This window comes from Microcaecilia unicolor, chromosome 3 (genome assembly GCF_901765095.1).
Source record: "Microcaecilia unicolor chromosome 3, aMicUni1.1, whole genome shotgun sequence".
Lineage (NCBI taxonomy): Eukaryota > Metazoa > Chordata > Amphibia > Gymnophiona > Siphonopidae > Microcaecilia > Microcaecilia unicolor.
Genome location: NC_044033.1, coordinates 220,060,874 through 220,122,697, shown reverse-complemented (window position 1 = coordinate 220,122,697; position 61,824 = coordinate 220,060,874). Strand labels below are relative to the sequence as shown.

Here is a 61,824-nt window from a genome sequence, read left to right as displayed (position 1 = left end):
AGCCACAGCAGGGAGCAGAAAGATAGTCCACAAACCCAGCAGAACCGGGACCAGGCAAACAAAGTCAAGGTCCAGCTCCAGGCACGGGTTCCAAGGCAGGCAGCAAACAAAGTCAAAGTCCAGGTCCAGGCAAAGGTTCAAAGGCAGGCGGCAAACAAAGTCAAAGTCCAGGTCCAGGCAAAGGTTCAAAGACAGTAACTGAAAGTAGCAGGGAAAACACAGCAACAAACAACCGCAGAAGACACACCTCTGAGGACCTCTGTTGCAAGGCAAACTAGAAACACTTCCAAGTGGTTAATAAAGACCAACAGCCAGGGAGTTCACCAGGTACGGAAACAGCTGAGTTCCAAAAAGTCTCGAGATCAACTGGCAGGCTAGAAAATCCGGACCGGACTAACATGACTTCTGGAACTGGGAAAACCACCAATACACAGTCCGTTGCGACCACCAGGTTTGACCACCAGGGGGTGAGATGAATGAGAGCATGATACCGGGGCAGAGTCATAACAGTAAGAGAAGCCGGCTGCATGAAATGTTTTGTATTTCAGTCCTTTGCAATTTGGGTAGTGTAGGTTTAGGTAGGATCTTGATGATCTGACTTTGTTTCTTATTGGTAAGTCTATGAGGTCTGTCATGTGTTCTGGGACTACGCCGTATATGATTTTGTGGCCTTAGGTGCAGATTTTTAAGATGATCCATTCTTTGATTAGAGCCAATGCAACTTTTCTCGGAGTGGTTTGGCACTTTCGAAGTGTGTTTTGCTGCATATCAGCCTGGCTGCTGTATTTTGGGCGGTCTGGAGTTTTTTTTATGAGTTATTCTTTGCAGTCCACGTAGATTCCGTTGCAATAATCTGCAAGGCTTAGCAGGGGTGTAGCCAGACAACCAATTTTGGGTGGGCCTGGGCCCAAGATGCGTGGGCAGAAGAACTCTGCCTTGTCCCAAAAGTGATTTGGTCTCTTACACTCTCACCTGCATGCTATATGATCTCTCAAACATCCACCCCCCCCCCCCCCCCGCAGACCTTTTAAATAAATTTTCACCAGCAGTGAGCAGTAACTAATACACCTGCTCATATTGGCCACAGCCTTCCCTCTGATGCAAATTCCTGTTTCCGCATAGGCGGGAATACATCAGAGGGAAGGCTGTGGGGCTGGTGCGAGCAGTATGCATCAGTCACTACTCACTGCAGGCAAAGATCTGCTATTTACAAGGTATGCAGGAGGGACAGTTGTTGGGAGTTTTCGGATGTTGGGGCTTGGGGATCCCTGCCAGCCACGTCATAGGTGTGCTGCTACTGGGTGTGCCTGAGCCCAAAGTGGATGGGCCTAGGCCCACCGGGGCCCACCCTTGGCTATGCCACTGTGGCTTAGGACCATTGATTGTATTAGGTATCAAAAAGTTGTTCTTGGGAAGAAAGGTTTTAATCGTTTGAGCTTCCACATTGAATAGAATATTTTCTTTGTTATAGAGTTTACTTGACTGTCGAGGGTAAGGTTGCGATCGAGTGTGACACCGAGTATTTTCAAACTGTCCGAGGTAGGGAGGGTATGTCCTGGAGTATTTATGGTTGTGGGTTTGTGTTTGTTATATGTAGAGGAGAGGATGAGGCAATGTGTTTTTTCGGTGTTCAGTTTCAGTTGGAATGAGTTTGCCCAGGAGTCCATGATGTTCAGACTATCGTTGATTTTGTTGGTTATTTCTGTCAGATCATGTCTGAAGGGGATGTATATTGTAACATCATCTGCGTAAATGAATGGGTTAAGGCCTCAGTTGGATAAGGACTGTGCCAGTGGAATCATCATCATGTTGAAGAGTATTGGTGATAATGGTGATCCTTGAGGTTTTCTGCAGACTGCTTTCCACGGTGGTGATATGTTTGACTTTGATTTTATTTGATAAGTTCTGGTAGTTAGAAAGCCTTTGATCCAGTTGAGTACATTTCCTTTAATCCTGAAGTGGCCTAGTATTCGTAGTAGTATGTTGTGGTTTACCATGTCGAATGCTTTTCGACATGTCAAACTGGAGGAGGAGTATGCTTTTGGCTGTGGCAATCTCCTGCATGAATTTGGCCAGGAGGGTGATTAGGACAGTTTCGGTGCTATGGTGGGATCGGAATCCTGATTGTGAATTATGTAGTATTGAGAACTTGTTCAGGTATTCCGTAAGCTGTTTAGTCACGAAGCTCTCTATCATTTTTACTACTAATGGGATAGACACAACTGGGCAGTAATTGGTGATATTGTTTGTGCTTCTCTTGGTGTCTTTTGGTATTGGGGTGAGTAGGATGTTGCCATGTTCCTCAGGGAAGAAACCTTGTTGTAACATGAAGTTTAGATGGGATGTAAGGTCTGCTATTAAGCGGTCTGGGGCAGACTTGAGTAGATGACTGGGCCATGTATCCAGTTTGCAGTGGGTCTTGGCGAACCTGTGAGTCGCTTATGTAATTGATTCGGTGCTGAGGAGATTAAATGTTGTCCAAATGCAGTCAGCTGGGTATCCTTCGGAGGATGGGTCCAGATCGTTGAAGAAAATTTCGATGTCGGTATTGTGATGAGGAAGTGTGCTGCGTAGTTTTATTATTTTTTTCGTTAAAGTAGTTAGCAAGTTTGTCTGCCGGTGGGATGTCTGTGTTGGTTGTGGTGATAGGGGTGGTGTCTAGTAACTTATTTACGAGTTGGTATAGTTTCTTCATATCTTTGTAGTCTGGTCCCAATTTGGTTTTGTTGTAGGACCTTTTGGTTTGTTTTATTGCGTATTTGTATTTTCTATGTATTTGTTTCCATGTGTTGAGTGTGTGTTCATCTTTTATCTTTCTCCATACTCGTTCAAGTTTTCTAGATTGTGTTTTGAGTTTTTTTAGTTCATCATTCAACCAAGGTATAGTGTTTTGTCTTTTTGATATTTTTGTTTTTAAGGGTGCTATTTTGTTTAGTACGCTGTTGCATCTGCCATCCCAGTAGTTGAGATAAAGTATGGAATCAGTGTGTGTTGTCCATTCGTTGTCGTATACTTGTTGCCAGAATATTTGTGGATCGATTTGCCCTCTTGTAGTGTAAGTAGTATGTTCTGGTGTACTGTTTGAGCCCTTCTTCTGCCAGTTTAGAGTTAGGTTCAGTTTGTAATGGTCAGTCCAAGGTATTGCTGTCCATTTGATGTCTGTTATTAATAGGTTATTGTCTGTCGTAGTTTATGTGATAGGAGGTCCAATGTATGTCCTTTGATATGGGTAGTTTGCATGTGGAGCCATTTAAAATCCCAGGACTGTAGGAAGTCTTTACATTCAAGTGCGTTTGTGGAGTTGGGGTCTTCTAGGTGAAAGTTAATGTTGCCTAGTAGCAGTATGTTGTTGTTGTTTACACAGTTGTTTGATATGAAGTCCATGAAGGTGGGCTGACTTTCCTTCCAGTTGCCGGGTGGTCTGTAGAATACACAATTCAGGTGATCAGTTAGGGAGTTGTTATGGATTTTAAATGAGGCAATTTCTAGTTGGGGTGTTATGGAGGCAGCTATGGTTTCGGTGGTGAATTTTTCTCGGTATATTAGTGCTATGCCTCCACCTCTCTTTTCCGATCTGGTTTGGTGGGTGATTTTGTAACCTGGCGGGCACAGTTCAAGGATTATGGGGTCGTTTTGGTTGTGAATCCATGTTTCATTGATAAAGATGAGATTGAGGTTTTCTGAGGTGATCCAATCTGATATTGTTGTTGTTTTGTTGATTACGGATCTAGCATTGATGTAGCCTACCTGGATGTTTTGGTATGGGGCATCTAGGTTTGGTGTTATGTGGATTTTTGTTAGTTGTCGTTCCTTGAGTGATGTGTGTTTGTTGTGGTCTATCCTCTCATTTTGTTGGTGATGTCCATGTTCAGATAGTTTTCCTTTAGTGTGATGAGAGTCAGTTTGGTGGAGTGTGGAATGTTTGATCAGTCTTTGGTGATTTTGTAGGGTGGGTATGAGGTAATGTTCTGTGAGTGGGATGGATAGTGCTAGGTGGATCAGTGAAAGGGAGTAGATTACCAGAAGTATTTTGATTGTGTTCATTTTGGTGTCAATTTAGGATATATAGAGGGGCATAATTGAACGAAAACGTCTATCTCCATGGGCGTTTATCTCCGAGAACGGGTCCGTGAAGGGGCGGACCGAACCGTATTTTGGAAAAAAATAAACGTCCATGTTTTATTCGACAATTTGTGAGCTGGGCGTTTTTGTTTTTCAGTGATAATGGAAAATGAAAGCGCCCAGCTCAAAAATGAATAAATCCAAGGCATTTGTTCGTGGGAGGGGCCAGGAGTCATAGTGCACTGGTCCCCCTCACATGCCAGGACACCAACCGGGCACCCTAGGGGGCACATTTACAAAACCAAAAAAAAAGGTAAAAGAGCTCCCAGGTGCATAGCACCCTTCCCTTGTGAGTTGAGCCCCCCAAACCCCCCCAAACCCCCTCAAAACCCACTGCCCACAAGTCTACACCATTACTATAGCCCTAAGGGGTGAAGGGGGGCACCTACATGTGGGTACAGTGGGTTTGGGGGGGTTGGACGACTAAGCATTAAGCAGCACAATTGTAACAGGTAGGGGGGGATGGGCCTGAGTCCACCTGCCTGAAGTCCACTGCACCCCCTAACAACTGCTCCAGGGACCTGCATACTGCTGCCAGGGAGGTGGGTATGACATTTGAGGGTGAAAATAAAAAGTTGTGAAACATCATTTTTTGTGGTGGGAGGGGGTTAGTGACCACTGGGGGAGTCAGGGGAGGTCATCCCCGATTCCCTCTGGTGGTAATCTGGTCATTTAGGGCACTTTTTGGGGGCCTTATTCGTGAAAAAACAGGGTCCAGGAAAAGTGCCCTAAATTCTAGCTACAAATGCATACTTTTTTTCCATTATCGGCGAAAGGCGCCCATTTCTCCTCGGCCGATAACCACGCCCCAGTTCCACCTTCACCACGCCTCCGACACGCCCCCGTCAACTTTGTACGCTTCCGCGATGGAGTGCAGTTGAAAACGTCCAAAATTGGCTTTCCATTATACCGATTTATTCGTTTTTGTGAGATAAATGTCTATCTCCTGATTTGGGTCGAAATCTAGGCGTTTTTCTCTTTCAATTATAAGGTGGATAGGTTACTCACAGTCAGATGCTCAGGAGTGAAGTCCTGGACACCTATAAGTCAGGCTTACAGTGAGAGTGGGAGCTCAGCAGTTCTGATGGGAATACAGGCTCACAGTGAGAGTGAGAGTTCAGCAGTTCTGATAGAAGTAGAGCCTCAGAAGCAAGCTGCCTATTGTGGGAGGTGCTTTCTGGTATCACCAACCGTCTGCCTGGTTTGAAATTATGTTGTAAAAGATGATGGCTGAGGAAAACCTTCTTTTCTGAACTGACATAAAATGTGTACTAAATTCTATAACTTGGGACTACAGTGAGGCACCTGGATTCTGCCTAGTGTATCTGGAGCTTAATTTCAGATCCTCAGAGGTAAGGAGATATTCAGCCCAAATGTTGACAATAGTATTTCATTTAATCTATATAATCAGAACTGCTATATGTAAAAGCTGAGGTCCTGAATATTTCAGATATTGTAGTCACCGTGACATAACTATACATTTAAACTAAAAGTATAATCTATTCAGATAGTGACTGAATATTGCCTCTATCGAGATAATTTCCCATCCTACCCTTGATCATCTCTCTTCAAGCTGATGAATGTTCAACTGGGTTTGAATACTGGACAAACAATGTACGAGTTGAAATGAAAGATTTTATTGTTATTTTAGCTTTCCTTTAATATTCAGAGAAATTTGACAATTTATTTTTTGTAATATACTTCCTGTTGTTCCTGTCAGGCCTCAACAGTATAATGTAGCACTTGGGGATAAAGATGCACCCCAGTATTCCAGCACTGGAGGCCAGGATAGCAAATATCTCCACTGCTACCATGTACTTGCCCCTAGTGCTCAGGTATGTTGGGATAAAAGACACCCAGACACTGCAGAACACCAGCATGCTGAAGGTGATGTACTTGGCCTCATTGAAACTGTCAGGTAGATTTCTTGCTAGGAAAGCTACAATGAAGCTGATACCAGCCAGAAATCCCAGGTAACCCAGAACACAGTAAAATGCAATTATTGATCCTTCATTACATTCAATTTGAATTGTTCCATCTTCAGTTTGCGTGTTATGATGTGGGAATGGCGGAGCAGTTCCCAACCAGACAAGGCAAAAGAGGACTTGAAGAAAGGAAAAGGAAAGCACTACAGAGTATGAGACCCTGGAACCCATCCATTTACGGAGCTTGCTTCCAGGCTTAGTGGTCTGAAAAGCCATGATCACAGTGATTGTTTTTGCCAAGACAGAGGAGAGAGAGATGGAGAACGTTATTCCAAAGGCAGTCTGTCGAAGAATGCAGGTCACTTTCTCAGGATGTCCTATGAATATCAATGAGCAGAGAAAACAGAGCATGAGGGAGACTAAGAGAATGTAGCTTAGGTTCCGGTTGTTGGATCTCACAATAGGAGTTTCTCTGTAATTAATGAAGATTCCCAAAATGACAGCAGTGATGAGAAAAAAGAAAATGCTGATAAGCATCAAAATGATTCCCAAAGATTCTTCATGGGAAAGAAAGATTATTATTTTTGGGATGCAGACATCTCTTTTTTCATTGGGCCACTGGTCCTCTGGGCATCTTATACAGTTCTCCATATCTGAGAAGATAGAATATTTTAACTTCTCAAATATAACATCAGATTACAAGAGAGGCTAAATATTGCTCTTAATTTGCAGGGGAGATGCATGCATGGGCCATAGATTGGGCTGACATTTACATTTACAAGTATCAGAATTTTCTATTCTATTCTGATTTTTCTATACTTCTAATTTCATTCACATTTCAAAATGTTTCTTGTATAGAAAAAGTTTTTAAAGACTTCCTAAACTGATAGTAATCTGAAATCCCCAGAGTTGACTAGGAATTGAGTTCCACAGTTTAACTGCGGAAGAGCTAAAGGAATTATCAAAAAACAGTTTATATTGAATTTTGTTCACTGAAGGAAGAGCTAGATTTAGAGTATAATGACTACAAATAGATTGATCCACAGAAGAATAGTATATCAGAGTAATGTGGTCAGATGGACTTGAACCATAGAAGATTGTATAAATTAAACAAACTGTCTTAAATTCGACCCTTGCAGAAACAATCAGCCCATGAAGATCTCTAAGCAAAGGTGTCATATGTTCGTATTTCTTGCAACTAAAGATCATCCTTGCAGAACAGTAGTGCTGTCCAATTCACAATTCAAATCAATTCACCAATTCGTTTTTGGCTAACTGATTTGAATCAATTTTTTAAAATAGGTTTTTTAGTAACTCACTATTACAAGGACAAGAGAGATATAGGGAGTAACACAGAGTAGCGGAAGGAGCACTTATGGTGTATTTTTGTTGCTGGAGGCATGTGTCTCATCAAGGTCTGAAGAAGGAAAGCCTGAGAGTAAGAACAAGGCATATAAGTACATACATATTGCCACATTGGCACAGACCAAAGGGCCATCAAGTCCAGTGTCCTGTTTCAAACAGTGGCCAATCACAAATACCTGGAAATATCCCAAAAACGTTTAATACATTTTATGCTGCTTATCCCAGAAATAAGCAGAGGATTTTCCCCAATAATAATGGTCAGTTATGCACGTAATGTAATTGGCTAATTTTCACCACATTGGCCCTTAATTGTATCAATAACTGTGTTTAACAAGCAATACATATTTAATAATCAGCAAGTATCAATAATTGGGGTTAACAAGTGCTATCAGGCAATAATTTGTAGTTATGTCGAAAAGTGCAGGGTACCTATGGTAAGTTCCCAACAAGGAATTTTCAAATACTGACTTAATTTTGATATCACTTCACCACATAAGTACATAAGTAATGCCACACTAGGAAAATACCAGGGGTCCATCGAGCCCAGCATCCTGTCCACGACAGCGGCCAATCCAGGATTACATATAGACAATTGATTTTATGTGCACAAATTCTATAAATGGGGCCTAAAGTTGGGCACAAAGTTGGGAAATTGATTATAGAATAGAGTCAGTTATGCACGTAACGTAATTGGCTAATTTTCACCACATTGGCCCTTAATTGTATCAATAACTGTGTTTAACAAGCAATAAATATTTAATAATCAGTAAGTATCAATAATTGGGGTTAACAAGTACTAACGGGCAATAATTTGTAGTTATGTGTAAAATTGACTTACATTCCTATTCTATAAACTGAGCTCCTAATTTCTATGGTGTGGATCTGGGAAGGGTACTGGTGGGTGAGGGACCTACAAAGCAATCAGATGCCATGCATAGAATGCTGTAATTTACATGCCTTACAGCCTGGCAGGGAGGGTGCTGCTTAGATTCTCATTTTACTACTTTAACCAATAGGATAATATCTGTAGTTCAACCTCAGAGGTAGGAAGGATAAGCTGGATCTGACCTTCTGGACATTCTGGCATCTTCCAGAAAGATGGAGAAGTGGGGAGTGACATAGTGGGAAGAACTGGTTGTAGAAGACAACTCCCCCTGACTATAAAACCTTGATTCACCCTGGAATAGTGTCATTGGCTTTCCTGAAATTTCCCTGGCCTTTGACCATAGTTGCAATGGGAGACCCTTCAAGCCTAAGCCTTGACTTTATAACCCAGAAAGTTTACTGGCTATACTCTACTGCTCATGCTAGTATACTGAAAGTCTAGGAGTGACTAATGACTATATAGGAGACAGTGGCCACTTAAGCAAATGCCCTGTTAGTTGTGTGAAGGAACGAAGAACTTTCTGCATCCCTCCTGAGGTTCAGAAGAGACGGGAAGAAATGGCCTATCCCCAAGATTTTATAAAGGCATAAGAAACTAAATTTTGTGATTTTGACTTCAGTTTATTTTTAATGCTGTTATTGTGATATTACGTGGAGGGGCATAATCGAACGGGGCGCCTAAGTTTTCCTGGGGCTGTCCTTGCAGGACGGCACCGTGAAGGGGCGGGGAAACCCGTATTATCGAAACAAGATGGGCGTCCATCTTTCCTTTCGAAAATACAGTCACGCCCAAATCAGCAAATTTAGGTCGACCTTAGAGGTGGTCGTACTTACAGATGGTTGGTGATAATGGAAACCGAGCACACCCATCTCAGAAACTACCAAATCCAAGCCATTTGGTCATGGGAGGAGCCAGCATTCGTAGAGCACTGGTCCCACTAACTGAACAGAAAAAGCCCTTCCCTTACCGATCCCTTGGCGATTCGGAAAGGAACGGGCATGCATGAAGGAAATCGCATGCAAATGAGCTGCTCACTGTTATGCGAGGCTGCTCTGTGCATGCCAAAGATGGCTTCATACATGCAGACAAGCTGTGTGTATAATAGCCATCTACAACCTTAGAAAATCAAAACTCCAGGTGGGAGGAGTGGCCTAGTGGTTAGGGTGGTGGACTTTGGTCCTGAGGAACTGAGTTTGATTCCCACTTCAGGAAGAGCCAGCTCCTTGTGACTCTGGGCAACTCCATTGCCCCATGTAAGCTGCATTGAGCCTGCCATGAGTGGGAAAGCATGGGGTACAAATGTAACAAAAAAAAAAAAACTATCCAAGTGCTTGTCAGGGATGTTTTCTTTTAAGAGTATGGGTGAAGGACTTCCTTTGCTATGCCTACGTCCCTGTGATGGCATTTGAGGATGTCCAAAATGTGATGTTTCTGTGAGAGGGACATCCATGCCATTGCTATGCCTCTGTAACCCCTTTTGTTTATTTGGATTTTGGATCACAAGTAGCAACAGTGGGATTTGAACTGGCCACATTTGGATTGCAAGACCAATGCTCTAACCACTAGGCCACTCCTCGACTCCCTTGAAATTTGGCTGTCCCTGGGGGGGGGGGGGGGGGCAGTATGCAGGTCCCTGGGGGGAGATGTGTGTGTTAGCGGAGGCATAACAAAGGCATGGACATCCTTCTTTCAAACATTTTGGATGTTCTCAACTGCCCCCCCCCCCCACACACACACAGGGATGTCCAAATTTCAAAGGATTCAAGGGAGAGGAGTGGCCTAGTGGTTAGAACACTGGTCTTGCAATACAAAGATGGCTGGTTCAAATCCCACTGCTGCTACTTGTGATCCAAAATACAAATAAACAAAGGGGATGTCAGAGGCACAGCAATGGCATGGATGTCCCTCTCACAGAAACATCACATTTTGGACATCCTCAAATGCCATCACAGGGACGTAGGCATAGCAAAGGAAGCCTTCTCATAGAAACATCCACACTTTGGAAGTCCTCAACTGCTGTCACAGGGACAGAGGCATAGCAAAGGACATCCTTTTTTCAGGGTGGGAGGTGGTCAGTGACTACTGGGGGAGTCAGGGGAGGTCATCCCTGATTTCCTCCGGTGGTCATCTGGTCATTTAGGGCACATTTTTGAGGCTTGGTCATAAAAAAAAGGACCAAGTAAAGTTGGCCAAGTGATCGTCAGGGGCGCCCATCATTTTTCCATTATCGCTCGAGGACGCCTATCTGTTAGGCACACCCCAGTCCCACCTTCGCTACGCCTCTGACACGCCCCTGGGAACTTTGGTCATCCCTGCAACAGAAAGCAGTTGGGGACGCTCCAAATCGGCTTTCGATTATGCCGATTTGGGCGACTCTGAGAGAAGGACACCCATCTCCCGATCTGTGTCGGAAGATGGGCGCCCTTATTACATATAGCTTTGGACCTCTTGGGTTTCTGCAATTTATGAATCCAAGATAACAGAATAGAATAAAATAATTTCCTTTAAGAAGCGGGGCTGAATAACATGCCACTATGAGCCTCTCATGTATTGTATATCACTCACCAGTTTGATTGGAGATATGTCCAGCTGGACAGGGAATACAGTCAAAGCAGCAGACAGGCTTTCCTTCTCTGGGTAATTTCCTGAAGCCAGGAGCACAATTCTGAGTGCATCTGGATTGTGGAGGAGTCTGAGGATTGAAAAAAATATATATCTACCTTCAAATGTCACTGGACTATAGTTTATAAAATGCAGATTTCTTTCCTGTCCACTTATGGACCAATTCAGACCTTTTCTTTGGGCATCGCATTTGAGGTTTGTTATTTTCCCCTAGAACAGCTAAATTATAGTCAGCTATTTTTCAGAGGAAGTAATATTAAACTACGTTAAAAGTACACATTTGTGTGGAGGTGTTTAGGATGAAGAGAAACATATGGCAGAGTTACTAATCTGGGCTACCATTAAGATGGTACACCCAAAACAGAGCAAAGAAACCTATCAGCTGCTGCATCCATGTTGTCGTTCATTATTGTTGGTAGCATTTTTATTTGATCTCACTTATGCCAGCTTGTGCAGCATAAAGTGCGAATAAATGCTGGACCTGTGAAAAAGATGTTGGAAATCTTAAACATATCTATTCTTGCCCATATATTCAAGAATATTGGAATTCTGTATGGGACACAATATCTTCCACTTTGAATATTCAAGATGTTTTATCATATAATATAGTTATATGTGGATCACTAACGTTACAATCATCAATAGACAAATTTCAAGCACAATTACTGGATTTAATGTTACATCAAGCCCTTAGAACACTTTTCTTTTGTTGGAAAGATCTTGACAAAGTAACTTATTTATCATGGTGGAATTCTGTGTGTATTTTAGCTAAATATGAATATGCTGCGGCTGAAAAACATAACTCACTTGTTAAGTACAACAAAATATGGTCTCCTTTACTAAACTCACTACGTAATAACCTTTGTCAGAATTGAAATTATGTATTACTCCTGTGACTTATGATTATGATCTGTTATCGAAATAATCCCGGGCTTGCCCTAACTTGAACATGTATGCTGATGCTTATTACTGTTAACTTGTTAAGCTGTCTAATTGCTTTATTTTAGCCATTTGTTATCATTTATAAAACACAATAAAAATATTGGAACTAAAAAAAAAAAAGAGTAGTAATTAGTTCCAAATTGTAATCAGTGTGTCATTTGAAGGGGGTGATTATAGGGACTAACACCCTAGCAGGCGTTGCAATCATTCAGAGAGGTTTTCACCTACTAAGGGCCACCAAAACAGACATCATGTTAGGAGAATCAAATGTACAACATTCAGAATTTTATTTTTTACATACAAAAATGAACTATGGGGAAAACGTGGGATATAAATGTAGAATAAATAAAATAAATAGGATGAAACATGGGAGCATTTAACATCTTTTTTTTTCCTGTGCATGCATCAAAAGAAAAATATGGTATGTGGGACCTTGCGCCTTTTGCTTTGTGGAATGCAGTATATATTATAAAAATGCACTTTTTTTTTATTACTACTATTTCAAAGAGAGGTATTGAATAATGAGGGAAAAGAATCTTTCATGCAGAAGTTTTGTCCAGAGTTAGTCTAAATGTGCCAAGAGTTTCCAGTTCTGTTGTATATATTTATTTCTTCTTCAAGTCTATTTGCATATAAAAGGCATGTTTTAAAAAAAAAGATCTTTTTGCCGGCTACGTGATTGTATATACTAGATTGTGATTTTATTATGCAGACAAACAATACACCACCAAAACACAAAATACAGTAGCAAGCACCACAATATTAGCTGTCAAGTTCATACAAAATTCACTATTTTCAATGGAAAATAAATCTGTTGGCTGCCTGCTATGTAAATATTCAATCACTGTTTCATTACTGTTACCAAGTAGTACATATTTTGGGCATTTGATTAAAGTTTTGACTGAATAGAACATACCAGTCTTTATCTGCTCTCATCTACTATATTACAATGTTACTATGATCTTAATTCATCCAGACATTATATGCACATAATATCTCTTGTTAAACCTAAAGGTGGAGCCTAAGGGTGGTTAAAACAATTTGTATAGGGGGGGCGCTGCTGAGCGTGACAGAAAATGGCGGCTTAATCTCTCAGCTCCCGCTCAGAGTTAAAGAATCCAGCAGATTGCTTACAACTTACCTCGCTTGCTTATAGCAAATTCCATCTTAATATTTACCTGATATCATGCCAAACAAATCTCCGAAGGCAGATGTTAAGCAGCCCTCGTCGCTCGCCTCTAAGAAACCTCGTCAAGATTCCTCTTATTAAGTTGCAATGGTGGCCAAGACTGGCAATGAGAAAATCATGATGCAGACCATTAGTGTGAACGCCTCTCTCACAGAGGTATTCTCAAAGATACTCACCTCTCCATTTCCCAATTCAGAGAAGATATTAATGAAATAAAATCTCAGCTTTTACAAACTCAATTGCGCATGGATTCTCTCTCCCTGAAGTGTGAAGCTAACTCCAATGAAATTTCTTCTCTCTGATCAAAAAAAAAAGAGATTGATTCACTTAAAAAAGATCTGGAAGATCTCAACAATAGAGCAAGGAGAAACAACTTATGAGTCCTTGGAATTAAAGAAGGTGCAGAGGGCTCTGACTCCATTAAGTTTATGGAAAATCTCCTACCCAAGCTTTTGGGTTTAAACTTTAGCCCACCGCTTGAAATCGAAAGGGCCCACAGAGTCACCTCTGGCAAACCTGCACAACAACGTTTCCCTCGACCGATTGTCCTGAAGATTCTCCAGTACCCTCAAACTTTAGCAATTCTGCAAAATGCCAAACTGAAATCGTCTATTTTCTATGATTGTATGAAAGTCTTAATTTTCCAGGATCTCAGCAAGTTCATCGCAGAAAACAACTTCTTGCACAATGTAATCGCCTACAGTCTCTTGGCGCTCAATTTGATCTCCTTTACCCTGCTCAAATGTGGGTGACAATCCACAATTCTGCCTGCACCTTTGATGACCTGGAGGCCCTAAAACGTTTTCTGGACACCTTTTGAGACCTAAACATTAACAAGGTTTGAAATAAACATCTTAATTTCCCTCTTCCAGTCCTTTCTCTCATTTTGGAATTTATTTCCATTGCATAATGAGATTTATATATATTTGCATAATACTTGCTATAAATGTTTAATGTTGCTCTCTTTTCTCCAATTTTTCCAATTATCTCCAATCTCCTAACAATTGTTATTCCCTCGGTATTTGTAAGATTACTTGCTGCAAAAAGTTTTCTGTGCTAGCTCTCTGCAGATTCATACTGTTAAATTTTGAGCCTCTAATTCTCTCAATATGTGTCTCACTTCTCCCTTACCGATTTATTACAATTGTATTGGCATTGTTCTCTGTTCTATGCCATTGTTTTCTCTGAATCCTTTTTACCTAATGTTTTTCTTAATTTTTTCTCCCTCCCACTGTTTTGAGCATATAGGCATACTTGTAATCAGTGGCGTACCAAGGGGGGCCGGTGGGGGCGGTCCTCCCCGGGTGCACGCCGCTGGTGGGGTGCCGCGCGCGCCTGTCCATCGTTCGTTCCATGCTTCCTCTGACCCGGAACACGAACTGTTCCGGGGCACAGGGAGCATGGAACGAACGATGGGCAGGTGCACGCAGCACCCCCCCCCCCCAGCGGTGCGCACCCGGAGGGGGGTTCTTTCGCGGGGGGGGGGGTGTCCTTTCGCTCTTCCTTCCTTCTCGCCCTCTGTCTCCATGCAGCAGCAGGCGGACGGTGAGCTGAACCTCTCCCTGAGAGGAGGCAGGTGGTAGCTTCCGGGCTGTGGAGATTGGCCGGTTTCAGCCCTTTCCCGCCCTCCGCCTGCTTTTCATTGAGCAAAGCCGCAGCGGCGGGAACAGGGAGTGCAAACTGCAGAGGTGCTGGGGGCGGCTCGTGGACGGGGCTCGCGCGGGCGGCTGCAGAGACAGTTCAACACGCAGAAGGGGGGCAGATCGCACTGCACCCGGGGGGGAGGGCGCATCGGCGATCTGCCCCAGGTGTCAGCCCCTCTAGGAATGCCACTGCTCGTAATTCTCCTTTTTGTCAACTTTCCCGCCTATTTGACTTGTGATATAATTGATATATCCTTTTCACAAAAAGCCAAGTCAGTTTTTCTGTTTCCTGTATTATTATCTAACACCTTATATGAGAATTACTTCCATTAACATGAAAGGTTTAAATAACCCTATTAAGAGGAAGAAACTTCTAATATATTTACACAATTTGAACTCTGACTTGGCTTTTATTCAGGAAATGCATCTATCAGATTCAGACTCTAAATGCCTCCAAGACAAAAACTTCTCACGGCACACTCTCCTGCAGTGCACACAAAAAAAACGGAGTGGCAATCTTACACAAGAAACCCCTTTCAATTAATATTATTAAACAATCTTGTGATGTGGAAGGCAGATGGGTTAAAGTGGACATCTTGATAAATAATACACCAGTTACTTTCTTAAATATATATGCACCCAACAAAGACTCGCCTGATTTTTTTCATCTACTATTTTCAGAAATCAACAGCTCTCTCCCTAACCCTATAATTTTAGGTGGGGACTTTAACCAAATTCTTGACCCTCTTCTTGACAGGCTCTCCAATTGCCCCTATTACCAATCCAAAGCTTTTTCTGCCTTACACTCACTCATTTCTTCACTGGGTCTTGTAGACATATGGAGACTGTTTAATCCCAAAAAAATAGACTTCACCTTCTTCTCCCCACCTCACATGAGTTACTCAAGAATCAACTGTTTCCTGATCTCCAAAACTCTCATACCTAGTGTAGCTAATTCCCAAATTCACAGTAGGAATATATCTGACCATTCCGCTATCTCATTATACTTCTCAAATATCTCATCCACTAAAACATCTTTAGCTTGGAGACTCAACACTTCCCTGTTAAAGTATGACTCTTTTATACCTCTGTTGAAAAAACCCCACTGAAGATTATTTTACCAATAATCCTCTACATAATTCTCCTGTTAATATATGGTGGGATGCCTATGAGGCCACTATCAGAGGAGTTATAACAAATTACTCTGTGGGAGTATATATATATATATATATATATATATATATATATATATATATATATATATATATATATATATATAAGTTAGATCTATTGGAAAATGAAACTAAATCTCTTGAAAAACAATAACCAGAAACCAAAAGTTCATGACGTATATCACAGTGGCGTAGCCAGAAGTCAATTTTTGGGTGGGACAACAGGTTGGATGGTTGGGCACTAGACAGTGGTGTGCTGGTAAATGTTTAGCAACAGGCTATCTCCCCGGACCACCTCTGCGCCCCCCCCCCCCCCGTCCACCTCCCCTCAAAATTGCAGAGCTGGATATAGCCGGGGAGAGAGCCTGGGGGGGGGGGGAGGCAATACATTACTCTCTCCAGGAAAAAAAAATTAAATGATCCCAGGTTCCAATCTAATTCATGTTTAATGTGGGATAAAATGCCATAAATAGTAAATAAATATAAACTTTTAATGTTGAGCATCTGATTCTCAAAGTGGACATAGCCGAAACACTATAATGAAAATTGTCTGGTGACTTTGTTTTTCTGATCATGCTGGCCCAGTATCTGATTCTGCTGCTATCTGTCCTCTTAACTCCGTTTCCAGGGCTTCCTTTCCATTTATTTCTTTACTTTCTGCCTTTCGTCTTCATTTCTTGCTCTATATCCATAAGTAGAAGCTGGGTCCTCTGCAGACTTGACTGTCCAGTGGATCCAGCTGCCTATTTTCTTCATCCACATGCAGTTTTTCTCCTCTCTTCCTTTTCCCTCATCTCATCCCCTTCCTCACTCTTCCATCCCCTCCATCTATGTCCAGCATTTCTTCTCTCTCCCCTGCCCTCCCCTCCATCCATGCCCAGCAACCCTCCTCTCCCCTGCCCTCCCCTCCATCCACCCATGTCCAGCAACTCTCCCCTCCCCTCCATCCATCCATACCCAACAATTCTCTTCTCTCCCCTGCCCCCCTCTATCCATCCATAACCAGCAATTCTCTTCTCTCCCCTGTCCCCTCCATCCATCCATCCATCCCTAGCAATTCTCTTCTCTCCCCTGCCCCCCTCCATTCATCCATACCCAGCAATTCTCTTCTCTCCCCTGCCCCCCTCCATTCATCCATACTCTAAGGTCCTTTCCTTCTTCCCCACCTGTTAATAGCCTAGAACAGGAAAAGATTAACTGTTCTCTGTGATAATACACAGATTCCATACAAATTCAATTTAAACTATATAGACAATCCTGATACTGTATGGTGAAAAGCATTTTATCAGATCTCTTTACAGATAAATCTTCGTGGAATCCATGGGGATGCTTGCAAATAGTCCATATTAGGCTGGCATGGAGGATGTTTCCAAGGAAGCAGGACTATACAAGTGAGGAGCAAGTTGCTGCATGTGCAATAGTTCCCTTTCCCATCTCAAAAAGGTGCTGAACCTTGACTTGTAGACTGTAGTGGGGATGGAGAGGAGCCAGGTAGCCCCCCTCCCATTCATTTGGTGTGGACAACAGATGTACTGAAGAGCAGTTTCTACTTCTGCTTCTTTTTCTTTCCTCCCTTTTCCACCACGAGTGGATGAGAAACAGGTAGGGTGTCTAATTTAAGGAAGGCAGCTTCAATGGCTTCACTAAAGGAGTTCTGGAAGCTAGGTACTGGGGCCTGGTCAGAACCATCACTTTCACCATCACTATCTGTAGCAGCAAGAAGTGTTGGGCTGTTTTTACCTTTTCTCATTGGGGTAGATTTTGGCCACACTTCACATTTTGCTTTCCTTGTGCTCAGCATTTGTGCAAAGGAAGGTACACGAGACCCCTCTTCCCCCTTGAGCAACGAACCATCTTGTCTCATCACTGGGGAAAATGGAAGTAACATTTAGAGCGCTGTTTAGATCCATTTTGATTCTTTCCATTGTTTTTGGGCTTAGAGTCAGTGGCGGGTCTGGCGGAGCCTGAGCGAGTCTGGCCTTTGCTGGCATTGCCGCAACCACAGGTGTCCATGTCCGGAGCGGTGCTCAAGGGCATAGACAGCGGAGGGCTGAGCAGAGCGCTGGCAAGGGCGCTGAGACAGTGGATACCGAGGCTCATGGCGTTCCAGGCCTGCGGGCGTCGCGGCGGGAGCTCCGGAACCATGGCGACATCTTCCTTCGAGTGTAGACACTAAACCTACTACAGATGACAGAAATGACTCTGACAGAAAGGAAGGGTAATGGAAGTTGTGATAATGTCGGGACGCGGCAGAGGAGACGCTTCCGGGTTAGAAGTAGGAGGCAGCGTGTATGAATCGCTACAGCTGCTGCTGAGTGCTGAGACAGATGGAGATAGATTCATACATGCTGCGATCGTGGTTGCTGCCTCCACTGCTGGGTGGGCCTGAACCCAAATTGGGTGGGCCTAGGCCCACCCAGGCCCACCCGTGACTACGCCCCCGGTATATCAAAATTTTCTTTTCAATAGATATAACTTAAACTCCATTCTTAGTCAAGAGGCCCTTTCCTCCATAAATATTCAGAAATCTGTCTAATAAATCAGGACATTTGCTAGCACAGTTTCTTAAAGCAAAACAAAGTCACGCCTGCGTATCTCACATAATTGATTCCTTAGGAAATCCACACTATACAGACTCTCAAAGAGCTCTACAATTCTCCAAATTTAACAACTTTATACTTCAGAAACTCTTCTCTGAGTCCTCCATTGACAACTTTATGAAAAATTTGAGTCAATCTTTATTATCACAATCTCGAAAAGCTATTCTAGATAAAAATATTTCCTTAGATGAAATCATCAAGGCTATTAAAGAGATTCCCCATAATAAAGCCCCAGGTAATGTATATGCCTTCCTATACTTGGCCTATGACTAAGGGCTAGGCCTAAGGCCTGTACTGTCAGTTTGGTTCTCACAAGTTAGCCTACTAACTCAGCATCTTGTGTAACAATCATTGCCTTCTCAGGAGCTGAGAACTGACACTTCATAACATTTGTTTGCAGCTGAGTAGGCTTTTCATATAAGGTGGATGTAACCTTGATAGTTGCTAAGGGACTGAGGACACAGTGAAGCCTACCAGTATGTTGCATTTGTGGAGAGAGACAGAGAGAGGACACAAGGGTATTGTTCTATGTAATTTTTTTGCTCTGTGACTAACTGCACGCTATACTGATAATTGACTAGCCAATGGCCACAGACTGTTCACGTGCAAACACATCGGAGAGACTGATAGAATTCATGACCAATCCATATATGGTAGAAGGCAACCTAATGGTGTCAGTTTATGGGAAATCACATGATTTATAAGAAATGGAATTTGCAACAGTATATATGTGATGTCTGGGAGGTGTTAGCTGAGCAGTCCTTGTCTTTCAGGATGCGCATTTGCTGACTGACAACCTGCTTCAGGGAGAGAACTATTGTTTGTATTTTTTTTGGCTCTGTGATAATAAAGGTAATTACTGGCTGCGCGTAATGGAGTCTAAGTTCTCTTTCTTATTTTTTCAGCTGTTGGGGCTGTAGTGCTTTCTCTTTCCATGGGGGCTAAGGGACAGAAATACACAATGGCTTACCCATAGAATTTTATGCAACTTTAGCAGATATTTTTAGTCCCAAATTGCTTATTTTATTTGACCATCTCCTTCTTCACTCTGGTGATAAGGGTTCTTCCTAGAATCTTAAATTGTTGTCATCCACAAACCAGGCAGAGACCCTTCTAATGTCTCAAATTACTAACCAATCTCTCTTATTAATATTGACACCAAGATCTATGCCAAAATTCTTGCTAATCACATAAAATCTGTGATATCCTCACATTCATCGTGATCAAAATGGTTTCATACCTGGTAGAATGTCCAGTGATAACGCTAGACTACTTTGGAATATACTAGCTCACACACATGACGTTGACTCTCCATTAATAACCCTTTCCTTAGATGCAGAAAAGGCCTAGGACAGAATCGAATGTCCCTTTCTTTTCAAAACTCTCCAATGGTTTGGCTTTGGTGAAAAGTTTCTCAATATGATTAAATTACTTTATGAGTCTCCTCAAGCCTTTATTTTCACTAACAGCATCACTTCTCCAAAATTCACATTATATAGAGGCACTAAGCAGGGTTGTCCCCTCTCCCCCCTGTTATTTAATCTAGCCCTGGAACCCCTAGCTATTTCAATCCGCTCAAACCAAAATATTTTGGGAATTACCACTATAAATTATCCATCTATGTTTCAGACATATCCATCAACTCATTCCCATGATGTTACTGAATTCTATTATTCTGTTTCACTATATTTTCAAATGTAAGCCACACGGAACCCAAGTTTCTTGGGATAATGTGGGATATAAATATTTAAAAAAAAGTCCTTTATCCTCCACCTTTTATGGCACTGCCTATCCAGCTAGATGGTGATAGCACAAGGAAAGCAATTTTGATGCAACTCAAAATAATCTGTTCCTTAGCTGGGCCCTAGTCTTACCATATTGAAAATGCAACCATGCCATGCCTCTGTGGTTTTGTTCCGCTAATAAGTGAAACGATTAACTGGATTTCTTGAAGTTATTATATATTCTTTGGATGCATGACTAGGAACAGAAATGCACACTTATTTATGCAATATCACAATTCCTCATGTACAGCCACAAAACAACATTTTAGGGTAATGTTCATAATTAGCTTCTTTTATTATAGACCAGATAGAAGACATTAGAGTTTTCAGTTTGGGCATAGTATAAGTCATCACAAGAACAAAATATGTGAAAACCAATGGACTGCATTAAATGCTTATAGCCCATTTAGGAGTCCTTTTACTAAGCTGCAGTATAAGGACTGCAGGAATTTTAGACTTTTTACAGATGGACAACGGATAGGCAGTCCGTTATTTCTAATAAGCTTTTACTATTGTTTTCAATAGCATTTACTATTGTTTTGGGTGAACCAATCTGGCGGCAAATTCTGCCTACTGGTGGCAAGCTCCGCCTGTCTCAGATCAGCTGCCGATACCTAGTCCATTACTGCTATTCGAATATGAAACGATTTTAAAGAAATTATTTGTAAATGATCAAATACAAACTATGGTTTGTATAAATCAATGGGTCTGATATTGAAACCAGGGGAGGCAAGCCGGCTAAGTCCCGCAGTCAGCACCGAGCCTGGACATTCAATGCCGGGCTGTTTCCAGTGACTGACATTGAATATTCAGAGGTTTTATTTGGTCGATTTAAACTTTAGTGGCCAAATGAATATTTAGAGCTGACCAGTTAAGTTTAAACCACACAAAGATAACCTGCTGTTTAGGTGGCATGATTTGATTGCCAAACTTATCCAGTGATGCGTTGAATATTCACAGATAGCCAGTTAGCTGCTATATGCTGACCTGAAATATAAAGCGGGAAATGGTGCTCATCCCCTGCTGAATATCAGAGATAGCTGGTTAAGTGCTATTTAAATCGGCCAGGAGTCATTCCTGTCCGGTTAAATAGTGCTAAATATCAGGAGAAGCCCCGACGCTGGCAGGCTGACTGTGAATCACCGGTGCCAGAGGGAGAACGCTTCGGGAAGTAAAAGTGACCTCGCGGAAGGGAGAGCACGGGCAGAAGAAGAGATAGCAAAAGATTAAAGACTCGGGAGGGAGCAGAAAAAAATATTTATTGGGTTGAGGCGCATAGGCGCCATTTTTTAAAACAGCTGTTTAGGGGGGCGACCGCTCCCCCTGCGCCCCACCAGGCTACACTTCTGCATAGCTCCCATACCTTGGGTGCTGAGCCCCCCAAATCCCCCCAAAACCCACTCTGCACAACTCTACACCACTACCATAGCCCTAATGGTGAAGGGGGCACCTACATGTGGGTATAGTGGGTTTTGGTGGAGGTTTGGAGGGCTCCCATTTACCACCACAAGTGTAATAGGTAGGGAGGGTTGGGCCTGGGTCCACCTGCCTGAACTGCACTGCACCCACAATAAACTGCTCCAGGGACCTGCATACTGCTGTCAGGGAGCTGGGTATGACATTTCAGGCTGGCATACAGGCTGGCAAAAAAATGTTTAAAAAAATTTTTTGGGGGTGGGAGGGGGTTGGTGACTACTGGCAGAGTAAGGGGAGGTGATCCCCGATTCCCTCTGGTGGTCATCTGGTCATTTGGGGTATTTTTTGAGGCTTGGTCCTAAAAATAAATGGACCAAGTAAAGCCGGCCAAGTGCTCGTCAGTGCCGGCCATCTTTTTTTCAATATCGGCTGAAGCCGGCCATCTCATAACCACGCCCCATCCCGCCTTCCATACCCTTCCGAAACGCTCCCTTTAACTTTGGCCGGTTCTGCGACAGAAAGCAGTTGGAACCGTCCAAAATCACCTTTCCATTATACCGATTTGGCCGGGTTCGTGAGATGGCCGGCCATCTCCAGATTTGTGTCGGAAGATGGCCAGCGATCTCTCTCGAAAATAAGCTGCCCAATTATCCCTAAGTAACCCTCTGAGGAAATATTTTCCAATATTTCAGCATGCACTGGAAATGCCACCTGATGGGGGTGGACCGGTGGTTAGAGCTGATATTCAGCAAAAAGTAACCAGTAAAGAACTGCTAAATTTCAGCAGATAGCCCTGTACAAATGATATAAATGGCCAGAAGCCTCTCCTGCCTGGTTAAATCACTATGAAAATCGACCCATTAGAATTGTACAAAATCCAATCTACTCTTCTCTGTATAACAGCATGCAATACCTCTTGTATTATTAAGCATCTTATATAATGTTTTATCACTCTAACCTGGGTAAGTGAAGCCTCCCAAACTATCATTTTTTCATCGATTGTAAAATCCTCTCCAGAGAGAGCAGAAGGTTTATAACTTCCAACAATTTCATGTTTCAATGTCCCATTGGGGAGATGGATCAGATTAATAATATTGTAGTCAGTGGCTTGGTCTCCGTTCTCATCAAAATATATCTCTTCTCCCAGACTGTTTTTAAAGTGCACATTCTTCAGATAACGATGAAGCTAAAAAAATAAAGGATACATTTTCAGGAATGCCTGGAACTGCCAATTTTCTTTATATGTATGTATTTGAAAAAGAACATTTCTAATCTGTCAATCAGTTTGATGCTCACTCACTTTGGCACACATTACAAATCAACTGACACCAAGGGCCCTGTTTACTAAGGTGTGCTAGTGTTTTCAGTTAAAAATTAGCAAGCGTTAACCATGTAGACACCCATGGAACATTATGGGTATGAACACGGTTAGCGCGTGGTAATGTTTAGCATGCACTAAAAACTCTAGCGTTCCTCTAGCATGGCTTCGAAAACAGGGCCCCTAGATTCTTTTCTGGGTAGTGACTCCTAATGTGGACCCTAACATCATTTAGCCATAATTTCATTTATTCTTCCCTAAGTGCATCATTTTGCAATTGTCCACATCGATTTGTATCTGATGTTTGGATGCCCAGTATCCCAGTCCAAAAGGACCCCCTGCAATTTCTCACAATCCGCATGCAATTTAACAATCTTAACCACCCTCCGACTACCAACCAACGTCCCATAGCGTTCATGCCCACTTATAACAGAAATATGAAAAAAAACACTTTTCAACCTACTGCCTGCACCACTCTCAAACCAATCACAGCACAAAAGATTTACTTGACCCCTGAGGCAGGCCTTTGTGCTGAAACACGGCCTTGTTGGGTTGGTTTTATAGCTTTTATGAATTAAAGACTTTTACACTTTGATATCCTCCTTGAGTGTACCTCACTTCTTTGGTTTGGCTGTCACATATTTGATTCCACTTATAATCTGAAGATGAGTTTTTGAAATGAATGCAACACTCTAGACAACACATACAGTAAAAATAAATCTTTTAAATAAATGGACAACACAGAAAGATTTGAACTTCACCTTTTACTCCACAAATTGTTACCAATTCTGTTTTCTGAATATAGCATTCCTTTAGAAAATGATGTTACCTTCCATGGTAAATAATCTGATAATCTCTGTCGGTCTCCATTCCACGTGGTGGTGTTCCCAGAACCAGAGAAAAGCATGTCTTTCAGTGCATGTGCCAGGGCATAAACAGCATTGTAAATGTCATAACTGTTGGCAAAGTGGGTATTGTCACAGTGGAACATGCCGGAACCATCTTCATCTATACTGCAGGATCTTTTGATGGTTTGGGGGCACTGGTTGCTACACAGTCCAAGCCACCAATCTTCAATTGCAATATAATCAGGAAACAGAATAGGATTTACCTCACGTATAAATTTAAAAAAACTTGGAATAGTTTTCTTTATTCTTGTGAATAGCAGGGTGTTATTCTTGAAACTATTTTCCACTTGATAGGATAAGTAAAACTCAGCTTCAGTTATGGTGATAAAGATCATACCAGGTATACTGAAAATACTTAACTCCCAAAACAAACTTATTGTAATCTCATTATTAAAGTGAGCAATGATCACATTAGTTGATGATTTATGAATAGTCTCATTAATTTTGTCAAATCTCTCTTGTGACCAATTATTGATGTGACTGATTATTTCTATGAATTCAATGCAAGCTCCATTCTGCTCAATCCCTTCTTTCAGGATCTGGACAAACCTTTGGCTGCTGTCATCATCAGGTGCAATGATACCAACCCAGGTCCACTTGAAATGGTTCAGTAACTTCACGATCCCAGTACAAATGTTAAGAATGCTGGGCATAGCCTGATATAAATACGGAAACTTAATACCATCACTCATGAAAGGATTCTGAAAAGTATAGCTGATCTGTCAAGAAATGTAATTAATTCAGAATTATCTTTGTCTTCCAGAGATTGAAGGAGATATCAACTAAGCTGTGGTAAAATATCTTATTATCACAGTTCAATTTACTGCAGGAGTCAAAAACACAACTTGTAATCATGGTCAGTCTCACAACCTGTATTATTTGTCTGCCATTGAGCATAGGGCTACTAATATGCAGTCCAATGCTTCTGGGCACCATCTTATAGGAGCCAGTGCCCATTAAAGGGGTGTTTCCCATGTCTCCAGAACAGATCTCAACCCTTTGAAGCCACCTTCTCTGCTAAACAGATTACCAGCCCCTTCAGTTAACCCTACCTCCCAGAACCAATAGCCCCTAAATTACATTCTCAGACCCGTCATTCCCTTGATGTCACTGCCAATATCTCATCTCCTTCCTCTCTCTTCCCTCTCCTCCATCCATGTCCAGCATTTCTTCTCTCTCCCTTCCCCTCCATCCATATGCATCTCCTTCCTCTGTCTTCCCTCCCCTCCATCCATGTCCAGAATTTCTTCTCTCTTCCCTCCTTCCATGTGCATCTCCTTACTGTACTCCCTTACCTCCCCTCCATCCATGTCCAAGAATTCTCCTCTCTCCATGCCCTCTTCTCCATCCATCCATATTGTGAAGAGTAAGGGTCTGTCCTATCCTGGGTAGGACACTAGAGAGCGCTGTTTCCATAGAAATGGGGAAAATGCCCAGGATGAGTCACTAGAGGGAGCCAGTAGGGGAATGTCCAGGTGGAGGTTGCTAGGACCAAGGAGAGTCCTGGGCTGGAAACAGGTGTAGGTTGTTATGGGCTGGGTCTTGCCTGGAATTAGGAGGAAGAGCCTGAAGGGGTAGAGAAGCTAATTAACCACCTTATACTTGCGTGATTGGTGAAAGAAAAGAGAGGAGCTGGAGACCTGGCAGCTGGTGGAAGAAGAGCCCCTTGAAGGTACTGGCTGAACTCTGTGGAGTTTTGGTGGACTGTGTGTAGATAGAGCTATTTATTAAGAGTAAGGAACTAGCAGCCAGGGGCTGGAGGACAGAGCTGTACCTTCAGAGTGAGGGAAGAACATCCTGTTCAGGCCAGAGGGGCTGTTAGCACTGAGCCCAGGTGTCTGGGTGTCATGGCTCAGTGGGGAGATTGCTGTGAAGGTGTTTATGCTGGAAGAAGTGGGCCCAGGGGCTGGCAGAAAGAGCTGCCTGATGAATATGCTGTTGTTGAGGACTTGTCTAATTTGCATCTAATCTGCATATTTCATACACGCTAAAGAAATCCAGGTTGCAGTTCCGGAGGGGTACAGAGAGGAAGCACAGGAAGGCGTGAGGAGTGACCCATGAACAGAGGGTGCACCCCAGAAGAACCGGCAGCAGTTGGAGGGCAGAAGGAACAGGTCACCCTGAGTTGAAAGGGACCCAGGCGCCTGAAGGTTGGTGTGTTCAGGGTGCTGGGAACAGAGTGGTTGGAGTCCTGCTCAAGAACCATAAGCCAGTGAGGTCTGCTGGAGGGTGGGAAGAGAAGCCTCGTCATAACAACATCCAGCAACCTTTCTTTTTTCCCCTGTTTTCCTCTTCATTCACTCACCCATGGCCAGCAAATTTCCTGCTCTTTTCTCTATCCACCCATGTTCAGCAATTTTCCTATCTCTTTTATCAATAAATCCCCAGAGATTCTTTTATTTCCTCTGCGCTTTTCCATCCATACATAGTGATTCTCCTCTCTCACCTTCCTTTCTACTTCAATCTATGTCCAGTGATTTTTTTCATCCCCATTCTCCTTTTCCATTCATATCCACTTGCCCACTCTCTTCTCCCCCCCAACATTCTCCTTTTTCTTCCTGCCACAGCACCCTGCCTGGTTTTTTCATTTCCAACAATTTTTATTGATGACACTTCAAAACTAAGACACAATCCACAATCAGAATATACAGAAATTCAAAAATGAGTTGACTAACAAACTAAATTATTTGCTACTTACAGTCATCAATCTTTTTTCGTTATGTTCCCCCCCCCCTTCCCTCACATCCTCCATCCTTATGCTTCAACAGGTAAACATTGTATCATTTACTACTCCACCTTATAGTATATTTCAACATTAATATAATAGAGAAGTCAACAGAATATAATACTAACTTTATGTAGAATAGACACTCAACTTTCCATAACAATTACTCTGCTCTAGAGCATACATAACAGTTACAACCTTAAAGTACCCTCAATTCCTACTCCTCCTTTCCCCTCCCCCTCCCCTTCCCCTACAATTCCCCCTCCCCCTTCCGATTAACCCATAACTACCTGATACACTGTTATTATCATACCTTATATGATTATAAGCTATTAACAATGAGAATTCTTCCTCGCTGCATCATTTTGTCTAAGTAGCATCCCCATATTTTAAGAAATTGAATTTTCCGTTTACAGTACCCCTTAGCTTCTTTAGCCTCCCAGACTAACAATCGATGCACCTGGTTATGCCAATGTCAGAAAGTTGGCGGATTGGCCGTGGTCCAATGTTGCATAACACATTTCCGTACCACCAGACATAATTTTTGATATAACATCTTTCTGTCAGCATTCAGGCACAATTGTGACTCTTTGAACCTAATACCAATTGCAATGGATTCATTTCTATTCTACTGCCCAGCACACAAGAGAGGTAAGTAACTATGTGTCTCCAGTATCGCTGTATTAAAATACATCCCCACAACGCATGATATAATGAATTTTCACATCTATTACACTTCAAACAAAGAGCTGTTTCAATACCCCCTGATTTGTATAATTGCACTTGAGTAAAATAAGCTCTATGGAGCACCCAATACGCACATTCCCGATAATCTGCTCCTCTTATTATGCGCGGTATATCTTTAAGCTGCGCCATAATATCCCAAGATTCTAAATCTCTCCCTACATCTTTTTCCCATTTTTGGCGAAGTTGGTTCAACTCCTTCTCAGGAGCCAGCCCCCAAATCTTCCGGTGTATATGAAATATAGAGGGAGCGTTGTCAGAAATCTCATCAAAGAAATTTTTAATATTAGTACCCAATTTGGTATTCAGCGCTTCCCTGTTTAATGTTTGTATGTAGTTGGAAATACGCGTATGTATCACCCCATCCCTGCACCCCTTGTACCAACAGTTGCGTCAGTGGTTTTATAGCCCCATTCTCTCCCAACGCGTCTGCTAAGCAGATCACTCCTGACTGCTCCCATCTATCAAAAGTTTTATACTCCAACCCTGGCACAAATGCTGGATTTCCCTTAATGTGAATAAATTCCGTTATTCTTTGATCTCCTCCTAGCAGTGTTCCTAAAAATCTCCACGCTTCTCTGGTGGGCATGAGCAAAACATTATGTCTAAGTCTATGTGGGATCTCGTTTTTCTGCAAATGTACTAATGTTATATATTGAAATGGACTAAATAGCGTTGGGCATGAGAAAAACATTATGTCTAAGTCTATGTGGGATCTCGTTTTTCTGCAAATGTACTAATGTTATATAATGAAATGGACTAAATAGCGCATCTTCAATCTCCAGTGGTCTATGTGCATGGGATAGGAATATCCTGTCTCTCACCTGATGAAGAAGGCATGCCATATTATAATACCTGAGGTTAGGGATGCCCAAGCCCCCTTGTCTCCATCCTCCCAGCATATATTTCTGTTGCATCTTAGCATGCTTCTTAGCCCAGCAAAACTGAAACACTAGTCGATAAAAGTGTTTTATATCTTTCTTCAGCAACACTATAGGTAGGACCTGTAATGCATAAAGCCATCTCGGCAATATCACCATTTTAATGAGACAGATCCTCCCCATCAAAGACAGTGTTAGGGTGTCCCATGCATCTAACTGTTGAGCCATCTGTTCCAGTAATTTTGTAACATTTAACTGATATAGCTCTTTTGGTTTAGACGGCAACTGAATACCCAAATATGTAAAAGAATTATTCGCCTGCTTCAAGGGGAACCCTCTCGGCCATAGGTTTTGTATGTCTAAATTGATCGGGAGAGCTTCCGACTTATCAATGTTTAATTTGAAGCCCGAATAGTCTCCATATTCTCGGAACACCTCTAAGAGATTCCCCAAAGTCTCCTGAGGCTTCATTATTATCATTAACAGGTCATCAGCAAACGCGGCCAATTTGAATACCTGACTCTTAAGTTGCACCCCAGGAAGTGCAGTACAGCCGTACACATCTCTAATTAAGGGGTCTAATTGAAGCTGTGATAAAGTCACATCCAGGATAGTTGGGTTAAGGCAGTTTCAGTCTGAACTACAAGTCCCAGAAGGCATTGCAGGCAAGGACCCAGGGGGTGAGATGAGGAACCCGGACTGGACTTCTAGCTGCAATAGGGGAAGACAAGGGAATAAGCTGACAGGATGTGTAGATTGGCTGCCCCTAGGGGGAAAGAGAGCTAGAAAACCCTGTGTGCGGGAGCTCCTCATTAGGCTCATGCTCAACTCACCTGGTATGGGTATGTAGAGAAGCTAATGAGTGGAGAATGATTGGTTGTGAAGGCAGAAGCCAGGGATTGATTAGGCAGGTAGGAAGAAGTCTCAGCAGTTCAGTTCAGGGAGAGCAGCAAGGAAGGCGAGAAGTATTTGCAGGCTGAAAACCTTTGGGCAGGGAGGTCCCTAAAGTATTGACCTTACTAGTGAAGCTGTTGCAGGGGGAATCCCTTTGGTGTGAGAAGTCCCTAAAATATGGAGCTCATTATGAGGGTGAAGAGAATAGAAGTATAACTGCTGCTTTGTGAGTTAACTATGATGATGAATTGCATGGACTGCTGCTGTTTGGAATTGAACTAATGTTTATGGTGCACCAGATAAAGAGCCCAGACTGAAGCCTGTAAGCATGTATTGAATCCTGGTATGTGCTATGCTGCTGTTGGAACTGTGTACTAGAAACCTGCACTAAAGGTGCGGAGGGAGAGGTAGGAAGAAAACCAGGAATGGACAGAGCCCTGGAATCCAAGTGAGGACAGGGTATCTTGCGAGCCGGTGCGAGCCGGCTCCAGCACACCACTGGAATCGCGCTAGGAAGGTCCCACCTAGGGCAATGATTCCTGGCTTAAAAGCCAAGACCTCACACCTCCCAGTCTGCAATTCCCTTGATGTGTCAGGAAATATATGCATCTTTGAGCCCAAAAAACTATCAGCCATGTATCGGAAATACAATTTCAAAACATTGTTCCTATCTAAATCAAAGATGAAAGTCACTAATAATAACTCTATCTATAACTTCTGAATTTTCCAAAATGTCAGTTAAATTTACATCTCTTTTCTCTGATAAAGAAGATTTTAAAGGAAATATAATTTTAGTCACCAAAAGGTGGCTATCAGAAGGTATTAGCAAACTATCAGAGAAATATTTCTTCAAGAATTCAGTAGCTGATATATAGGATATTATAGGTAAATTTATCATTCTCAAGTTATTTTCTATTAATTGGTTCTCCGGAAAATTCAATTTTTACAAGTAAGATAACTATTCTTCATTACCAAATTATATGATTTTCATAGAGAAGCCATTTCCGTAATCAAAGTCTCCATTTTTATATCTTGGACTTCCACTTTGTTAGATAAGTATTAATATAAATTCTTTAACTCACATAGTGAAACATTTTAAACATCTGAAGAAGAGAGTTATTCACATTCTGCTGCAGTTCCTATAGTACGTCCATTATGACATTATTGGCTTCACCAAGTCCAATTTCTCCACAGAAACCGCTCCAGATATCTTCGGGGGGAAGAGCTCACACTCCAGTCCCCCAGTTGGTTTATTATCCGAGTCGATGCTGCGCCAGGACCTCCTCAGGTCACATGAAAATCCTAACCCACTTCGGGCGTTTCCATTATTGACCTCCATAGCGAAGCATTACTATTTCCGGGTCTTGGAGGGGTCGTGCCAACAGGGGGACTCAAAGTCACTCCCTCCACTGAGATTCGGCAATAAAGCCTTGCTGTTCCCCGAAGCAAGAACCGATATCCCCGACGTTATGACCCCGAATCTCTCCAAAATAGACTGAGAAGTGGTGGGAACCCCAGCTGTGTTCGAGGAGGACAGCACTACGGCTTTGCCTTTTCTCTTCCCCATTCTCTGGGGAGCGCGCCCTCTTCTTCAGGCATTCTGGTGTAAAACGGGAACTCAACTAGCGTACGTCCTCCCTCAACGCCATCTTGGATCCTCCAGGTTGGGACTCTCTTTGTCTGGTTTCTCCTCAGAGGCCTGTCTGATATGGGTCAACCTACAGCATAGCCCTCTGAGTCATTGAAACACGGAAGCCCCTCCACCACTTACAAGGTGGTGTCCCTTCGGAGGGGAAACTTTTTGTGATTGATCTACCTTGTACAAATCCTACCTGCGCTTTGTGAATAAGATGAGGTAGTACCCTACCCAATCTATTGGCTAAAATTTTGGCAAATAATTTTGCTTCTTGATTAATTAGTGAGATAGCTCTATAAGAAGTTACCAACTTTTTGTCTCTTTTGTGTTTAGGAAACACCACTATCCGGGCTAAGTTTAAATGTGCAGGCATCTTGCCATTTGTTATCCACTCATTAAATACCTTGACCAAAGTTGGAACAACCGAATCTCCCATCAGCTTATAAAATTCTGCTTTATATCCATTGGGGCCTGGGGCTTTACCTGACTTACTCTGAGCAATGGCCCAGGCGACCTCATCATCACTAATCTTGGCATTCAGGCGAATTCGGTCACTATTCTGCAATTTCGGGATTTGAATACCATCTAAGTATATCTCTCCCGTGAGGCCCTCCTGGTCTGATGCCATATATAAACTCTGATAATATGTTTGAAAAGCGGACCTAATCTCTTGATTAGAGTGTATAAGTGTCCCCTCCGCAGTTTTAATAGTTGTTATGTTTCTGGAGGAATATTTTGATGCAATAAGTCGGGCTAAATACTTGCCTCCTTTATTCCCATGTCTGTATAGTTGGAAGCGATAGTAGGCTTGAGATTTCAGTTCCCTCTCGTGTAATAAGGAATTCAGGGCCGTTTGCTTTACCAGCACTTCTTGCTGAATTCTGTTACAAGGATTCAGGCCATACTGTCTGTTCAGTTTACCTAGTTGTTCTTCAAGCCTCACAATTTCTCTATCTCTTGTCCTTTTATATTGCGTAACATAGCTTATTATTTCGCCTCTCAGGACTGCTTTCGCAGCCTCCCAGAGGCTAGTAGTTCCATTAACTGAACCCTCATTAAAATGCTTATACTCAGCCCACTTTGTGTGAAGAAATTCCCCAAACCGTGCGTCTCTGAGCAAATATGTCGGAAACGTCCAGCTTTTTAATTTCTCTTCCTCCCCTCCTCCCATCCATTGCATGCTTACCACCGAGTGATCTGATATAACTCAGGGATCTATGTGTGCTTCTGTAATGTCAGTCAGTAAAGTACGGGATGTTAGCAAGTAATCAATTCTAGATGATGTGCCGTGTGCTCTAGATTGATGTGTATATTCTTTGTCTAATGGATGTAAGTTCCGCCAAATATCAAGTAAGTCAAGCGTTGTACAAAAATCCGGCAAACCCCTAGTACTTATCCTTCTTATATCAGTTGGAGGATGTGATCTATCTAATATTGGATCCCAAGTCATATTAAAATCTCCTCCCACCAATATAGGCAATGTTTCTAGCTGCGTGATTTGCTTAAGCAACTTCTTGTAAAATATTAAATCTATTACATTAGGAGCATAGATACTGCCCAAAATTATTTTTTGCCTATTTAGTGTAACAATGCAAAGAATAAATCTACCCTCCGGATCTTTTATTGTTTTATGCACATGAATTGCTATCCCTTTTCTAAATAGCAATGCCACCCCTCCTTTCCGGCCAAGAACCGCTGATGCCACGCAGTCAGCTACACACCCTTTAGCTAATTTGGTATGTTCAATATCTGTCAAATGCATTTCCTGAAGCATCACAATATCCGCCCCAATATGTTTGAGATGCCGCAAAATCTTTGATCTTTTAATTGGGGAGTGTATTCCTCCTACATTCCAAGATGCTACTTTAATCTGTTACCCTCCTGTGTCCAGCTATTCTATCCCCTGATTATCCATAACATCTAAGAGAAGCCAGCCCAGCCTCCAGCCCCTTTCCTTTGAATACCAGTCTCTCTGTACCATTAGCACTAAGTTTTCTAATTCGTAATGAGTTAATCCCCTCCCACCTGCCCCCCCCCCATCCCTCCCATTCTCCCCCTCCCTATCCCTCTTGTTCCCTTTGTTCCCGAAGGAATCAGGTCACTTTCAATGCCCCTCCTCCCGTCATCTATAGCCTGCATCTCTTTTAATCACTCATCCTCTATCCTTCTGTTACTTGCATATTCATTCTCCCAACAATTAACCCCTCTTCAATCGCAATCTAATACTTTCAAACCAGTGTCTCTGCCAGTCATGCATAACGCAATCAGCACCATCCTGCATTCCCCATTCTCATCTTTACTGCGTCTCCCCTTCTTTCAGCCATTCCCTGAACCATCCTTTATCAGATGTTTCTATTTACCCACTCAATATGTTACACAGTTAGCAGAGTTATCAACCTGTCACCATTACATCAGGTCTATTAATTTACCGTCCACGGGAGTCCTTGCATTTATATAAGTACTTATGGGAGAAGCGAAATTTCCTGCAGCCACCATAACATTATTGTAGCTGTCTGTTTATCCGACTCTCTCCATGTTGCTCAGCCAGCATCGGGCTCGGGTTGCAATCGAAAACACAATTCTCTTCTAGAGGGCTCCCTTACTGTCCACACTGTCTCCAGCGATAGTCAATGATCAAAATGCTCAGCAGGTGTCCTCTCTGTGCAATTCAAATGCTCTAACATCTCTGCTTCTCTCTCTACTGCTCAATTATAACATGCCTGCATATAATGCCTCTTAGCAAGCCTCCCACTTCTTGTAAGCTCTTGTAAATTAAACTCACCCAGTATTATTATAACAAGATTAGTACCAGCTGCTGCACGTCAATAGTTTCCACATGTTCGGTGTCCTGCAAAACAATCTGTAACAGGCAGTCCGTATCACCAAAGCATGTCAGGGATATTATTGCCCCGCTTCCAATTGTTGTAGAAATGTCTGAGCCTCCTCCACTGTATTAAACATCTTTGTGTCCGAGTGGTGAATTACTCTCAATTTCGCCGGGTATAACAGTGCAAATTTAACTTTCCGACTGACAAGTTCAGTACAGACTGGCGAAAAGTTTTTCCTTTACATTGCCACCGCCGACGAGTAATCTTGAAAACATAACACTTTTCAATTCCCACTGTGCAGCTCTTTTCCACTCCTCAGAGCTTGCAAAATAGCATTTTTATGGGCAAAGTTGAGGATTTTACATATTACCACCCGTGGTCTGCCATCCGACGCCTGTTTCTGGCCCAAACAATGTGCTCTCTCGATTTTTAACAGCCCTAGCGTCTCTGGTAGCTCTAATTCTTCTGCCAACCACTGTTCCAGGTACCTGCTCAGATCCCGATCTCCTTGTCCTTCAGCCATTCCTACAATGTGAAGATTGTTTCTCTGGGACCTATTTTCTAAGTCCTCAAGCTTGTCATTATAAGAGGTAATTGTCTTTTTCATCTGTTTTATTTCCGATTCTAAAGTACCAACTCGATCTTCTGTGTCGCTAGCTCTTTGTTGATAATGCGCCATATCCAGTTCTATTTGAGCTACGCTACTATGCAGCGATTCTAGTTTAGAATCCAACGAGCTAAGTTTGTTTTCCAAAATAGTTTCCAGCACGTGGGAAACTTCGCCCACGATCTTGGCGGCCCATGCGGATCCCACCATTGATGTTCCCGGGCTCGCCGGTGCCGCCATTTTGTCTCCAATTGGCCGACTTTTGTCTTTCTCTATTCTAGCAGATTTAGTCGTCATACTCAGCAATATCTGCAATCAGCGGGTCTGCTCTCGTTTCACGCTATGATCCTCTCACAGGTAACGAGATAAACTCTCTTTCTGAGTGATTTTTTAGTAGCGATTCTTGAGGAGATGGAAGGAGCAATTCGTCTAGCATCTGGTCCTGTTCATAGCGTCATGTGATCCCTCCCCTGCGTGGTTTTAATCTTTTTTATTACCTCCATCGAAGTGGCTTCGTTATTGAAAGCCCTGCCCGTCTCTACACTTCCCTTCGTTACTTCGTTCCCTCAGTCCCACCCTCGAGAAAAGAGGATATGATGTCAGAAGGCGGGACTCTAAGGAAACGAACTCATGAAGGGAAGGCTAGAGATGGGCAGGGCTTTCAAAGACGCAGCCACTTCGACGAAGGTAATAAAAAAGATTTAAACTCCCCACAGGGCGCCGCGAGGCGGGTGCAGGCAAACGAGGGCAGTGGTGGGAGGTGAGGTAAACAGGGTAAGCATGGCCTGTGGCGCCCTCCTGCCTTGCTTACCTCGTTTACCGGAGCCGGCTAGCTGTGCAGAAGAACCGACTCACAGGATCTTAGAAAATTTAACAACCGGCTCTTGCGAGCCAGTGCGAGCTGGCTCCAGCACACCACTGCTTCTACTCCATCACACTCTGGATACAAAATGTACTAATTCTAGAGGTTAAATTACGAATTGAGAGCAAAATATGAAGTTCTTTATATGGCAGCCCAATCCTAGCAGCAGTACTGTAAGACTACTGAAGGAGTGAACAGGTTACAATTATGAACCTGGAGAGTTACAGGGCGGGAACAACTGGGGCTTGCTCATAATCCTGATGCTAGATAGCAGCTCCTAAAGGGGTTTGGGGGGATGACTTTAGGGTGGGGGTTCTGCAAAGTGACTTCAGGTTTGTGATGGTCTACTCTGAGGGAGTAGAGGGCGACTGGGGGAATGGGAGTCTGTTCTAGGGAGGGAGGGGGGAGGAGAAGAAGAGGAGGTTGCACCTATTCATATGCACCAGCTCTTTTAAGAAGGCATCTAGGAACATTAGGCCACACAATAATGACCCAGTGCTCCTGAAGGGTAAAAATAATGCTGACATTATTTTCCTATGAATACCACTTATTCCAAAGTTCAACACAAGCTGTGTTATTTAATTTGCATAAAATGAAGTGTTTTGCATTCACTTGCATACTATCAATCTCATTGTCTAACATGTTACAATAAATTAATATTATTACTTTAAATTAATGCATAATTTTACCATCTAATGTGGCTTAAGAAGCAAATGATGTGTGTTATTCCCTTAATGCACGTTAGTAACCAATCCCCTATATTGAAATAAGAACTGTCAGTAGGATAGACAAAAGATGCATCAAACCCAACACCCTGTTTCCTCAGTAGCCAATTCAGGTCACATTTACAACATTATTCCATACAGTAAGGCAGAAGGCAAAAAGTGGAAGTAGCGATATGCTTTATCAAACCAATGTAGAGAAGTACTGGATCTTTAATTTGCTTTGTTGTTGTTGTTGTTGTTCATGTTTATTATTTTATTTTAGTTTGTATACTACTATCCCACCTACATGCATATTCAAGAGCAGTTTACAATGCATAAGGATAATTAGAATGCAAGACAAGAGAATAAATGAAGAAATGGCTAGGTGTCTGGAACCCAACTCTTCACTATATCTAGATTCAAATAAGGACAGTGCGATACTCGCATTCAAATGCAAAGGCAAATAATGTGCCTTCAAATCAATCTTTGGTAACAATGATCTTGTGGGATTAAATTCCAAAGATGCGAGTATGGAAGAAAAAAGCTTTCTCCCTCATACAGTCTAGGTGAGATCTTGATGGAGGAGAAATAGAAAGTAACTTCTGTTCTTAAGAATGCAGCATTTGTAATGGTGTACACGGAAGTAGACTATTACATCAATACATAGGCAATTTTCAGAGTCATAAAGGGAAGATTTAGAATCTTAACTTTACACCTGTAAGAGATAGGGAGCCAATCATCTCCAAGAATAAGAAAGCAAAGTGATTGAACTTATCAGCTGAATAGATAAGTCTAAGGTCCCAATGATCAGGAAAGAAGCCCCTTGTGGTTCTAAACTGCACTCTAAAATTAGCACCGGAACAGCTCGGGGCAATAACGTCCCTATGATGGTCTTCTGAATTTCCAGATTTATAACTAAATAGCAGATCCTGTGGGCAAAACAAGCCAATAAATAGGAATAACAAACTACTGTACATGGGTAATCTCTCTTTAAAATGTGATGCTACAGTTCTTCAGCTTCAACTTCAAAATCCTCAGATAAGAAGCAGATCCTCCAACTCTTAGGCACTGGCTGACAGGTAAGCTACCACACAACCTATAAGGATGAAAACTTTGAAAGTGCAATAGTGTGTTCTTTTCCATCTCTTTGCAAATGAATGTAGTCTGTATCCCCATGCCAACCACTTAACTCACAAATTCAAGAAATCTAATTGGACTTTGTCATAATTTAAGGTGAGTTGTAAATGGAGGACAGGCTTTTTGGCCGAAGAAAGTAATATTATCTGTATGAAGAAATTGAACCACAGACTGCTGTGGCCTTTTCCTTTCTTCTTAAAGTATTTCACTTAGTATCTAATTGTTCGCTGTTGTGTAGGAGGTATTTAAATGTTGAGTTTGACCATTAAGACAAATAAAATCTTGCAATTGCTTTTCACTAACTTTCCATAAGAAGAATATATCATCCAGAAATCTCCTTCCAAAGATCACATGTTGAAACCATTGTGAATTATATATCACCTCTTCCTCAAAACTGGCCATATATAATGTGACTACAGATAAGTACATAAGTAATGCTATACTGGGAAAAGACCAAGGGTCCATCGTGCCCAGCATCCTGTCCACGACAGCGGCCAATCCAGGCCAAGGGCATCTGGCAAGCTTCCCAAATGTACAAACATTCTATACATGTTATTCCTGGAATTGTGGATTTTTCCCAAGTCTATTTAGTAGCGGTTTATGGACTTGTCCTTTAGGAAACCGTCTAACCCCTTTTTAAACTCTGCCAAGCTAACCGCCTTCACCACGTTCTCCGGCAACGAATTCCAGAGTTTATTTATGCGTTGGGTGAAGAAACATTTTCTCCTATTTGTTTTAAATTTACTATACTGTAGTTTCATCGCATGACCCCTAGTCCTAGTATTTTTGGAAAGCGTGAACAGACGCTTCATATCCACCTGTTCCACTCCATTATTTTATATACCTCTATCATGTCTCCCCACAGCCGTCTCTTCTCCAAGCTGAAAAGCCCTAGCCTCCTTAGTCTTTCTTCATAGGGAAGTCGTTCCATCCCTGCTATCATTTTAGTCGCCCTTCGCTGCACCTTTTCCAATTCCACTATATCTATCTTGAGATGCGGCAACCAAAATTGAACACAATACTCAAGGTGCGGTCACACCATGGAGCGATATAACAGCATTATAACATCCTCATACCTGTTTTGCATACCTTTCCTAATAATACCCAACATTCTATTCGCTTTTCTAGCCGCAGCAGCACACTGAGCAGAAGGTTTCAGTGTATTATCGACGACGACACCCAGATCCCTTTCTTGGTCCGTAACTCCTAATGTGGAACCTTCCATGACGTAGCTATAATTCGGGTTCTGTTTTCCCACATGCATCACCTTGCACTTGCTCACATTAAATGTCATCTGCCATCTAGCCGCCCAGTCTCCCAGTCTCGTAAGGTCCTTCTGTAAGTTTTCACAATCCTGTCGCGAGTTAATGAATAACTTTGTGTCATCAGCAAATTTAATTACCTCGCTAGTTACTCCCATCTTTAAATCATTTATAAAGCAGCGGTCCTAGCACAGACCCCTGAGGAACCCCACTAACTACCCTTCTCCATTGTGAATACTGCCCATTTAACCCCACTCTCTGTTTCCTATCCTTCAACCAGTTTTTAATCCACAATAGGACTTTTCCTCCTATCCCATGACCCTCCAATTTCCTCTGTAGCCTTTCATGAGGTACCTTGTCAAACGCCTTTTGAAAATCCAGATACACAATATCAGCTGGCTTCCCTTTGTCCACATGTTTGTTTACTCCTTCAAAGAATTGAAGTAAATTGATCAGGCAAGATTTCCCCACACAAAAGCCATGCTGACTCGATCTCAGTAATCCATGTCCTTGGATGTGCAAGCATCATTAACCTGACAGTTTCTAAATCATACTTGCCCTGTAACATAAAATAATTTCTCATGACAACCATGGATGTTAACTTCATTAACCCCTTTGGAGTGGTACTCTGACTTCTAAACCCTTTTGCGCTGTATCTATCACATCCACCTGTGCTATAGATGTATATAAAGCAGACACATTAAGGGTCACCATAACCTCTAGACCAATTAAATTAAGGTTGGGGCTGCACAGTCGCCCATTCAAAAACAAGTTTGAATAGCTCCTTCCTACTGATATTAAATAGTGAATTGTAGATCAGATAGTTATGGGTTGGGAGGGAGTAACATAGATAGTCTTCTAAATTGAAAACATAAGTCTAGCCATACTGGGTCAGACCAGTGGTCCATCTAGCCCAGTATCCCATTTACAGCAGTGGCCAAGCCAGGACCTCTAGGAGGCAGAGATTGAATTGTCCCTGGAACAGGTAGAGGATTACTTTAGCTAATGGACCGCCTGTCAGAGGAGGCGGTCCAACATATAAACTACCCTCTACAGGCCAAAGAGCTTCAAATTGAATATCAAGGTTAAAGAACGGGATATACCCATGAACAGATGTTTTTTCAAATGAATTTTATACAATCCTGGGGGTGGGATTAGTGGCACCTCTCCTGGAACACTATCTGACAGTGACTGAAGTAGGAGCCTTGCCCCACTATACTAATGTAGCCTTGATATCTCTTCTCCTCAAACCGGGTATGAATGATGATGATTCTGGTTCCTACAGACCCATATCCCTCCTTAATGTAGATATTTTGGCTTCCCAACTTTCTAAGCACTTACCCACTGTGAAAGAGGGAGTTCAAACAGAATTTGCAGCAGGGCATCATGCACTTCACAATGTCTGGAAGGCACTGATAGCGTTGGTGCATTGTCAGCATACTAACACTCCAGCACTCAGTTAGCTTAGATCCCTCTAATACCTTTGATTGTGTGGCATTGTCTTTTTTGTTCCATACTTTGGGTCATGTTGGGATTAATGGGTGATTTTTGAGTGAGATGAAGGCACTTTATGCGCAAACTATGGCCTTATTAATGGAGGGCAGTCACAGGGTTTTCCAATAGCTAGAGGCACTATACTGAGGTGTCCCCTATCCCCCTTACTTTCTGCATTTTCCCTAGAACCTTTACTTTGCACCTTAAAGGGAGAGGTAGAAATATGTGGCCTGGAGGTGGGAAATTACACATTAAAGACTTTGGACTTTGCTGATGACCTATTCCTTATCCTCACAGACACCCAGCGTTCCCTGACGGTAGCCATTGATCTGATGGAGCAATATGGCTTTCTGTCTAGCTCTCATCTAAATCTTGGCCTACAGGTTCTTGCTTCAGTCTGGTCATCCTAGTCTGGAGCATTCCCCTTGCAGTGGGCTGCAGGTAGTATTAAATACTTGGGGTTACACCTTTCTATGGATTTGATCCATTTATATTCTCTCAACATTAACCATTTATTGAAGGATACCAGAACCAGGTTGAAGAGCTATAAGGGTTATTCCCTCTTCATGTTGGGGAGAATTAGCTTGTTTAATTTGTTCCTGGCCCTGAGATGGCTACTTCTGTGTATCAGCCTTTATGGGCCTTGCTGTCTGAAAATGCAATGTCGATGATGACAAGAGCTTTACTTTCTGTGAAACCTGTTTGTACTTGGAAGACAGCCTTTTCTATTGCTGGTCCACTGTTTGGAATGCTTTCCATGACACATTAAGGTTGTGTAACAGTAGAACACAGTTTCATAAACTGTTGAAGACACACCTCTTTCTGAAAGCATGGACTTGAAATTGTAGATCTTTTATTGATGTAAAAAGAGTTTAATGAAAATGAGCTCAACTTCTGCTTGCTTTAAATGTGGTCAGTTGAATGTTTCCCTGGGTCATATGCTGCGGAAATACTCATATGTACAATCTCATTGGCAACGGGTTCTGACCTTTATCACCAAGATGTAGTTCTTGTCGATCCCCCTACAGTCAAGTCTTATGTTCAGTGTTACTCCTGAAATACAACCACGGCGGTGGAGAGCTAGTAGATTTCTTTGCTAGGACACTGGGATGATAATGAAAGTGATCCTTTCTTTATGGTTGTCCGAGAAGGCCCCCTTGGAGCAATCATGGAGAGCAGGTATGATTCATGCTCTAACTATGGAGCGGTGATGGGTGCAGAGCTTGGACTCACCAGAGGGCCTTTAGAATCAAGCCATATGGGAATCCTTTTGGTCTACCTTGACTCATTATGCAAGAAGCAGGATCTTTAACTGTTGACAGAGTTTACTACTACTACTTATCTTTTCTATAGCGCTACTGAACGTATGCAGCGCTGTGCACTGGACATAACGGGACAGGCCCTACTCAACAGAGCTTATAATCTAATTAGGACTGACAAACAGGACAAATAAGAGATAAGGGAATAACTAAGGTGGAAATGATAAAACATGGGTACTGAACAAATGAATAAGGGTTAGGAGTTAAAAGCAGCATCAAAAAGGTGGGCTTTAGCCTGGATTTGAAGACAGCTAGAGATGGATCTTCATATAACAGCTCAGGAAGTCTTTTCCAGGCATATGGTGCAGGAAGATAAATAGAACGGAGTCTGGAGTTAGCAGTGGAGGGGAAGGGTACAGATAAGAAAGATTTACTCAGGGAACAGAGTTCCCTGGGAGGAGTGTAGGGAGAGATAAGAGTGGAGAGGTACTGAGAAGCAGCAGAGTGAATGCACTTGTAAGTCAATAAGAGGAGTTTGAACTGTGTGCGGAAATGGATAGGGAGCCAATGAAGTGATTTGAGAAGAGGGCTAATATGAGCATAGCGACACTGGTGGAATACAAGTCATGCAGCAGGATTTTGGTTTTTTCTTCTGTTCTTGACCAGCACCCAGAGGAACAAGGAGGGAAGTGAGGGGAGGTGGAGGGACTAACCGATGAAGCAAAAAATACCCCAAAATATGCTAAGTATGTTATTTTTATTTGTTATCTTGGAATCATTCCACTCAGTTGTACTAGTTCTGTTGGGTTTTCCTGTTAACATACTAAATAAAAATGATCTTAAGATAAATTCAGACTGAAATAATCTCATTGATTTTGGGATTTGTTTTAGGATTTTGCCCTGTTGCAATGTATACTGCAAAACGTGACCCTTGTCGGCATACAGCAGAATTGGCAACGAGTCTTAAGATAAATGAAACATTTAATACAAAATATTTAATATTGAAATTGAAATTATTATTATTATGAATACAATTATTGGGAAGTGAAAGCATTAGAGGAGTTGATGAAGAGTCCTGGTGAATCATGGTGAAGAATCCCCATGTAAAAAGAATCATCAGCCGAGGATCAGGTTAAAACTCATGTATCAATGTGAATGGACATTTAATTGATGTAACAGCGTTGGGTGTAACTGTACGTATAAGTGAGATAATGCCAACTTAAGCAATGCATTGAAAATATGATGCATGTACCTTGACTGTGAGCTCTCCCTGTCATGTGTCTCTAAAATGATTACAAGCACATTTCTTACACACACTAAAGCTGACTGCAGACGATATTCAGCCCATGGCAGTCAGTGTTTTTATACACTACCATGAGCAGAAGTAGCCCTGGATATTCAGTACTGGGCCAGGAGGGGTCACTGATACTGAATATTGGGGGCTATTTGAGACTTAGCTGCCAAACACATTTCACACTGCAAGTAGATGTGGTACTGAAAAATGTAACTTTTAATTGCCATCCTTTTATTTCAGAAGCTTATAACTTTTATGTGTTAGTGGATAGCAATTTGGATTCAGTTTTATGAAGATTGTCTGTAAAAATGGATTATAGAATAGGAAATAAAGTAAAATGGAAATGTCTCCTTACTTGTGGGAAGTGGTATATTGAGAGCACATTGGATATTTGACTTGATCTCTCTCCTGGAAGACCTTCAATGATAGCAGCCAGTGTGCCAGATGTTTGGCAGTTATAATTAATGACTGGTATGTCCATTTGTGAAAATATATTCATGGCAGCCTTAAACTTTAAGAGTGAATGACTATAAGAATTATAAATGTGAAATCCCAGCGTGAGGTTGGGTAAGAGCTCTGAGCTGTTGTTAATCTCCTCCACTGCAGAAACAAAGGCCAGGAAGTTGTAGATGTTTTCTGTATTAAAACTGTAATGAGATTCAGTGTCAGATTATGTACAATAAGCAGCCAAATAAAAGATCTAGAAACATGAATTCTAACTGAAAAATGATTTGAAACCTATTTCTTCTGTCCACCAACCAAAGTCATATGTCACTCCACAATCAGTGGTCTTGAATTGGCTTTAATAAGTTTCTGCACTGCAGAAGATTTATCCTCAAAAAAAGGTCAGACCAAACTGTGTTGCGTGATGTCTCTCTCAGCACATCACTAGTCTCAGATAAGATAGAGTATCCCATTTATCTTGAACTGCCTTGAGGCAGGGACGGAGATTTGGAAATGTCTTAGTGTTTTCAAAGCTTGTACATAAATGCAACCTTCTCCCCAGCCCCATTCCCAGGAAAGCCTCTGCTCACTCCATGCAGCATTACATGTGTACAGGTTGAATGCACATAATTGTATAAACAAGTCTGGCACACAATTTTGTAAAAGTCTGTTTCCTGCATGCAAATTATTGCTTTATACACATATATGGTTTCGAAAATGACCCACCATGGGGATAATTCTCTATAGCAGGGGCATATCTGAGATGTCAGACTCCATCCAACTGGAACTAAAGATGCATGCAGCTTTCACAGCGCGCTGCACGACGAGGATGAAAAAGTTAAAGATCGTGGCTGGGCTGGCGGGGTGTTGGGGTCCCCTGCCAGCTGAAGCAATATTTTAAAAAGCCGGAGTAAGCGGACCTCGGGGTAGGTGACGGCGGTAGGCGAGGGAGGGAGGGTTAACGGCCCCTGTGGCCCCACGTAGATACGCCCCTGCTCTATAGTTTGCTAAATGTTAGCAGCTAATTAGACAAATGCATATGTAGCAATAAAGAACATTATACCAACATTTTGTAATATCAATATTATAATTACGACACACCAAAGAAATGTGTTTTTAAAATTGTATGGAATTTCATATAGTTCCGTTCTCTCCGATTGTTTAATGGAAGGGAGTTCTATTCAGGAATAGTAGCTACAGAAAAGATAGTATTCGGTGCTACAATGGGGCTGAAATGCCACTTCGATACCACAGTGCACTCAAGTGCTATTCTATATTCAACTTGGACGGCAGAAGGAGTAGTGTACAGACCCCTGATGTAGGCTTTTTGCAGAAACACAGTGCTGTGTTGGGTCTTGATGAATAAAGAATTTGTTTACTACATCTCTTGTCCTTCTATCATTTTGGGGTAGAGCCCTGCTACCTCCACTACTCCTTCTGCTGGTTTCCTCTCACATAGTGACACAGTCCTCCGCTTTTGCGGTGTCCCGTCATTCTATACCTCAGCAAAATGTGTTCTAGTGCATAACTGCAAAGGGGCATTGACATAGGAGGGGCAGGGGCATGTCATAGGCATTCTGATTGTATTGAATACTATTACATAGTATTCTAAAAGAGATCTGGTCTTTATAGAATTCTCCCTCATGGACTAGATTCAATATATCAAGCCTGAACGTTCTGGGCATAGTTTATAGAATAAGCCTAAACTTGGATGCAGTTATTTAGAATACTCTGAGCAACGGTCCACACAACGAAATTTAGCCACAACCAATTACGCCAAGTAAAACCTTCTGTAAATCTAGAACCATAAAATATGCAAGGAGCGGGTTTATTCTATAATAATACGCATAGATTTTAGAAATGCCCATGACCTGCCCGTGACCATACAAGCAGGCAAAAACAGTGACGGTGACAACAAAGATGATGCAAACAAAACGTCCAACGGACTCAAATATTTCACATCAGAAGTTTTATTCAAAGTATATAATGGACTCGACACAAATCGTGCTTCGGCCACAGAGGCCTCCTTCAGGAATCCCTGTGAAGTGTAAATACATAACTTCTCAGCACTCAATCTATAGAATTTGAAAGCAATGTCCTCGTCTCTGATATATCAATTCCAAACCAGCAAACATCCAGCTGCTTTTGATGCACTCTGAGGCCCCCTTTTACCGCAAAGGGTGAAAGGCTGTCTCTTTTAAAAGAAGTGACAGTACAGCAAGTGAACCACTTGCCGCATGGCTATTTAAACTCTATTGCTAAAAAAATTAAATTTTTTAAAAAATTTCTAGCATTCCTAGCATTCTAGGAAATGGCGCTTGCTGGGGGTGGGAACTACCGGTAGTTCTGGATTAGCAAGCATTAAGCCCCCACAGTTATTCCGAGAACTGCTGAGCTCTTGGGACTCAAAATACCATCAATCAACCCAACACTTGATAGACAAAATTCTGCAGGTGAATAGATGTGGCCAGCTGGTTATCTAACAATATGTAGCTGTTATAGGGATATCAGGGATGCATTAGAGAAGAAATTGAATAGGTCAAGAAACAGCAGTAGCCAAGTGTTGATGACATTTCATGGATTATGATGTTGGAAAACTAGTCATGGAAAAAAGTTATTTACTGGGAAAAGGAAAACATATTCTTATTAAGCAATAGACCTTTGGACAGAGAAGGTCAAGAAAAAATCAATGACAGAAGTTTGGTGACTGACAGAATTTGCCAACCATATGTACAAAGGTGGAAGTGTTTCAGAATCATATATAGTCAACATATTAAAACAATTTGGATATGAAAAAGAGTTTTCAAACATTTGATTTTCTAACAGGCTTTTTAATAAGAGAAAAATAAGTAGCATTTTCCAAAGAATCAATTTCTGAAAGTCAAGGTGTCATTATACCAAGTTGGAGAAAATAAAAATACATTTTAGAAAGGCAGGTGGATAACTGAGGTGGTAGGATTACAACCCTGGTGCAAATGAAACATACATGTGACCTTAGTGTAAGAAGAAATGAAGGAGAAAACCACAGACTGAGTGTGATTGGTCACAGCATAAATGAGCAGACTGGATGGAACAAGAGATTCTCATCTGCTGATACTTTCTATTTCTATAAGACAAAGTATGAATTTGCAAAGAAATGACAAGCAAAAGTCTAAAGGTTTCCTTTTTTGTTCCACACATTTAAATAATTTACATGTGGGTTTTTCGCATCAATTTGCATAGATATTGTTGAAACACATTTCATTTACTTTCCCAAATATAAGAATGTTTTGGTTGAAATTTAGGTGCTAGTTGTCAGTTTAAAGTTTCCTAAATTTAGGAGCCAAAAATTCAGACAGCAAACTGCAACGAATTTTCCAAGAAAAGGTGCCTAAATGAGTTGCCTACTATTGTATCTAGATAAGGGGGTCAGCACTGTTATCCAGCTAGTGGCAGTATCACCTGCTATCCTAATACCTTAGGACACCCTGGCACTATCTGCTTTGCTTTTTTGAAAATGGCTATATTTCCTATTCAAATTTGGGACATTTAGTGGAAAACGTCCATAGTCAAACTTAGACTTAAGACTAATTGATTTGTAAAAACTTAATACTTCGTTTTTACTTCTGTATTCAGCTGTTTCACATTTGACACTACCGGTTCTATCTTATTGTAATTGTCCAATCATGTATCCAGTTATTGTGTGTGACTCAGTTCTCTTTAAAATGATTGTTTACTGTTAATTCTTAGTTGATTGTACTCTGACAAGAATGGATTAAGCCGATTATAAATACCCTAATTAAATCAACTTAAAATGCAGAGGGGTCTGTAAGGATTTTCAAGACAGTATACAGATGATCAGCAGCATTAATCCAGGTAACAGGTGGAGGAGTAGTTGCAAAAGCACAGAAAGACAGTGTATCAAGTCCCATTAACAAGATTCCATGCACAGTGGAACAACATTCCACTGTAGAATCCCAAAGAATAGCAAGATTCCGGAATCCCAGCCTAGTGGTTATTGCAGTGGACTTTGATCCTGGGGAACTGGGTTGATTCCCACTGCAGCTCCTTGTAACCCTCCATTGCCCCTGGTACAAATAAGTACCTGTATATGCTATGTAAACAGCTTTGAATGTAGTTACAAAAACTACAGAAAGGAGGTATATCAAGCCCCATTCCCTTTCCCCTCTTTGTGGAAAAGTGCTTTGCAGTATTGGCACATTCATTTCCTTTTTCTACTCCATACCCACCAATGTTTTAGGAACCTACATTTGAAATTCTAATTCACAATAGGATCCTAAATATAAGTAATCTAGGGGCCACTTTACTAAGCCGCTTAAGGCTCTAAGCAAGCCCAACGTGCACCAAAATGGAGTTACCACCTGGCTACCGTGTGGCTTTTGCAGTAATTTCATTTTTGTCGTGCGTCCGATACGAGCGGCTGAAAAATAATTGTTATTTTTGGATTCGCATATCAGACGCGCACCAAGTGGCATTTGGTGCGTGTAGGTCTTTACTGCATGGTTACCATGTGAGACTTTGCCACTAGGACAATGGCTGGCGGTATGGTCGCAGACCCAAAATGGACGCGCGGTAATTTTGATTTTGCTGCACATCCATTTAAGGCAAAAATTTTAAGAGGCCTTTTTTACAGGCGTGCTGAAAAATGGATCAGTGCGCCCCCAAAACCCATGCCTACACTACTACAAGCCATTTTCAGAGTGCCTTTGTAAAAGGACCCCCTAACCTAGTTAATTTCAAAAGAATCCAACTAAAGTTATTATTCCCCCAGTTAGTGGCTGTGCATTGTAAAATTCATAAACATAACCCCGATAGGAACAAGCAAAACAATTTTACTTACACTCTATTATCAAGCAAGTTAGGGGGATCTGTGAAGTTAAACCGTTCAGCTAGATACAAAGTGTTCATATTTACTATTCCTCCGATTATGATGTCCCCATTCCTGTGATATCCTGGTGATGTCAGCAAATCCTGCCCTAATGAACACAAACACTCAGCGAACCTCCAAAGGCCATGAAAAAGCATTAAAAAAAGCAGAAGAGAATGAGCTTGCATCTTCAAAACTGACTGTACTTAATTTGTCGGCTTGGGAGATGTTATGAGGTTCTTGCTGATCCCACACAAATGCTGTTTAAATCACTTACATAAAAAAAAAACAGTCATTTTCTCACTGGAAATAGGTATATGAGCAACGAAACAGATATCAGATTATTGAGGGGAGAACTCATTAAGTGAACTTGAATCCAATTTTCTTGCTAAGATACAGGAGCTTTATAGTGTCGTTCTCTTAGAGTTTACTCTCATGGGAAACCTGCTCTAGTTCTGTGTATTTAATATTAAATATAGCTTTCTGCTGTCCTTTTTTTTTTTGACTAAAGCTTAACTTATATTAACAAACAGACAAACATCAATCTAGCAGAAATGTTTGGAGATTTGTATAATAACTGGAGTGGAGGAGTAGCCTAATGGCTAGTGCAGTGGGCTTTGATTCTGGCAACCTGGGTTTAGTTCCCACTACAGCTAATTGTGACCTTGGCTAAGTCACTGAGGGGCCCTTTTATTAAGCCGCGTAGGTGCCTATCCACGCCCAACCCACATCAATTTGGAACTGCCACCCGGCTACCACGTGGCCCAGGAGGGAATTTCATTTTTTACGTGTGTCCTCTACGCATGCTTGAAATTTTACGGTGCGCAGCGCTAACCAGGCGGTAATCGGCAGTGTATGCTCGCTGATGATTACCAGCCAGTTAAGAAGTGAGACTTTAGCGCTAAGTCAGTGGGTGGTGTTAAGGTCTCAGGCTCAAAATGGATGAGCGCCAATTTTTATTTTGCCGCAGGTCCATTTTTAGCCAAAAAGGGGTTTTTTTGCAGGTGCACTCAAAAATGGACCTGCGCACGTCCAATACACGCATCTACCAGTGCAGGCCATTTTTCAGCGCACCTTAGTAAGAAGACACCTTAATCTTCCATTGTCCCAGGTATAAAAACTGAGGGCCCTGTTTATTAAGCAGCGCTAAGGGTGATCTAGCATTTTTAGCATGCAATAAACTTTAGAGACACCCATATATTTTTATGGGCATCTCTAGCGTTTAGCGCATGCCAATTTTAGCATATACTAAAAACGCTAGTACATCTTAGTAAACAGAGCCCTTAGATTGTGAGCCCTCTAGGGACAGAGAACGTACCTGCATATAATGTGTACAGCACTGTGTACATCTAGTAGTGTTATAGAAATGATTAGTAGTAGATGTAATTGAAGACATTGCATATTTGGGGAGTGTTTTTCAAGTTGGAAAAAGGAACTTATATTAAGCCTATTTACAAACACAACATAGTCCCACTTACTTGTATATCTATACAAAAAAGAATTAAGGAAGCAACCACTCAAAGTGGAGGAACACTGAATCCCTATGAAGGTCAACAAAACGATTCCAAAGAGTAGGGTAGGCTGGCTCTTGTAAAAAACTGCAAAAGTTGACAGGAAAGTTTCTCTACTTTCCTTTTGGCTTATGCTGCCATATGTTGAAAGTGATGGTTTTATACCTTGAACAACCATAAGTTGCTTTCTGTTGCTTTTGGTTTTAGAAATACCATTTACCTTAGCATAACCTACACCGTAAGATTCCTGAAGCAGGCGCTTTGGCGCCGAAACATGGCAGCTGTGTCGAGTCGTTTGGTGACTTTTTTTATTGCATAAGTTACATCACTGGCGTTTGCCAGTCAGGCGTTGTTTGCATTATTGCACTCCTTACTCACTTGAGGATTACAGAGAGGTTCGACAGCAAGGATCTTGACATTACTTTTAAGTTAAGTTTTATCGTTAGAACATGAAAGATCCACTTGACTGCCGAGCCAGGCCATTTGTGCCAAAACACAGCCATGCTGGGTCAACTGTATGTTTCTCTAAATTAAAGTCTTCTTGGCATCCTCATTGAATCTACCTCACTTTTTTGTTTGCTACTCACGTTTGTGTGAGGGACTTTTCCTCCTTTTTTTGTTGTTTGACTTTTAATAAAGATCATATTTTTCAGCCAGCATCTCCATTTTTGTTTTTTGGAATCTAAAAAAAGAAGTAAACATTCCACCAAATGATATGGGAAATGACACAAAAACAAAATTTTCCAGCTGCCCATCCCAATAAAATGACCCCTTTGGTCTCAAGTATATGGAAACTAGGAAAATGCAATTAATCATTTGGGAGATCAGAATCTACTAGTTATATGAACCCTAATTTTATACGTTTGTGCATTCAATTTAACACTTAGCAGGCAAAATTATTCATGCAAGTTATAGTATAGTGTCAGTTACATTTGAAATTTAATTGTTTATCTGCTAATTCTTGGCTATAATTGATGTTGGTTAACGTTAATTGTCACTTACATGTGTAACTGCCACTAGTCAGTATTCTATAAATTGTGCACTCAAAATCTATCACAACACCTGCAGAGGGGTATGAACCCGGTAGGGATGTGGGTGGGTCAGGGGAGTGCGTAGCAGTAGCGCACACAACTTAAAGAATACTGGCATTTTCACGCCTAATTGCCTATAGGTAGGAATGAGCATTTACACCAGCTGTTGACCATAAATTAAGACTTACGCTAGTATTCTATAATATATTTATTTACTTATGTGATATTTGCTATACAGCTTTAGCTAACACGTAGGGAGAAGCGATGCACAGAATAAAATATAAATAAAATGAACTACAGTATAAAAATAGGAAAGTCAAACATTTATCCCAGCAAACAAATACAGGATGTCAAACATAGGCGGTCGGTGGCCCAACTGTTTGGGAAGGCTCAAGGGGGCGGGGTTAGGGGTGGGGCCAGGGGCGGGGCTTACACCCATAATTGTCTGACAACACAGAAAAAAAAAAAAAGTAAAAATAAGTCACAATACCTTTTATTAAATTTAGATATTAAATATGTATCATATGTCAAAGAATAAAGTGGTTGCTCAAAGCATGTACTAACCACAATTGCTCAACTGCAAAACACTATGCACAAATTTGTGCAAAAACATACTCATAAACCTTACTGTACCATAACACTGGGCAGACCCTAATAAACCAATATACCACCCATACGGAAAATGCAGACCGTCAACAATATGAAACAAGGGATCATAATATCACAATTCTCATGTAGAGCCACAAAACACCCTTTTAGGGTGGAAAGTGTTCACAATGAGCTCCTTTTATGAATGACTATATGTAGATCCTTCAAGAGGTAGTGTGTCATGATTTAGGCTCTAAAACCCTTTCTGATGATTTGGTGCCACCTCAGTAAGGCCAATACACAATCTCTCCACTGCAAAACACTATACACAAACTTGTGCAAAAACACTCATAACCTTACCAAACCATAACAGTACTAATTCCAAGGACAGGACAAGCTAAACCTTATGCGTGGAAAGGCAGCACTGTAATTACACCAGGCTCTAAAACACCAGTGCACAACCTAGTGAAACAAAAATACCCCAAAAAGGGCTGAAAATACTACACGCTAGCAGAATACTGCCCCTTGATCACACATGAAAAACACATGACACAACAGATATGAAGGCAAAATACTGAACTGGAAAGTTACCTCAAGAAGTCAGACTCAGCATGCAGCAATACTAGAAAAATTGAAATTTACATGCAAAACATCACAGATGCACATTTCCAAAAGCTGACATATTCCAGTTAATAAATTCTGAATAAAATACTTTTTTCTACCTTTGTTGTCTGATCATTTAGTTTTTCTATTCGCTTTGGTCCCAGTGTCTTCTGTTTTATGCAGTGTCTTCTTTCCATTTGATATTTTTTCTCTCACCATGTCCACCATCCTCCTGTGTCCTTAGGCTTCCTGTCTACCATCTGTAGCCCTGTCTCTATCCTTCAATATCCCGATCCAGCTCTTAAATTCAACAGTTTCCCCTCCATCTATATCCAGCATTTTTCCTCACTCCCCTCCATCCATGTGCATATACTTCCCTCTCCTCCATCCATGTCCAGCACCTTCCCTCTTTCTCTCCTACCATTCCATCCAGTGTCATCCCTCTTTCTCTCTCCATCCTTCCATCCATTATCCTCTCCCAGTCCTTCCGTCCATTGTCTTCCTCTATCTCCCCTTCCTTCTAGACAGTTCTCTCTCTTGACCCTTTTCCATTCAGCATGTCCTCTCTCACCCCATCCTTCCAGTGTCTTTCCTCTTTCCCTCCCTACCAGTTTCTTCCCTCCTTCCAGCATTTTTCCTCTTTCTCCCTCCTTTCATCCAGCCAGCATTTCTCAGTCTGACAGCTAGGGTCTCCCCCAGTTTCTCCCCAGCAGCTTCTCTTTCTCTCCTGCCCATGTCCCCTCTTTCTCTCCCCATCTCTCTCTGGCTCTCCCCTGCTCTTTTCCATGTCCCTGGCTCCCCACTGTTCTTTTCCATGGCCCCTCCTTCTCTCCCCATTTCTTTCTGGCTCTCCCCTGCTTTTTTCCATGTCCCTGGCTCTCCCCTGCTCTTTTCCATGGCCCCTCTTTCTCTCCCCATCTCTTTCTGGCTCTCCCCTGCTCTTTTCCATGGCTCCTCTTTCTCTCCCCATCTCTTTCTGGCTCTCCCCTGCTTTTTTCCATGTCACTGGCTTTCCCCTGCTCTTTTCCATGGCCCCTCTTTCTCTCCCCATCTCTTTCTGGCTCTCCCCTGCTTTTTTCCATGTCCCTGGCTCTCCCCTGCTCTTTTCCATGGCCCCTCTTTCTCTCCCCATCTCTTTATGGCTCTCCCCTGCTTTTTTCCATGTCCCTGGCTCTCCCCTGCTCTTTTCCATGGCCCCTCTTTCTCTCCCCATCTCTTTCTGGCTCTCCCCTGCTTTTTTCCATGTCCCTGGCTCTCCCCTGCTCTTTTCCATGGCCCCTCTTTCTCTCCCCATCTCTTTCAGGCTCTCCCCTGCTTTTTTTTTTCCATGTCCCTGGCTCTCTCCTGCTCTTTTCCATGGCCCCTCTTTCTCTCCCCATCTCTTTCTGGCTCTCCCCTGCTTTTTTTTTCCATGTCCCTGGCTCTCTCCTGCTCTTTTCCATGGCCCCTCTTTCTTTCCCCATCTCTTTCTGGCTCTCCCCTGCTTTTTTCCATGTCCATGGCTCTCCCCTGCTCTTTTCCATAGCCCCTCTTTCTCTCCCCATTTCTTTCTGGCTCTCCCCTGCTTTTTTCCATGTCCCCGGCTCTCCCCTGCTCTTTTCCATGTCCCCTCTTTCTTTCCCTATTGCTCTCTGGCTCTCCACTGCTCTTGTTCATGTCCCCTGGCTCTCCCCTGCTCGCCTTCTCTCTCCTCCTACCGTTTCCAGCCAGTGGCCACGTTCTCTTCTCTCCCTCCGGCCCGGGCCTCTTTACAGCAGCGCTGACAGAAGAAGAAAAAGAAGCGCTGGGCCACAGCAACCTTCAGACATGAGCTGTCAGCTCTGCCGGTCCTCTGCTCCCGGAACGGGAAATTGACGTCACGAGGCAGAGACCGGCAAGCTGACAGCGCATGTCTGAACGCTGCTGCGGCCCCGTGCTTCTTTTTCTTTTTATGTTATGCTTATGCTGGCTCTGAGAGAAGCGGCGGCAGCGGATGAGCGTAGATGTCATTCCTGGCTGCTGCTGCGCTGCTCAATAGAAGCAGCGGCAGCAGAAAATTTCGTCGTCGGGAGTCTGGCTACATTTGGAGAGGGAGGCAGGCGGGGCCGCCGCAAAAGTCACAGCTGGGCTGGGAAGGCTTAGCCTCCTCAAGCCTCTTATACGGGGCGCCTATAAACATATTCTAATCTGTCTCAATTTCCATAGGAATGCTGGGAAAGCCATGATTTAACTGCAGTACTAAAACGGTTAAAACATAATTCACAGAAAAGAGTTCTAGAGTGTCTAATGGATTCAAACTGAGCTACCTAGGGCCCAGGTAGAACATGAAATGGCCACTGAGCAATCTCAAAATACTTGTCAGAATGTATGGGATAGTCAAGGAAGAGAAGCTCTGTGGGACCTATGACATTTTCCTTACTAGCCAGGAAGTGACATTCTCCCCAATGATCAGGAAATAACATCCAGGTTCCTCCAGGTACTCTCCTCTCCCCTCTATCCTAGATTTCCAAGAGTGGAACTGTCACTAATTACTTCATAGAAATTGTCCCTCCCACAGTCAAGCTAGAGAGTCCCTTTTTCCATTAGGGTGTGTAGTTCTCTAAACAATGCTTTGGTTGTCACGATTGTGGCCATGTCTCATGCGCTCAGTCATTTCGCCACCTGGTGGTTAGGCCTGGTGGCTGCGGCGGGCTGTCTGGTTGTTGTTTCCCCTGTTCCAGAAGTCATGCCAGTCCGGTCCGGATCTTCCAGCCTTCCAGACTGGCTTGGGACTTTTGGAACTTAGCAGCACCCTTACCTGGTGATCTCCCTTGTCGGTTGCCTTTATGAACCACCTGGATACTTTCTACTTTGCCTTGGCAACAGAGGTCATCTGATGAGCTTCTCGTCGGTGAGAGTTGTTGCAGTGCTTCCTGATCTCCTTATCCTGTGGTGGACCGGCCCTGCTTGTTTCCCTGGTTTACTTCTTTGCTCGCTGCCTGCCCCGACTTCTGCTGGTATCCAGACTACTCTCTGCTCGCTGCCTGCCCTGACTTCTGCTGGTATCCCGACTACTCTCTGCTCGCTGCCTGCCCTGACTTCTGCTGGTATCCAGACTACTCTCTGCCCGCTGCCTGCCCTGAATTCTGCTGGTATCCTGAATACTTCTCCGGCTTGCTGCCTGCCCCAGACTCGGTGTGTTTCCTGGTTTACTTCTCCTGCTCGCTGCCTGCACAAGACTCGGCGTGTTTCTTGCATGGGCATAGACTGGGGGAGGTGAGGGGGGCATTGCCCCCCCAAACGAGGACAGCTGGAATGGCGACTTTTTTACCTGAAGTCGCAGCGACGAACGGCCAGGCAGTACTGCGTTAGTAAAATCAACAAGGAGGCAGGTTCGACTCCGCCTTTCACTTCCCTCCTGCCCTCTCTGCGTCCCGCCCGAAAGGAAATGACATCAGAGGAAGGCAGGATGCAGAGGGCAGGAGGGAAGTGAAGGGCGGAGTCGAACCTGCCTCCTTGTTGATTTTACTACTGCAGCGCTGCCTGGCCGTTCGTCGCTGTGAATTCGGGAGTGGAATGGAAGTGTGAGCCAGCCTATCTCATTCACTGTAAGTAAGGCAGGCATCACTGTTTCCACTCCCCCGCGCAGCCGTTGCCATTCAGTTAACACAGCAAGCAAACCTGTGAGCTGCTGCATCCACGTTGTTTTACAGATGCTGTTAAGGAGGAGAGGGGGGGGGGAGACGCTCTGACGCTGGATAGAAGGGGGAAGGGGATGGACAGAAACAGGATGGGCAGGGGAAGGAGGAGAATTGCTGGACAACAGGGATTGGTGTTGGGGACAGGGGAGAGAGGAAATTTGCTGGAGATGGATGGAGGAGAGGGCAGGGGAGAATGGAGAGTTGCTGGATGGAGGGGAGGGCAGGGGAAGGAGGAGAATTGCTGGACACGGATGGATGGAGGGAAAAGGGGAGAGAGGAAATTTGCTGGAGATGGATGGATGGAGGAGAGGGGAGGGGAGAATGGAGAGTTGCTGGACGGAGCGGAGGGCAGGGGAAGGAGGAGAATTGCTGGACCTGGATGGATGGAGGGGAAAGCGGAGAGAGGAGAAATGCTGGACATGGATGGAGGGGAAGGAAGGCAGAGGAAGTAGATGCACATGGATGGATGGAGGGGAGGGGAGTGAGGAGAAATGTTGGATATGGATGGAGAGAAAACATGCATTTAAGGGCTGAATCGGAACACTTTGAGGGCAGATACTGAAACTGGAGGAAGGATAGGGACAGGGCTACAGATGGTAGACTGGACACATAAGGACACAGGAGGATGGTGGACATGGTGAGTGAAAAAATATCAAATGGAAAGAAGACACTGAGAACAAAGCGAATAGAAAAACGAAATGATCAGACAACAAAGATAGAAAAAAGTATTTTATTCAGAATTTATTAATTGGAATATGTAGGCTTTTGGAAATGTGCGTCTGTGGTATGGGAAAGGGGGTGGGGAGATACTACTGGTGAGAAAGAAGGAGTGCTGGGTATGGAGGAAGGAAGGAAGGAAGGGAGAAAGAGCTGGCTTTTTTGGGAATAACCATAATGTATATGTATGAGATATCTCAAACATATTCATTATGGTTATTCCCCCAAAAAAGCCAGCTCGTGCTCCCTTCCTTCCTCCATTTTAGCAGAGTCTTTCAAAAACAAAAAAACATTCTGACACAAGAAAAGGCATTTGAGCCCTTCTCCTTGTAAGCCCAAGGCTTAAACACTGGCAGACCCTAAACCGTCTACTCTCAATCCAGCAGTTTATACTGTATTGGGACCCACCCCACTCTGCCAGCAAACAAAAACTTAAAAAAACAAAGGTGTAACTTATTTCTTCATAGGTTATTCACTCAATTCCTTTCTCTGAAGCACTGCTTAATACTACCTTTATAGGAATTGAAGCACTGCTTAACACTACCTTTATAGGAAGTTAAATGTTTTGAACTTCCATCCTCTCCTCTGGGCTTTGGGCATCTGGTACACCTTTATCATAGCCTTGAGCCTCCTCTGTTCTGGGATACTCCTGGACCTTCATGGGCTCACTCACCCCTCTCCTTTCTTCTGCTTCAATGTGAGTCTTCATACACTCCTACTCCTCCCTAGGAAGCCTCTCCCCCACTTGGCGGTACCACAAGGGTTTTTTCTGGATTATTCCGCCCCCTTCGGTCATTCCTTCCTCCTCCTGGCATAAGTGAGTCCCAGTGCCCTCTGCTGGGGAAACCTTTCATGTCACTAACCTTTTTCCCTTGAAATAAGAGGGAAAGGGGGTGGGCCCACAGAGGTTTCTCCTTTTGCTCCAGTTTCTTTCTTACAGACCCCATCCGAAAAGCATAAGATAGGATGTAAAAATACATATGTATACTTGATCTTGATTTGTCCTTAACATTTTCTGGGCACAGACTGTAGAAGTCTGCTCAGCACTGGCATTGTTCTCCAACTATTGAAACTGTCATCAAAACCCCACTGCCGTCCATCCAAATCCATCCAGGCATGATCGGGCACAGACTGTAGAAGTCTCCCCAGCACTGGCTGTGCTTTCCAACCACTGGAGTTGCCACCCATATACTGCCAAGTTTGTCTGATTGTATTCTCTCTCCATACAGGTCTCCCCTATCTCCATACCACACTCTCCTGAACTCTAATATCAAACCCATCTCCACCACCTCCCGCAGAAGGGTACCCCAGGCATCCACACCCTATTCATTTAAATTTACCTCCCAAAGTCAGTTCCCCTGCAACCTCAATCCATATCTCCCAGTTCTACTGACCTCCTGTCTCTGGAAAAGGTTTGTAGATTAATACCTTTCAAACATTTGAATATCTGCACCACATCACCCCTATCTTTCACCACCTCTAGGGCACACATCCTAAGGCCCCCAAGTCTCTCCCCAAATGCCACACAGTACAAACCCCATATCATTCCCGTTGCCCCTCTCTGAACCACCTGAAGGAGAGAGACACTGCATTGTGTGTGTGTGTGTGTGTGTGTGGGGGGGGGGGGGTTCAAGGAGTGACACAGGTGCTGCATCAGGGGGGGGCAAGGAGGGCGATAGGTGCTGGACAGGAAGGTCAGGTAGGGAAGAGAGAGATCTAATAAATAGGGTGAGGAAGAGATGGAAAGAGATGGAAATAGGAGGGCAAGACAGGAGAGGTGCCAGGACCTGCAGGGAAAGAAGGAAGGAGGTGCTAGTCCTTCACAGGGGATACAGAGTAGGAATGAGGGAAGAGAAAGAAACACTAGCTGGACCACTGAGGGGGGTGCAGAGGGAGAGAAAAGAGGAAGAGTTGCTGGCCAGGAGAGACAGGAGGGACGGAAGAGAGAGAGTGAGAAAGAGAGAGAGATGCTGGCATTTGGGTGGAGGGAGAACTAGGGGCACAGAAGAGTTTTGTTTGACAGAGTAAGAATAGAGACACAGAGCTGGAAGATGGTCAACCTGGTGGGAAGACAGGTGTGATGCTGGGTCAGATAGATAGAGATTCAGAAAGAAGATGGATGGTGGACATGGAGAGAAAGGAAGTGCCAAATGGATGAGGAGACTGGCAAGACAACTGTCCCCAACATCAAGAGAAGAAAGTGGAAAGCAGAAACCAGAGCCTAGACCCAAAACAATAAGAAAAATAAAATGACCAGACAGCAAAGGTAGAAAAAAGAATTTTATTTTCTATTTATTGATTGGAATATGTCAGTTTTTCGAATGTGCATCTGCCAGAACTAATTTTAGACATGGCTGGGGCCCGTGAGAAAAATCTCACTCATTGGCTTCAGTCTTCAACATTGCGATGGTAAATCTCCAGTATTGGGATGGGACACCCTTGGAATCTCTGAGAGTACCGTTGTGCGACTAGGAAAAGAGTGGCCGAGGGAAAGGGTGGTGGAGAGAACAGACATGAAAGGGAGAAAAGGATGAGAAGTGAAGGAGGGAGTGAGAATTGAAGAAAGTGAGATGAGAGAAACCATGGAGATTCAAATATACATGAAGAAGAAAGAAATTATGATGGCATGGGAAGAAGACTGAAAGAGAATCCTTAAAAGAAGGAATGTGAGGACAGAGAGAAAACCAAGAACAATTAGAGGTAGAAGACTGAAGTTAAATTTCAGACACAAAGTTTTTAGTAAAGATTTTTGTGCCAGCTGAGCTGGATCAAGGATTGGCACTAGGTGTATTTTGCCCTTCTCCTCCAACCCTGTAGTCATCAGAATTAGTATGTTGTTATACTGGAGCAGGAGGGGGCTGTGCCAGTATTTGATGCCATAGTCTGAAAAACATCTAAAATTGCTTCTCTTTGTCAACTGTGAAATAGAGAGACCTATGACTGAGTCTCAGATTGAAAGGGGAATAGAGAGTAATACCATCTCCCTTTTTTCACAAAAAGAAACCGATGATTTCCTCATTACATCTTATGGGAGACAATGGTGTTGGCCAAAGTGGGCTCATTATATTGTATTGTCCCAAATATCATGACAGCAGCAGTAAGAGATTACAGGAGAGATGGGTGGAGTTTGGAAAGGGGTAAGGGCAGTGGCGGACTAACAGTGATCAGGGCCCCTGGCAGTAAGGGTTATCGGAGGGCCCCCAGCCACTGCCCAACACCCCTACCACCACAGTGCTGCCGCTGACCTGCTACCACCCCCTATTTTTTAGCATCTTGAAAGTATCCAAAAGATCTACTGAACAAGCACCGTATAAAGATTTAGAAACCAAAAAAACAAACATAAAACTTTGAAATAAATTCTAGCCTGAACCGGCAACCAATGCATCTTAGCCAGTAGAGAACAGACTCTCTCATACCGAGAACTGCAGCAGAATTACCATAATCGATCAGTGTTAGGACTTACAGTTGAGCAATTACTCTGAAATGATCATTTAAAAAATATGACCATAATAGTCGTAATTGTTTAAGTTTAAAATATGCTTTACATACTACATTTTTATCTGTGAGTCCATCAAAAGTGAGGAGTCAAGAGTCATACCTAAGAATCTGGACTCCTGATCCACCCTATGAGAATGCCCATTTTCTAGAACAATAAAAATCCACAGCAAACCAAAGAATCTTTGTTTTATCCTTATTTAATTTAAGTCGCATATCTCTAGACCAGGCTACAATATTTTTAATATAAATGTTTATCTTTGAGTAAAAGCCGTCAACAACTGAATCTACTGGAACTAAAAGGAAAATGTCATCAGCGTAGGACCACAACCTTGCATCAGGACCAAAAGATAATCTTCCCAATGTGCTCATGTAAAGATTGTACAATAGAGGCGAAATGGGAGAGCCCTGAGGCACACCACAAGGTGAAGACCAAGGAGCTGAAAAAGAACTCTCATTTAATACTGTATATTGTCTTTGTGTTAAAAATAATTTGAACCAAGTGAAAGCTAAATCTACCAAACCAAAATCAGACACTAGGAGTGGAGAAGTGGCCTAATGGTTAGTGTAGCAGGTTGCATACCTGGGGAATTGGGTTTGATTCCTGCTGCTACCTGATGTCCAGCAGTGGGTTGAGATCTAGGGGAACCACATTCAATTCCCTCTACAGCTCTACGTGACCCTGAGAAAGTCACTTAGCCCTCCATTGCTCCAGGTACAACAGTAGTACAATGTACTACCTGGACTGTAAGCAGACCCAGTGCCTGTAAAGTAAATGTAAAGTGAAGTTCTAAACCACTTAGGTCTGAGCAGTAAATAAATGCTCAAAATGCAATGGATAGTAATGCCTGGTTCACTGTGTTGAAAGCTACAGAGATGTCAAATTGTAGAAGCAAAATATTACTGCCTCAACAGAGAACCTTCTTCACCTCAGAGATCAGTGATAATAGCAAAGTCTCAGTACTATGAAGGGGTCTAATCCCATGTTGGGAATCATGAAGTAATTTGAAACTCTCACTATAATTTGCTGTGAACTAACTACAAACTAAACCAGCTCAGTTAAAAGTTGGTCTAGAGTTGCAGGAGTTAACACAATATTTCCCACCTCATATGAAAACAAACCATTTGCTAGAGTCGTATTAATATATAAAGCCATCAAAAAACTAACCCTAGTGATAGATCCTTCAATAAAAAAGAAGGTGGTTTGTCTAAAGGACAATTGGAACAAGATGTTCTATTAATTAATGGAAACAGTGCAAAGGCAGAAGCCGGGTCAAAAGAGACCTAGCATCTGTCTGCTAGCACATCACCCAAATCTGATATAGGTTTTGGCAAACTACAAATAGGAACACTTATGAAATGAATAAATTTCACTTTGGACTCAAAGTAAACAGCTAACTCTTCATCAGAGGACTGAACAGCATTGGTTGAGAAAGAAGACGCTAGATTAAAATTAACCAGTTCAAATAACTTTCTAAGCGTTGGCTTTTCAATACCTACAGAGGTTAAGTAATATGTTCTTTTGGCCTTATTTAAGCCACATTTATACTATTTTAATAACTGTTTCCATTTAACTCTTATCACATTTTTTGCTTTCTCTATTTACATTCTAGACAATGACAATATTTTTTCAGTGCCAATAATTTTGCAGGAAAAAAACTAACTCTCCAACTAACTTTTACTTCATATTGTGACAAGGCTACCTCCCAAATATATAGAATGAAGCAGCAAAACCCTAAACTACATCTCCCAGAATGCATTTCCAGTCCCAGCAGTGAGAGCCCAGGGGATAGGCAAGCTGGCCATATACCGTCTCTGACTACAAGAGGACAGGAGAATGAAGGAGCCACAGTTCCCCTGGACCCGCAATCAGTATATCACACTGCCCACCTGTAATAGGGAGGGGTGGGGTGAGAAGCAGGAGGAGGATTGGAGGGATTGGATGGAAGAGGGGGTTAATCAGGCTGAGCAGGGAGAAGAAACCAGAAAGGAATGGGAGCTTGAGAGCCTGGGGAGAGCCGCACCTGAAGGTTTGAAAATCCATATTGTTTTGAAGGTTGTTTTGATTGAAACCTGCTTAAAGAGAGAAGTCTGTTCTCTTTTGGGTTAGATCTGTTTGCTGTGAGGAAACCCTGACTGTTGGGGGAGGTTTCTTGAAGAGTTACAAGCCTGGTTCCCCCAAGCTACACCCTGATTATTTTGGAAGGACTATGTGGAACCTGAAAGAATTGTTTGGGCAGGAGGGGGAAACCCTGCTTGCAGGCAAGTACTGATTTTGCTACTGACTTTGAAAAGGAGGGATTTTCAAAGGACTATTGCAGCCCTTCAAGAAAGGGGCAGAGCCTTTGTGTTTGCTGGCTTGTACACTAAGAGAGGCAGAACAGTCCTGCTGGGAAAGCCCTAACTCAGGGCTCTGGACTGAAGTGTTTGTCATTAACTTGAAAAATAAAAGAATATTTTAAAGTATCCACTGGTGGCAATTTGTGGAGATCTGTCTATTCAGGGGAGGTGGCTTCCTCCCCCCACATACTGGAACAGCGGGCCCGTTTACAATATTCAGGAGCAATAAGATCTGAGGTCATAGAATTTCAAGTCAAAAATAAAACTTCAAAACTAGTTTCAGAAATATCTAAAAATGGAATTACTGAAGACCAATCAAATAATTTGTCTATTTTATTTCTATCCATTTC

At 42.6% G+C, this 61,824-nt stretch overlaps 1 protein-coding gene across 1 annotated transcript; it reads right to left on the bottom strand.

Moving 5' to 3' along the window:
- Nucleotides 1-5,780: 5,780 nt before the first annotated feature.
- LOC115464385 (vomeronasal type-2 receptor 26-like) lies at nt 5,781-31,400 on the bottom strand. The gene is made up of 5 exons (XM_030194771.1): nt 31,176-31,400; nt 23,814-24,611; nt 22,625-22,852; nt 10,864-10,990; nt 5,781-6,700 (listed from the first exon to the last, which is right to left on the bottom strand). The coding sequence occupies exons 1-5, from the start codon at nt 31,398-31,400 to the stop codon at nt 5,781-5,783; spliced, it is 2,298 nt and encodes a 765-aa protein (XP_030050631.1).
- Between the last annotated feature and the right edge of the window lie 30,424 nt (nt 31,401-61,824).

Bases quoted from the DNA above. Each gene is read 5' to 3' on its own strand.
- LOC115464385 (XM_030194771.1), bottom strand. From the start codon at position 31,400: ATGGCATCAGACCAGGAGGGCCTCACGGGAGAGATATACTTAGATGGT. The intron at 10,991-22,624 runs GTTAGAGTGATA...TTCAATCCTCAG, and splicing joins GGGAGGCTTCACTTACCCAG to ACTCCTCCACAATCCAGATG. The intron at 6,701-10,863 runs GTGAGTGATATA...CTATCTTCTCAG, and splicing joins ACATATCTCCAATCAAACTG to ATATGGAGAACTGTATAAGA.